This window comes from Anticarsia gemmatalis, chromosome 13 (assembly GCF_050436995.1).
Source record: "Anticarsia gemmatalis isolate Benzon Research Colony breed Stoneville strain chromosome 13, ilAntGemm2 primary, whole genome shotgun sequence".
In the NCBI taxonomy this organism is placed as follows: Eukaryota; Metazoa; Arthropoda; class Insecta; order Lepidoptera; family Erebidae; genus Anticarsia; species Anticarsia gemmatalis.
In genome coordinates, this window is record NC_134757.1 from 9,084,851 (window position 1) to 9,139,459 (window position 54,609).

At 33.6% G+C, this 54,609-nt stretch overlaps 5 protein-coding genes across 8 annotated transcripts; 3 read left to right on the forward strand and 2 right to left on the reverse strand.

Moving 5' to 3' along the window:
• Positions 1-20,945: 20,945 nt before the first annotated feature.
• On the forward strand, positions 20,946-25,709 carry LOC142977925 (uncharacterized). Of its 2 annotated transcripts, XM_076122055.1 has the most exons (3): positions 20,946-22,086; positions 22,298-22,327; positions 23,537-23,663. In XM_076122055.1, the coding sequence occupies exons 1-2, from the start codon at positions 21,375-21,377 to the stop codon at positions 22,312-22,314; spliced, it is 729 nt and encodes a 242-aa protein (XP_075978170.1). In that variant the 5' UTR covers positions 20,946-21,374; the 3' UTR covers positions 22,315-22,327; positions 23,537-23,663. The 2 variants fall into 2 exon arrangements, with proteins under 2 accessions (XP_075978170.1, XP_075978169.1); XM_076122054.1 differs by lacking the exon at positions 22,298-22,327 and having other exon boundaries at positions 20,956-22,086; positions 23,537-25,709.
• A 2,230-nt stretch (positions 25,710-27,939) lies between these two features.
• Positions 27,940-31,489, forward strand: LOC142977974 (uncharacterized). 2 transcript variants are annotated; one of them, XM_076122129.1, is made up of 4 exons: positions 27,940-28,553; positions 30,326-30,476; positions 30,658-31,224; positions 31,299-31,489. In XM_076122129.1, exons 1-4 carry the CDS (start codon positions 28,154-28,156, stop codon positions 31,327-31,329), a joined length of 1,149 nt encoding a protein of 382 aa, XP_075978244.1. In that variant the 5' UTR covers positions 27,940-28,153; the 3' UTR covers positions 31,330-31,489. The 2 variants fall into 2 exon arrangements, with proteins under 2 accessions (XP_075978244.1, XP_075978243.1); XM_076122128.1 differs by having other exon boundaries at positions 31,322-31,489.
• A 275-nt stretch (positions 31,490-31,764) lies between these two features.
• LOC142977758 (potassium/sodium hyperpolarization-activated cyclic nucleotide-gated channel 1-like) lies at positions 31,765-36,076 on the forward strand. Its single transcript, XM_076121844.1, has 8 exons — positions 31,765-32,012; positions 32,468-32,639; positions 33,002-33,307; positions 33,601-33,802; positions 34,106-34,197; positions 34,762-34,947; positions 35,263-35,452; positions 35,727-36,076. Exons 1-8 carry the CDS (start codon positions 31,765-31,767, stop codon positions 36,074-36,076), a joined length of 1,746 nt encoding a protein of 581 aa, XP_075977959.1.
• Positions 36,077-36,196: 120 nt separating this feature from the next.
• PAN2 (PAN2-PAN3 deadenylation complex catalytic subunit PAN2) lies at positions 36,197-49,836 on the reverse strand. 2 transcript variants are annotated; one of them, XM_076121670.1, is made up of 23 exons: positions 49,614-49,836; positions 48,654-48,820; positions 47,645-47,814; positions 47,076-47,196; positions 46,596-46,795; positions 45,972-46,200; positions 45,193-45,332; positions 44,820-44,972; positions 44,565-44,661; positions 44,247-44,342; positions 43,589-43,705; positions 43,355-43,436; positions 42,985-43,142; positions 42,335-42,596; positions 42,199-42,228; positions 41,723-41,865; positions 40,935-41,125; positions 40,484-40,568; positions 40,081-40,169; positions 39,403-39,520; positions 38,862-39,070; positions 38,364-38,513; positions 36,197-38,093 (listed from the first exon to the last, which is right to left on the reverse strand). In XM_076121670.1, the coding sequence occupies exons 1-22, from the start codon at positions 49,663-49,665 to the stop codon at positions 38,393-38,395; spliced, it is 3,030 nt and encodes a 1,009-aa protein (XP_075977785.1). In that variant the 5' UTR covers positions 49,666-49,836; the 3' UTR covers positions 36,197-38,093; positions 38,364-38,392. The 2 variants fall into 2 exon arrangements, with proteins under 2 accessions (XP_075977785.1, XP_075977787.1); XM_076121672.1 differs by lacking the exon at positions 42,199-42,228.
• Positions 49,837-50,528: 692 nt separating this feature from the next.
• Positions 50,529-51,883, reverse strand: DCTN5-p25 (Dynactin 5, p25 subunit). The gene is made up of 4 exons (XM_076121609.1): positions 51,726-51,883; positions 51,472-51,659; positions 51,158-51,269; positions 50,529-50,858 (listed from the first exon to the last, which is right to left on the reverse strand). Exons 1-4 carry the CDS (start codon positions 51,771-51,773, stop codon positions 50,658-50,660), a joined length of 549 nt encoding a protein of 182 aa, XP_075977724.1. The 5' UTR covers positions 51,774-51,883; the 3' UTR covers positions 50,529-50,657.
• Between the last annotated feature and the right edge of the window lie 2,726 nt (positions 51,884-54,609).

A 54,609-nucleotide genomic window follows, 5' to 3' on the forward strand; every position in this document is an offset into this window, starting at 1 on the left:
AGCTCGATTATTATGTATAATAATAAGTACATTATTATTATAATAGTGTTAGCAAGGAACAATTTTTTTCACGTTTGTAAAAAAATGATGGACCATTGAGAGAAACTACTTTAAATATTGAACACAGTTAAGGCGTCTTCAATATTTATGGGAATTTTACTAACTTATTTTGAAAATAAACACAACTGCGATCAAATATTTTTGACATTTTCACAAATAATGGTACCTTTCCGTTAATGGTATTAAGGTATTTATAATATTTGCAGTAGGTACCCTTTCCTGACAAGCGCTAAAAGCCCGTTTTGACAACGCGCAATTACAACCACAAAAAAAACTCCAGGGCGTACATGTGCTAACGCTCGTTAGCTTGAATAAAAGCTATGTATCTGTTAACGCGTGTTAAGCGTTTGTCATGGGAACATGCACATCTTAAACCGAAACAAACATTTACCTATGTGATCCTCGAAACTTGATAGAACTAAAGTACTTACACTACTCCCTACGTAACAGAGTATATATTTTTTTTCATCGATTTATGTTCTTTATAAGGAAGGGTGACCCCACCACGATATGGGACAAATAGCCAGGAAGAGAGAGAAAGGGAATTTTGTAATTTTCACTTGCATTTTGTTCAACCCACTGAACTGGATGACCTCAAGCCACTAGGCGCTATAATTACCGAACATATTTGTAGTACAAATTTTCTGTATGATGACAGATATTTATTATTAACATGACAAATGTCATTATTCATCAACTTGTTACCCTTTCAGACTAGTCATAAAATCATATATTTTACGACTTACCCTTTCAAATAAGTCGTAAATCGGTAATTTATGGCGACGGCATGACTGAATCGAATAGTCACCAGTACGACTTTTACTGATGATATTAAATTATTGAAAAGTACTGGGAAATCAACCCTAAGGTTTTATTATATGTAGTTACTTTACCTATGTTATATAGAGATTACATTTTTCAATACTGAAATATTGCAATCTTTAAAACAATCGTAATTTCCGAAACTATGAGCTAGAATAATCTTTCAATAATAGAAAACCAGTTTCCATTGCAAAAAACCTCATAACATGTATAGATACGAAGCAGAAAATGCGTAAAAATGTTGGCGAAAACAACATACTGCACTAATATCAACAATTGGCAATATTCTAGATATTTGTTACAGGAAGATAAAAATTAAGTTTAAAGTGTAATACTAGATCACAAAAATGATGTTCTATACACATCTAGAATAGACCCAACCGTTCCGTAATCTTCGGCTGAAAAAAAACCTATTTCCGAAGAAAAGTTTCGTGGCAATCCCACTAATCGGTTACCCTACTAATTTATAGTGACACTCCGACATTCTAACATAAATTCTCTTGACCTATAACCTGAACACACGGTCACCTTGACTCACTCACACACACTTTCATCCAAACCACATCATGCTAGAAGTAACCAAAAAAACAATGTAACTTCTGCGGCTCTAGTCTAAAAGGGTATAAGTCCGATTTTGTCCGAAATTACTTAATAAATTAGAGTGCACTTATATCCTACTTTAGCAATATTATAGTCTGTAAAGTAAAGTAGCAAAGTCTACCACTTTTGCACATTGTCAACTTTCTAATTTTTAAAGATAAACAAAATATGTGCTCCTCAATCGACAGGGCATTCTTTCTGAACATTTTGGTATAGTTAACTAATTTTCGACAAAATCGGACTTATACCCTTTTTCACTAGAGGCACAGATTTGACCATAACCTTAATTTTTTTATATAATTACATCGGCAGAATAACTTACAAAAAATCTTTGTGAAGAGTAATGATTCTTCCTCTTCGTTGGGAAAATTGATTGGTATATTTCTGTTAATTAGAAACGCTTCCGTTTTGAATTTTGTAGCAAAAAGTATTTTTGGTGGAAAGATTTTTGTATGTTTAATAAAACATCAATCAAAGGATTTTGCTATTGTTTCAAATTTCGGTTTAAGGGTTAAAAAACACATATTTTTAAGAATGCTATAGGTACGGGTTTCATTTAAAAAAAATTATATTTCTGTCGTAATTAGTAAATTTTATGCAATTATTTTTTTATTTACTTCCTTTTGCTCAACTAAATTGCTTCATTCCGTGTGGCCTCATCCATAAGCTATCTGCAAAAATGCATTTTATTATTTTTTAATCGGTCCATGGTAACATAATAATAGGCAAACCAGTTTTTCTCTCGTAAAAATGGATTAAAATCTAATTCGATAAATACTTGTATTAGGTATATCAATTCTGGGTTCATTAATGTCAAATATTTTGTGGAAATGACAATATTATTTTTACAATACCTATTATTGTTATTAAACATACCAATTTAAGTAAAATCTTTGGAATAAATTAGAACATTTCTTTAACAAAGCCAGTCGCGAAAGGTCAGTTTCTGATAATGCTTAAAAGCGGATACATTTGATGATCATTTGAGCGATAGACAGCGCGACGAATTAAGTAAACGTTTTATAAACTCTTAGCGAAATATATGCGAAAAATCCGAATCAACATAATTGTACAGTTTTACAGTAAAAACATTTAGTACAAAATTAATACTATTTTCTTTTGTAAAAGACCTAAGACCTCTTGTGTTATGCGATTTTTACAAACATATGTACAAACAACGGACACAAGTGCAACGAACCCACGACCTGCCGGCGCACTATTAATGATGACCACCATAGCCAAAGCGCGAAGGAAACCGTCAAAAAATAATTATAGTATTGTCACTGCCGTGTTTTTCGGTTTTCTCCACATCGAAAGTGGGGTAACTAACAAAAGTAAACATCACGCTACGTGATTTTATTTTCAATTTATTCTCACAGAGGCCTGAACCGGCTGCACATTATGCTGTCAAAGTGAGGATGTAATAACCTTACAAGTTAATAGCACATTGCCTATTCTGTACAACGACCTAGAACCTCAACATAAACTTAAATTTGATCTCCTTCTAACCGCAAAACCAACAAACTCGTTAAAGCCATTTCTATTTAAAAAAATGCGTAACTACACTACGTGACAATAAAAAACACAACACTTCTTGTTTTCTATAATTTTTACCCCCTTCGAGTGGGAATGTCCAAAAATACTCTTACTGCTCCTCTACACTTACTAAGGAATCTTCATACCATTGCATCTTTCCACAGTCAGTAGTTTTGGCTGTGCGTTATCCTTATATTGACTTATTTTATACTAGCTGACCCGCGCAACTTCGCTTGCGTCACATAAGAGAGAATGGGTCAAGATTTTCCCCGTTTATGTTACATTTTTAATTGCTACTCTGCTCCTATTGGTCGTAGCGTGATAATATATAGCCTATAGCCTTCCTCGATAAATGGACTATCTAACACTAATTTTTTTCAAATCTGACCAGTAGTTTCTGAGATTAGCGCGTTCAAACAAACAAACTCTGCAGCTTTATAATATTAGTATAGATAATAAAAAGAGTTAAATACGTCACAAAAAAATTAAGAAGGTGTTTCGCTTTTTTTAACACGATGTGTATTATAATTTATACAAAAATATAAAGCTGTCGAGAAGATGTCAAAGGTTCGATACCATTTCGATGTTACAACATTATTGCGATAGACCATGATGAAATATTTAAAACCTTTGATAGGCGATCATGGTGTGTCAATAATGGGCTCAATGTTCTTACACATTAAACTATAACGATATTTTGCTTTAGTTAGAGGTCGAAACCATATTAAAAAAGTAATATTTTTCGACTTTAGCAGATTAAAATACAGAATTTTATGTGAACTTAGGTATTTTGTTCTAACACAGATAAATCAAGGCTTGGGATTGTACATACTCTTCTGATTTCTATTAGACTATTTTATTTTCAAAAATTATTAATTTCGCATAATATAAAAAAAAAATACAAAATGGCAATTTCATGTACCGATTTTAAATAGGAGCGTTTACTTATTTCCTTAAGTAGTCTATGAGTATTCGCATATTTAACCTTTGCGATGTGTAATTTCAATTAGTTTCTAGTAAGTTAAGTAAGTTTGAGTAAAAACATAAGCTGGGCCTGGTGAAACTTGCGACTCATTTGATGTCGACAACGTGTCATAAAGTAAGTTTTTTATCTACGTCGTTGGTACCTACCTACTGCTTTAGTTATTACTATTGGAAAGAGTTTTACATATAAACATCGACAAACATATAATTAACATGCCGTACTTTTAAAATTCCAGTAAAAAAAGGCTTTGGACTATCAAAAACGAATCTCTATTATTCTGATGTCTTCGCTAAGTCTCTATAAAATTCAAACCTTTCGAATAGTACGTTGTACACGCATTTTTTAACAAAGCAAAAAAAATAATCTATGAAGGAATTGACAAGATTCACATTCAATCAACACTTAATAGCTTCAACGTTTAGTACAAATAAAAATACTACATTAAACTTGTGATTGTAATATTATTTCTTACCAACATCTTTATTATTACTAGACGTAGGTCTTATCCTAGGATTACTAGACTTTTCTTTGAGATCAAAGTCTTTATTCATTATATCTGGTTCAACCGGCGCGTCGTCTGCCCTTTCGTAGACTACCGCTTCGTGAACTCACAATACATTACATTATAGAGGTTGTATAAAAACCGTAGATGACTTGGTGTTAATGAGTTTTTTTCCGAAATCTGTCTTGTATATGTGTGTTCGATGTGTGAGAGCAAGGTTATTTTACCTCTATATATACCTTGGTAAAATTACGCCTTTTTCCCATAGGGATACGAAGAACACTTCCTTTCCCTCATTCACATCCATATATCTTGTTGTACAGCACCATGACAAAATGTTTGTATTAGGCATGTATTCTATAAGCAATAAAATTATCATAACAACATAGAAATGTTGCGACGATAACTTTATTGCTAATAGTTATTATGCATAACGGTTGATGGTAAACGTAAGTACAAAAGAGTAAGGTTTGCAGAAATAAGCATAAAAACAGAAGTCAAAAGAACATTCCTTTCAAACCATTCATAAGCTTACAAACACTCGCAAACAGTGACAATCCTCATTCATAGTCCACAACAAAACGTAATAAGGAAATAAAAATACGTACATAAAGGAAGCTTTAACACTCATTAAAATAAAGTATGCCTCAAGAAAAAATAACGTTTTTGATTTAAAAAGGCGTATTGTACGAAGCCACGGCGATGACATCCTTTCAAAACAATGCCTTCTACGGAACCATTGTACACCATGATTTATAATGTTTCCGCCTGAAGCACACAACGGTTACTTTTCTTTCGTTATTGGCCGTTTTATGGCCTCCTCTGGGTTTTCTGCAATTCCTCCCCGAGATTTATAATTTACATATTTTCTTTGAATGGGCGAATAAAAAGTTTAATTTCTTTATGCATTTGCTGAGTGTCTTAAGAGGTTAGAGGATTATTTCTACAGTACTTACGGAGTGCAACGATAGTTAAGGATTCTTTTATCAACTATCTTGCACGGAAGAATCACTGGAATTCATTTTGACGATTGTTATAGATAGATAAGCATTGCTTGCCGTAACTTCTTAAATAAAATAATGATATCTCACTTTTTATTAACAGGGATGAGGTATTTATTTGAGAGCAAATTAGTCTTACGTAATTATGTTCTTCTAATTAATTATTGGTGTTATTTGGATTCCAATAAAACTTAAAATAATATGGTGTAAGCGTGATGCAATTTTTAATTAAAGATTACAAAATACAAGTCAATAGCTTAGCTCCTTGGTTTCAATATAATTTTGAAACGCTCTTCAAAATGGTAACACGCAAAATAAAATCCAATTTTTCAACCTAAATGATACTAGGCTTTATTAAAACCTCTTCAAAAGATGACCTACAGTGTATATTTATGTGCAATCATTGCAAGAAGGTAGATTATTAAACGAATAATTCATGGGCTCGCCGAGTTAGTGTCATGTATTAAAAATATTTATCATACTGCCTCTAAGCCCTAATCTTGCTATATTAAAATAATAAATATTCGGAAAATGCATTTTATGCTCATGTAGAGCGGTATTTTAAAAATATGTTTATTAAGGTCAGGAAGTAAAAAATAAGTATCATAAATATCCAGAAAATGTGATGATATGATATTAACAATAGCTTTTTTTGTTTCTCTGCTCTCATAGAATAAAGGAGTGGTGCAATATTTTCATGAATATACACTGATCAGTATTGGCCTGTGTTAACACTATTATAGAGAGTGAAAGTAACTCTGCTTTTAACACATTTACGGATTAACGACTATACGATTTTTATTAAATTAGGCTAGAAGTATAATAATCTCAAAAAATATATAAAATATTATTCCAAATTAAGTAAGCGATTAGGAGGCTTTTCGAACACCAACGATACATAGCTTACTTTTCAATATGCCATGTGATCGGCGTTGCCATTTCGTTTACAACTAAATCATCTTCATGCGATAGGTCACCGACCTACGACTAGGTACAGCTTTCCTCGTAAAATGTGAAGGATTATGGCCAGTACTCGATTGCTAAAAGTGCATATGCGGTTAAATACTAAGTACAATTTATTGGAATAATCTGATACACACAGTATGTCCATAATAATATGTTTACTCGAGTACACACATAATAAGTAGTAGCGTTTTGAAACTTTAAACTTTTCTTGAATAAGAAAAGGTAGCTGTTTATTGTTAGAGAATTATATTGAATGAATATATATGAATTATTATTATATTGTATTATACTGTAATGAACAATATATTCTTGTTTTCTATAAAATAAACAATAAACTTAGTAAAAATATAACATACTTGATACAGTTACTTATTTACGTGATAGTGAACTTTATAAAATATATTTAGATAATATTATGTATCTTTCAAAGGCTTTCCAAAGTATTAGTACATCACCAAAATGGACGTTCTTTATGAGTAATAATTATATATTATTATCCTTTTATACCGATTCCTTTACCTTTGTAGTTCTAAATAAAGCTATTTCATTACTAGATAAATTGTTATAGGTACAGAATACTGAAGACAATTTTGCTCAACCTAAATGTTCCTAACGTCTCATTCTTTGTTCCTAAATCAGGTTAAAAGGACGATATTTCTTTGTATCCGGAGCTCTGACAAGAAATACTGCCTTATTTGGCTAGAATAGGATATTCTACGCAGTTCATTAATAATGTCTTTTACACACGAGCTTACATTGATTTCTTATTTGTTGGACAATATATTTTTGTTAAGGTGAAGTTATAGTAAAATTGACATGAGTTTGACAAGTTTAAAGTCTATGGGCTATGGATAAGTGTCAAATAACCTACTCAACATAAAAATACATACAGTAAGATTAAATGTAGTTAAAGGTTAAGGAATTACTTAACATACGGAAAGAACTTGTTTGTAACAGTATGAAAGCTATATACGTCGTTGAAAAAATATGATGGATCAATAGACGTATAGCGTATGCAAAAATCGCATCATACACCCACAGAAGGTCAATTCTCGGAATTAAAAACGTTACAAATCAATTCCGATTATGTTTTGATCCCATTCAATCTGATATACCTAATGCCAAAAACAAAAAAGAATCTTCTTAATAAAATTTATATAAAACCTATTTTTTACCTATAAAACAAAGATTTTTGTAGTTACTATTGCGAAATGTTGTGCAATACAATTTATTTTAGTGAAGTGATGTAAAACTACGAATTAGTGGCTGGCTTTAAATACACTGAGATTTTGAAATAGTGTCTTTGTTTAGAACTTTCAAATGACTGCTGTCTACTTAATAATCTTTATGTTCTCTTCTCTTACAAAGTAGCGTAGTAATATTATCAGCTTCTAAACTAATTTCTATAAAACCACATAATTGTTTTATACATTAAGTCAAAGATAGATTAAACAAAATCGGAATTCTTACATAGAAAACAGAGCTACACAAGCATATTCGTAACGAAACCAAAAGTATAGTGTAATCTTACATTCTTATGTAATTTTGGTGAAGGTGACGGTTATTATACATTTGTTTTTGAGCTTTTTATTTAGAAACTGATAATAGTATTACCGTCTAATACGAGACTTTGCTGAACACGTAAATTACCAAGAGTCGACTATTAACAAACGTATTTCTATTTATTTAAACCCGAAGCTAAAACCCTTGAAATTCATTGTAGCTACAATAAATCCCGCATATCTCTAAAAGTTTAAACGTACAATGCTAGAAGTTTTATCGACTTTACAAAATTAAATTTATAGTGGCACTTGGAACATCAGAGACTTCGGTCGCGTCGCGTCGTCGCAATACACTAAGATTAGTCGCAATCCCACAATTAACTCTTGCAAAGCTCCTGTATTGTAAATTCTGTCGCACGCTCGACGCCAGCCTACGTGACACCCTACCATTGAAATTAAGACGACATTAGGCTGATTGTTTGTGTGCGGATATAAGATTTTGTATTACTAATAACTTAATCTTTACAATTTAATATGGAGAAGTATTATACTAAAAACCTTTGAATTTTTTACCCAATGGGTATTTCCTGGTAAGGCCATAGATTTGTGGTCTTGATTAAAAAATCAAAAATAGTTTTATAAATATGTACTAGAATAAATAGGTAAGAGAAAATTTGTTTTCTGTAATAATTTAGGTTTCTATCAAAAATATTTCAGAGTATTGCTTGTCTCTTCAAATCAGTCTAGACTAGACCCTCATAAAGGCACAGATATATTTAACACATAAAATAACTCAAAAACAATTTACTAAACAGAAAACAGATCCAGCATCTGGTTAAATAAAACCTAGACGAACCTATCACGTCCTAGACGTTGTAGTTGTACAAACATGCCACAAATGATATAACATAATGAAAGAACATCCAGACAAAGTAAGAAGCTTTCCCAAGGCCTGTACGTGACCGAAATATGGTAAAACGAAGATTCCTCTAAGATATAGTAAAATTACATAGAAAATCCATCCACTTTTGTGTTCAGTTTGTACATGTAAATGTCATGTTAGTTCTCAGAACTGTTGTGCTGTTGTAATTCAGGATGATGTCAAAGAAAAATCTGTCTAAAACTGCGAGGTAAATCTAGCAAGTTTCGTGTACCTGATACATTTGTTTCATGCTAGTAACTTAAAGTACCTCAGACTCCAATATTTTATAAGTATTACTAATGTTAAGTTTGTGACTAGGTACTATCGAACCAACTGAATCATGACCCATTTTGCCGATAATTCGCTTGAAACCGTCAAAACAATAAGAATTTCGTCTCTAACGTCAAAGTTGCACTTAGGACATTTTAAACATGAATACGACTGTGTCATGATGTATCTACGACTACAGACAACTTTGACCTTTGTTACCACAGTACTAGATACGTTTTCGATAAATCACTCTTAATTTGAATCTAGAATGTTAATAGTCTAAACTCTTTGCACTACGAAAAAATCTATTTGTGTGAAATGTCAAAAAGCACGCCATTTAGAAATCTGTGAAACGCTTAGGGTAACCACTATAGTCATTGCCCATCATACAGTGATTGCCAACGTTAAGCAATAATACGTTTATTTTAATTTCTAAAGAAACCAGTTCAAATGAATTGAGATGTACCGATTTCGTTGAGTTTTTAAAATTTAGAAGTCGTTTTTTATAGGTAATTTATTTATAATGTTTCCAAAGTTATTGAAACAATGAAACATGACTGATGTTCCTTTAGAAAAAAAATTTAAGTTGCGTTTATAATAGAGTACTACTAGAATACTATTGACCAAAATTGTGTATAAATTCCCTAACCGGGTAATAACTATACTGGTTACCCTATATTATTTTAATTTTTATAGTAACATTATTTGCTATAATGGCCGATTTTCACCATGTCCTGAGTGGGTATCGAAACCCACTCCTGACGCGTCGCAGTTGTAACATCAACCCACTACGCCATGGAGCCTGTTAAAAACGATAACAAAGAATTATTGTATTGAAGCACAAAGATTTGACATAACGCGCAATAATGACAGATAACAAATTCGTTACCAAGGAAACGTAGGTTCAAGCGAATTTCGACCTACGTTTATATAGACGTGTTTTAGAAAAAAAGCACATGGTGGGTCATGATTCAGTTTGTTCGATAGTACCTGTTTCTATTTATCAAAAAGTATCGTTAAATACTAATACAACTCGTAATTTGTCTTATACTTCCATAATTGGATATAAAATCTCGTTAACTTGATCAAAAAAATCCATCTTAATTCTATAGCATCTTGATTTCAAATGGAAAAATGAATATAGGTATCGATACCTCCGCCTAATCGGACACGAAAATTGTTTTGAATAGGCAATCGCCAGTCCGGTAGCCGACGAGTGTGCCAGGGGTTTTTCATCCCCATTTGAATTTGAACGCGTTCTTAATGAGGGGGAATTGGCTTTTCACGATATTACTTCACCGGCTCTCAATTTCAATCTTATTGAATTTTCTGCGAACCGTTTCGCCAATGTTATTGAATTCTGTAGCGATCCTGTCGACTATTAAGATTTCAAATCGGCTTTTCTGTTTTCCTATATTTATAATTTTAAAATTGTAATTCAACATCTTCCTGGAAAAGACTTGTTGGTAATTGATTCGAAGCTGAACGCTCCTTTCGATATCGATTTTACTTATTGAAAGTTTTAACTTTCTTTTAAAGTCTCTAGAGTTTCCTAAGACTATCGTGATATCCGTTGATAAAAAATACAGCTTTTTATTCGTTTTGTTAGTCATGTTTATTTAACCGTTACAGTATTTATGATATCATTTATTGTAATAGAAGAAAATGGATGCGCCTTGAACACGGCAGCCATTTAAAAAACGTTGAACTTTTAAGTGTTATTGCTATTTGAATGCGACAGGCACTACCAAAAGACATTATCATAATTTAATTTTACCATTATTCAAATATTTTTTTAAATCAATATGAAGTGAAAAAATTACAAGATTATTGAACCGTCAAAAGCAAAAGCACAGAGTTTTAGTTTTGTACAATCTTGATACTTAAGCGAAATAAAAGTTTCAATGTAAACTTATAGCCAAACAAATACATATTCTGTCTACTCTACTTATCCTCTCGAGCGCCCCAACGTCAAAATTCAAATATACCGTTAAGCGTCCGGGCCAAAAATGGCGCGCGAAATTGAATTGGCGGTTGGCGTTTAAGCGCCGATTCCGTCATATTTTAATACTAACACCCTAGTCATACCTTATATATTTGAAATCTACATTAAATTTGCTATAGATTAAAAAAATAAACCACAAATAATATTTGATAGTGGTAGTACAATAGTCGGTTTAATCTGAATATTTTGTGTTTTAGGCATGTGTTTGAAGAAAGTCTAAAAAATATTTTTAGGCAAGAAAAATAATATGACGAAAGGTCTTATCGTGTAGTTAATGAATAATGACTTTAAAATCCAACTGTAAAATATACTCAAATCTTTAAAATTAGTTAAAAAAAGGATTTACAATATTGGTCATAAAGGAACATGTCGTTGGGTCAGATGTTGTTTAAGGTGCTCTCTGGCCTATATCAACCACTTATTCAAGTGTGTGCATTAGATCGTCGTCTCGTTTCATCAGCTTCAATGTCAAATATGTTTGAAAGGGATAAACATAGTTTTAGCATTTCATTTTTACGTTTTTTAAATGCAAGATCGTTTTGCCGTACCACGGTGGCGGGGCGCTTGACGGGGGTAGAACATTCAACCGTGACACGGTGGCCGGGCGCTTGAGAGGTTATAATATTATATTAAAGAATAGATATTATCAAAGTAAGTCTCATATTTTATGAAAAAACTTAAGAGTTTAATCCATTATGTTCTTTACAGGTATTAAGAATCTATGATCTGTAATGACAATGTCTGACCTTTTAATAACTTTTTATATTATATTATGCTTTGATAGATTAATTATCTTTAATTAGTGAAAAAACATGAAGTTTTTTTATATCTAAGAACGCTTTGGGTGGTGATGTTAAGAAGCTACAATTTCGCTACCAATGCGTGCAAAGGTTGAGGGTTCGATCCCCACACAGACATAAACCATTATTTGATTGTTTGTAAAAGTCCCAATAAATTAAGTTTTAGTTGTCATACGGTAGTTTTAATGAAAATCACAGCATTTCTTTCTGCCTTTAAATCGGTTCAAATTATTACATAATCAAGTAAAACCGTAAAAATTCATCACAACTTATCTATTAACTAATACACACACTCCGTTTGTTCATAACTTCGTAGCGCGTTAACGGCGCACTTATTCGATTATGTTAATATAGATAAAAGCGTGTTGGCAAACACTTAAAATTATTGCCTACTTTGATCGCGTCGCTGAACACGTCGGGAACTTAACATAATGTGACATAATATCGACATAAGAGTACATATTTAAAACTACATTAGACTACCTTTACGACAAATTAAGAATATTTGCTGGTATCGTATTACATTATTGTATATAGATTTTAGTAATAGCTGATCGACTCATTTCGCTCCAACATAGTTGGAAGAAAGACTAGGCTGATGATGATAATGTAATGGCTTGTGTTTCATCATCAGATAAGTTCGTTGAGTGTAGAAAGAATTTGTCGGTTTTAAAGGATTATCCACAATTCATACAAATACTATGTTAGTTTAGTTGTGTGTAAGGAAGGTATGCTTACTACATGATAAAATACATACGTGCAGGACAGGGGTTGGATACCTTTGATTCCTGACCGACAGGGCAGGAAGACTTTAAGTAGTTACCTAGTGAGGTGACGAAATAAGCATAGCTCATTTAATTTGGATGACTTCTGCAACATGTGCATACATTATCACGCCATTGATATAATGATAACACACGTTACTAACAAAATATTCGGTACTAACAAAAAAAAGAAATATATTTTGTACGTGTTATTGAAAATTCAAGGGAAATTTCCAGAGGGCAACAAATTAACAAAGAAGTACTCTGTATCTCTCCACAAAGCTATTCGGGTTCATTAGCCACGCGGAGTGAGCCGGTCTTTGGAAAATCCTCGCTTTGATGCCCAATCAAATGTTATTGAAAGAGGATTATTAACACGTGTTGAAGATAAACGTTGCTTTTATAATTTTTTTAAGCAGTGATTGGCTGTTTTGCGGTATTGAGTTGATGTTCAAAGTGCGGAAGTTTTCCCATTTTCATGATATCAGTCCAATGGACCCCCGTAATATACCTACTGATTTAATGATTTCCCGACGATGGGTTTTAAATTGTGTTCCTTATACTCTGCCTTTAAAAGTTTTGTTAGATTTGAATACATAACATAATTTTAATAATAATTATTTATTAAATATTTTTCATCAGACATAACTATTATAATATTCAAGAATGTCGCGCTAGCAATTTTTTTTAAATAAATAGTACTTAATTCAGCTAAGATTATTTTTCAAGTTTTTAACTTCAGGTTACAAGCACAAATTAGTCCGGAAATGAGCAAATACTTCACAAGTATTTATACATCGTGAATGTATATATGTATTAATGACTAAAACGGTGTCAAAATTAACATAACAAAATGATATATTCTTAAAGACACATAGATTATCTAGTTATTGATAAGTTAGAGCTGTCATGGTTAAATCTAAATTAAAATATGAATATCAAATTGAAAAGATATTCTAATATATATTTATTATTAAAATTAGCAATAAATATGGTATTATACTGACAACTTCAATAGCACCTTCATGCATTAACCTTTCCTTCTATGTATAGTATACTTTAAAACGTCATAAGGACGAATACTACGAATATATTTATTAGATTTTAAAGGAGTATTGTCGTATAATATTGTATAAGGCGCAATAGTAATTCAAAGGTTTATTTAACTATATTACTCACTATTTATTCATCCCCCATATTTCATGTTCCTAAGTTGTAACGATTTATGCTTTAATGTTTAAAATATTCGCTCTTCCCGACATTTTACGATCAAATTCTGCATGTTATATATTAATAGGTACAATAGTTTTTTCGTCTTAGTTTATTAGCATCAGAATACAGTACACACATAAACTACCACAAGTTTCGAAGCATATAAACCTGCGGCTTTTAAAATTACACAGAATAGCCACCCTCATTGTTTAACTGATTAAAAATCATATATTCCATATAAAATTCTACAAACACATTTTTAATCTATCATATTCGTATAACATCCAATAATTCTTCTTCTCTCGTACAATATGCATGTCAAATCGAGCAATATCCCCGAAGAATGCGAGTTTATCTCACGTATTCACGCGTACACATCGTTGCAACGTTACTGCTCCGTTTATATGAAATATTAACTCATAATTTATGTGATGCACAGACACGTCGGATTAAATTGTTATGCATTAACCTTTTAAACTTATTTATAGATGCAGGACAGTTTAACCTGATATTAAATTCGTATTTTCCTGGAAAACGGGTCACGAAGCCTTTCGAACACAGATAAATCATGACAATCTTTGAATTATTGCTAATCTAGACTCCAATGAATTGAGGTAAGTCCACAGATGCTTGTCAGGAAATTCCTATTAAGTTATTAATTAACTACTGGATCTGGGATTCTTGACTATCTGGATTAAATAGAAATTATAAAAAGGACTACACAGAAATCAAACGCTTCAACAGTCTTATTTCCTTAACAGATGCCAATCGTACTTAGAGGGAAGACTTGAATCCAAACTAGAAACATTCCTAGAACTATTCTCTACTTTCAGACCACCCATTTCTAAGAACCAAACACCTGTTCATAATCTCCACCTACACTGCAACATTTCCTCAACGATGTTGCAATTGAGCTCATCATTTATACGTAGAACTTTAAGGTCATGAGCTATTGTTTCACAATCAAACATCTCACACCTACAACCAGATTCCTGCATACGATCATAAAAGATTCACTAGTTCTATAGACTTAAGACCTTTCGCTATTGATTACCTTGTACCTATAAGAGATTATGTTCTGCGATGTTTGATAAGATTATTAAGCTAATGTCTTATTGTTAAGCCTACTAAAGCTTAAGTTATCTTGGCATCTTCTATGGAGGTTAAGTAATATCAAAGAATTCGTTATAGAAGTCTACATTGATGTATCATGCTGTGCACGTTGACCTCATGTACAATAAACAATTAATTGTCCTGTACAAACTATAAAGTCCATTAATATTGGAAGGCCTACTAGACCCAGATATTTGTCAGGAAAATATGCAGCAGAACGACATTAAACGGGATTGGTTTGCGTCAAATAGTAGATGTAAAATTGACAACTAGACTATATTAAAACTATTAAAGTGACTACTGAGTTTAATAAAGAAAAGTGCTAACACCATTTCAATTTCTATCGCCCTTCGTTCCAAATTCTGCTAGCACCGGCATTAATCGATAAACCAATAGCCCGATATGCAGCACTTTTCTAATAATTTTCGAAGAAGGCGAGATAATAAAATGGCCGTGTAATTTCATGTATCGCAATACGTACATTAGTGAGACAGGTGCAAACGTAGCTGTTTCGTGCACCTATTCTGAAAATCCTTAGCAATTTAATTGTAGGTGAAATAATCGGAAATATATTTTATTTCACTTTTTTGTTTTTTTATCTTACCCTTCTAAACCGATCAGATATAATTTGTTAATGTTACACATTATATCTTGGGGACAATCCTGCTCGTAAGTCGTTTGTCTTTTTAAATAATGTTTCTGTTACTTGTTTTAAATACATATAACACTTCGTTAATAATATACTTAATAAGCAATTTTGGTCCTAATAAACTCCTCGTAAAATTGTTCTGCATATCAAAATACATTGAATGATGTATTACCAAACATCTTTGGGCAAAGCCGCCTAATGTTGATGAGTGAATCCATATTCATAGAATCGTACAAATTACCCAACCTTGTTAGAAATCCCGTCTGTTCTCATCCAACATTGTTATTACAAGATAAGCTGAATTGTAATACTCGGTATTTACACCTCCGTCTGCTATTAACTGCGAACGTATCCCAATTTTATTAGTTATCTTCTCATATCGTACGTATAATGCGTACATTAGAACCCCACCTAGCGATCGTGAAAGGTCAAACACCACATTTACTTAAGCAATCATCCACTCAACTGCCAAATGATCCGATAACTGTTTAACTGAATGGATCTCTAAGAAACAGTGAGTAACAATAGTTTGCATATTCGCAGTAAAACATCAAATTTATTATGCTAAGTTGTTCTAGCATTTTAAGATACCTAATCCTGTGTGCAGATGTAGTATGCTAAATTTCTCGGAATGTTCGTGTGATTCGCTAATAATTATTTTTGTTTTGGATGTCGGTGGTCTGTATGGCGACAATGAATTAACTGTAATTTGCTTGACATCTCCTTCTCTCTCTTTTCTTTTTTTGCAGAGGCTTTGATTACTATCCGACTGTCTAGACATAAACCTCGTGTGTCCTATGCAACTCGAACGTTTTAGAATATAATGACATTCCAATCTAATTTTTCTGTACTTAAGTCAGGTATTTAGGAGTAGCACGTTTTAGACAACTATTGGCGAAAGAGCAATGTTTGTACCTGTGTCTCAAGATTAAAGTACAAACTACGAAAAGTAAGGTTTATTCCCGCGAAATCAGGACGGGGAGCAAATCGGGATGATATTGTACAAAGATCAGTGTCACCGTCACATTGTGTCGTTGTTTCCTCAATACGGTTCCACTTACAGAGTTTTGAACGGCCCACTCGAGTCCGCAGCCGGCCGAGTCACTTCCGAGTACAATTATTTAGAGGACGGATAATGATGGAGCACCCTCGTCCTTGGAACTGATCATGATAAGAGTTGGTCCATTGATTGGAAGTAAAACACAGTTTTGCAAAGTCGTAAGATTCATTGAACAAAGTTTACATAAATGTAGTTTCAACATGCAATTCGAAGATGCGTTTTGCCCTTATTCCATATTTCTGATAAACAATTTTCTGACGCCTATGAAAAACTAATAGCAATATGTAATTTTAGTTACACCTCCCGAAGTTATAAAACGTTACGTAAATCGTGCACTAAGAGCATTTATGGAAATGGATAAAATGTTTTCCATCTGCAGTATTATTCAATAATAAAATTCAATGTAAATTCCAATAAACCCGAGCTTTAAGTAACAGCGATAGTAAATCTGTAAATAGTTATGCAGCTCACAGAATAGGGCTTCAGTTGCATATTTTAATGTGCAGCCGAATGCGACGAAGCGCGAAATGGAAATCTTTCTGGATCGTAACTGCCTGCCTTAACTGCAGCGCAATATCGGAATACTGTTTTGGAAAAAATATGCTATCAAGGATATTGCCAAGCACTTTCTGAAATACTTTACAGGAATTTTTAAATTAATTTTCGTTGAACCGGACACGTGATTAAGTTGTTGCTGAGTGTGAGTTTTTTGATGTCAGCTGTACTTTTATGAAAACGCTGAATTTGTCAGTTTCCTTTATTAGTTTAATTTTAGAAGTATAATTTTGTAGTGACGCAAAACGTGTCTACTTTTTGTGTTATAATGTATATGTATGTATATATGTATGTGAACCAATGTACACTATCACGTCTTTTTCCAATGGGATAGACTGTGTCAAAAAGTACATTAAATAATAAAAATGTGAGTGCCTATCATTTATATTCCCCTAAAGAAACTAGGGCATAGTTACGGAATAAAGCTAGAATTGCAATGCTTTATAACCACGAACTTCAAATAACTACAAAGAAGACACAGATACAAAGTCTTTGAACCGAAATTAACTATTTATAGTCGAGCCGTGACTACGATATTATAGCAAAGTGCATTTTGTTAGTACTAGTAATAACAGTTATCGATTTTATAGAAGCAATGCACGTTGCAACAATTAATGCTCCAGACGTTGTATTATTTGATCAAACACCGCCAGTTGGCTGAGAATACGATACAAATACTAATGTTAATCGATTTTCCTGTAGAAAATCGTATATTGCAGGTTTTAACCAAAGTTAGGTCTAAAAACTTAAACTTGAAACTCTCAAAATATTTTTGCTTCAATCCAGGTAGTAATACAAAAAAACGTAACATTACTTTCGATGAGGAAAAAAAGTATTTCACTCAGTTTTAAAATCTAGTATAGCGTTAAAACGTGTTATTCTACTTCAATTCAGTTATGTGATCAAGGGAAATTTAAGGAAATTTAATGGTTGTAATAAAGCGCCTTCACATCGCAACTATTTTTTATTGATACCACGTATTACAATACATATAAAATTATACATCTCACGTTTATAAATATTTGGCTAAAGAGTAAGTTTGCTTAAAGACTATACCAGGTACCTACATATATAATAACAGCATTACCACAATACGTTAATTGTAACTCGGAACATAAACGTCACCCTAACTATCCCTCGCACACCCTCGGTAATTTCCACCCTCCTCACTTACAATTAGGACACTCTTATCATAAATACACTGTTAGTCAGTTGCTAAAGAGAGTTGTAATATTGATTATTTACGTTCTCGGAGTACCAATTTTAGAAACTGTCGGACCTATACGCTCCCTACTACTTTGGTACAGGCCTATCTATTTGTGCCGTGTATTTAACTAACTTTATAAAAATATATGAAATTAATCCATGCAAAATTTCATTAAAGTGGGTTCAAGGTTTTAGTCGCGAAAGCGTAAAAGACTTGCATTAAACATAAAGTATATTTTTGTCGCATTAGATTTTTATTCTTGATGACAATATTCCTGAATCAGATTAACAGAAAAATATAGTGGACAGGTAGTGCCACCTATGATAATCAGTAAAAACTACAACAGGTTCAGTTGAATTTAGCTGCGAACTTTTTAAGCTCACAGCGACCACTGAACGACACGACCATACTTTTTAACTTATGAACCACTTCATAACACCTTTCATCTATAATAAATAAATATAATAAAACCTTCCATGATAAGAAAATTTTCATCCAGGAACTTTACCTACATATCCATTTCTGTGTTCTCTGCAGTCGGAACTAACGAGTATCGAGAATTTAACATTTAAAAGTTACTAAACAATTAGTTCCTGCGGCATCCGTTAGAGGTGCCGATGTGATTTTCATACAAATTTCTCGATAGCTAACCCGTGGTCGATAGTCAATACTAGTAAATATAGAACTGTAGTTACACAACAGGTAAGAATACCAACAAAGTACTATTTGAAGACACGTATTACTCAATGCAAGATCACGTCTAGTCGGTCACTCAACTGATTGACTGACGTAACAGAAGACTCGAGAAAGGATATGATTCATTGTTCATCTTCGTTCACAAACAGAACTGTTGTTTCTTCCTTGCATCTAGTACAGACTAGATACAAGAAGTAGATCGAGTAAAATGGTTATTCGGCCTTGGTGATTAGAAATAGACGTCAGATTTAGAGTAGTTATTTATGTAATTGAAAGGATATTTATTCGGAGTTTTTACTTCTCGTCTACTGGCCACTGCTAATAGTTATCTTGTGTTTGTGGTAGTTGTACTAGCCAGAATTGTGTGTGGTGTGTTTTAAAAAAAAAATAGAGAAGGTTCAGTCCGACAGTGGGATGACAATTTTTACGTAACAGTATCTAACAGTGTAATACGGTAAGTTGTTTGCATTTGCACACTGTATACAAATTAACTATCTTTAAAATATGATCCGTGAAAGTTCTGTTTGGTTTATTTGGGTAAAACTGCAGCTAATATAAACAAATGTAAAAAACTAAATAAAAAGTATATCATAACGGATATAAAAACATTTTGCAATCCCATCAACTGCGAGATAACATAAACATAGGCGCCATTAATATTAAATTCTCGGTAAACGCCATCAACGTCGAACTGACGGGAAAAGCCGCGGGCCAAAGATAGTAAACAAATAACTGCCAGTTACCATGTAACCCAATTTTATTTCAAACAACCGATATTTATTATCATTATCCATCACCAAAGTGCATTCAGATCGTTGTAAACCATAAGCGGAGTGTTTCTATAATTAGATATATCAATTCTGTGCCGCTAGTGAAAAACGGTATAAGTCCGATTTTGTCGAAAATGAGTTAAGTATACAAACATGCTCTTTCGATTGGTGAAAACGGATATTGTTTATCTTTAAAAATAAGAAAGCAATGTGCAAAACGATTAACATACACTAAAAATATTGCAAAAGTGGGATATGATTGCACTGAAATTTTTTAACTTATTTTCGACAAATTCGGCCTTATACCCTTTCTCACTAGAGGCATAGAATTTGTGATCATAATGTTCAGAAAGATCGCATCAATCTTTCATTTGGTTACTATATTTCTGCTTCCGTGTACAGTTAGAGGGAGAACACACAAGACCGTTTCCACTTGCCGTTCATTGAATTATTGAGACGAGCGTCGAAATTGGACGCGCGTGTCCACGTACCGTGTACTTGAAATGTACTTGCAGAAGTGAAAAAGGTGACTTGGAGTGATGAAATCTTTTACGTAAATATAACGTACAAAAAATGCTAAATCCCAAAAGATACACAAGAGGTAACATTTATTATCTAAGTTCATTATTGGGTAGCAAACAATGAGTAATGAAATAACAATCACATGATAACAAAAATGACAATGGCTTGCTGTAAACATGTTACGCGCGGAGCTTAATCTGATGTGACACTAAGTTAACAAAAATGGTACAATCATTTTAATATGTTCTCCTTAACAAAAAGTATTAAATAGGTTGCAAAGTGACTTCTAGCCATACGTAAAGTTTATCCTTTATCACAATATTAATAACAACTGAATCAATAAAGTTGTTTTAGATAAAAGTTATTGAATATCATACGTTATCTCTGAATGTGCATACACTCCAACTGAAATTAATTGAAAAGATTTATATTTCGGGAACTATATAGAATGCAATAAATGAATAAAGATAACATCAGTCAATAGAAAGACATGATACGTGTTTTAAGTAAAAGTTGTAGATAGTACGGTAATGTTGAAGTGTGAGTGAGTGTGTAGTTGTTGACGAGCGTGTGGCTACAGTAGCGAGTACAGGCAAGCCCGACCCTGACGACCCGGCCGCCGCCCGCACATGCGCACTCCTCACTACCCACTACACAAATCACAATATGACGCCGGCGGACAACACGACGTCACTAAAATCTCTCAAAATAAACATTGTGAACCCTCAAAAGTGAAAATTAATAAACCATTTATTATATCGGTACATTGTTTTACAATATCGTGCGGTACGCGAATAGACACACACGCACGCGCGGTTCTATGTCAAAACAAACCAGTGTTTTTGCGATATAAACATGGGCGAACGTAAGATCTTGCTTTTTATTCTCTCCGTGATCGTTTATTGTGTATACAGTGTGCACATGTGGTTTATGAAACAGAATGTACAAGCTAATGTTGTGGAGCCCGAAAAGAATGAGCCTGTGGTAATACCAGACATTGATCCAAAAAATGAAACGACGTCAATAAGTCGCGTTGTAAAAACAAAAGCCATTCCCTTGTTTATGAAAAACGCGTGCAGCGTTTTAGAAGTGTTTACTGTTAAGCCGGAAATAAAATGTAAAAATAAAATGGAAGGATTGAGTACCGATAATAACACAGTCACCGTTATAGGCATCACTGTGTTTCTCATGATACTTTTGATACACGCTATACTGGAAGCGATCAAAGTGAAGGAAGATGAAAGGGCTAGAAGGAAGCTGAACCCTGATGGAGAGAGGAGGCAGTCATTAGCAGAGTTCGCTAATAAGAAACCGTTCGTGCGTCGAGAGTCGAACAAGTTTAGTCAGCAACTGTTTCAGATTGCTGAATCGTTTGTGTGTTCAAGTCCAAAGGAAGAGCCAAAGAATCGTCGTCAGGTGAGACAATATACAAGGGGAGAATCTATTAACTCGTACTTGAGCGAGACGCGCACCAAACCTCAGGAGGGGTCGGCACCGGCATCAGTTAGCGAGATCACTACGGCTGAACGGAGACTCGTCAAAAGACAATCTGTAGCCAGACTCTTCGGTATGCACTCTATTTATAATTCTTATTCTATTCTCGTATTAACGTACAAAGTCGATGATATAATTTATGAGTTCATTTCAAATCTGCTCTTTTATTGATCGAAATTTTAATGTTACGAGTAAAAATTGTGAATGTAAATGTTTATAATTTTAATGTTTTTTAATGTTCTATCTCTCCTATCACTGTTTTTTATTTTCTGTTTCATAACAAGGTCTGTCTGACGACTGAAAAAGATTTTCAGGTAATTGGTGTTAATCACGCTCGTAGTTTAGAGATGAACTAACACTTTTTTCAGTAGTTTCTTGAGTATTCTTGACACTAAGTAGTTTGGTAATCACTTAAATTGTTATATGCAACACCTGAACGTGACGGCACTTCTTACCCTAATGCAGTTCTTTACAATTCAATAAGTTTTATATTGTGCATGTAAACAGATAGTATCTCTTTAATGCCCTTTGTGTACACTCGTATACACTCAAATCCGTCAATACCCCACACAGTAGGCAACTTTGTATGTAATCAATTCAACTCACAGTCCATTGAACACATGATTACATTCCAAATGGTTAATCAAAGGTTTCATATACAGATTGTACTGGTACGATAATTTTCTGTAATCGATAGTATCTTCGAGTTGTGGTGGAATTAGTCGGCACATAATTGGCTTTTAGCAGTAGCAAATCGGTTTAGTATGGAAACCCCTCCATGCGATTTATAATTACTGGAACTTATGAACATGCTCGATGTTGATCTGACGGTAATTGGTACATATTTTACATAACGATAATCCACTTGTGTACGTGCTCTTAATTAGATATGATTAGTTGAACGCCACTTACACCTTATCGATCGATTTTGAGTAGTTGGAATATTATGTTAACTCTAGCTTCAGTTCTGTAAATAAAATATTATTTATTAATATCTAAATATTTGCAGGGTGTCGTAAGTAAATTATATTAATATATTGTATCTAAGTGAGAAAATGTGTTAGCTTTTAAGTTAATTTAGCGAACACTCCAATAACTTATACTATTAATAGGTACATCAAAGCGTACCACATCTTTAAACCACAGTTAAACTGCGAAACGTTAGTACATATAGCAAAAAAGCGATGTTAGCAATGTTTGAATAGAATTAATAACAAGATTAGCACAAAAGGAATATCGTTTTTATAATTTCTGCAATGTCATAAACACATTAGCGCAAAGCTTTCGCTTGCCTTTGCCAAAGCTTGCACGGTGCCAAGTTATTACGCCACAAAAGATGATTGAAAGCCTTTTCAGTTGACTACAAGTGTAACTTTGTAGTATCAATGTTCTAAAGGAAATGCTTTGAAGTTACGCCTCTGGGCTTCGCTTAGCCTAGAATAGAGCAAAGCTTCTGCAGACGAATCGGTATAAAGTTTTTATATAATTTTGTGAGTAATGTTGATTCTGTTTGTTGTGTTCAGGAGCTCGTCCAGTTCCAATGGTTCGTCGATCATCATACCCAGCCCTGCCTCTAAACCCTGATATTCAAGCACTGATGCTAGGAAGCCGACAGCAATCAGTAGACAGCGATGACGAAGGTGATGGCAGAGGACGCCGAGTGAGGATCATACGAAGATTTTAAACTTTTAACAACTGACAAAGTCATTTGTCGTATCTCTAGTCTTCGCTATCGCCTAATTTATTCGATGTTATAATACCTAAGGTATTTTTGTATTCGATATCTGCAAAGTATGGTGATCGTTTAACGTTATCGTTGATATTTGTCGTGACGACAATAATTTATTTAGTTGACAATGCTTAGAAACACAGAGCAGTCTATCTTCTCTGTGCTTAGTAAATCTAGTTGATTTTGTAGGCAAATTAATGCAATGCCTTCATTTTAGTTAGAGAATATTTTCTAGAACTTATTTTTTAATAGTTAGATTGAGAATTGAGGTACCATCTCTAGATAAATAATTTTTATTCAGAATCTAAGTGTACCTTCCCTTCCTGCACTGAAACGTATTTGTGATTAAGCTTTAACATTTTGGCAAACAATGAAATATTACTACGAAATTGTACGTTTGTTAAATAATTTCCTAATTTTAAGATGAGATGTAGCCAAAATGGCATTTTTCATATTCTAGTCATGAATTTTCCAAATATATAGCTGTAAAACAAAAAGATGTTTATGAGCATAATATTTATTCAATATTTTTAAATGTTTAAGATTATCCATATCAGATACTTGCTAGATACCTTTAGCAAGCATAATTTAGTATTATTCTTCTTGTCTTATTCCAAATATTATTATAATATAACGCTCTCTAAAAGTTAGCATTTATACACAGGACGTAATATTTAGAATACTAGAATGAACACATATTTATTAGCAAATAATAGATAGCTATTGCTTTAATAATTTTAAATGTCTACCTCTGAATTTTTCGTAATTTATTTAAATACGACTTTAATATTATAATGTATTTTATCAATGTATGTTTAATTACATGTAAATCGATGTCTCCCTAAATTCCTATAGAGTTAAGAAATAAAATTCTTCTTTCTAAGCTCTTAAAAATACTACCAGTTGTCGAAGACTTTCTATCGACGCATAAATGTTTTATTAAACCACCGAGAATGTGATATTGATTAATATCAAAATGTTTGATATCAGGGGTAAAGAGGAAATGTGAAATAAAATGAAAGTACATGTGTAGCTTGGGTCGTATTAAATCTTGAGAAGGGAGGCTTAATGTAACATCAATCGAAACGAGTGAGGACGTTTGTTGAAAGGATATAGTAGTAGTACCCACAGGTTGAAATTGAAAACGTGTAATGTGTCAGCTATTTTTGTTGAAATGATTATAGTTGCAGTAAAAGTATTCGAACTATCTTTACCTTCAATTTAGTTGTGTTTTTATACAGTGTTTTATACAGTGGGCGTATATTAAGCGTATTTGTATGATAGAAAATATTGAGCTCTCAAATCTATAATTTGAGACTAGCATCGGGCACAAAATTAAGGACACACGACAGACTTTTCTCTAGTTCTGATCCATGTTTTAGTCAATGGAGTTGACGTATTCACTTAGGCCATTTGTAAACATGACTACGTAAGTCACGGATCCTCAACGATTTAAGTCTTCAAGCGACTACCGCCATACAAATTCAATCGTGGGGCAAATGTACAATCCTGAATAAATTCTACAATCGCTGAGTATCGGAGATTTGTTGACGGCCTTAGTCTAAAATCATTTATATTATAAACATTTAAGTTCCCAATTATCTAGGCAATTCTACCTAGGGAACAAATAGCTATACTTCTATGCACTGAACATATTATTATGCCTGATGTGTAAACATAATTATCTTAGTTTAGACTACAACTGTATTGTAGCATTTAAATAAGCATGAATTTAATTTCATCCTGTGTTCATCTCGAACCTTACCTGAACTGATGTGTGATGTTTAATTACTTCGAAGTCTGATCTTAAATCTATTTGTACTGAATGTGTGATAATGACATAAATGTATTTATATTAGTGGACACAGTCAAGTATGTGATCTTACATTTTGTATAGCACCTTTTGTGAATTATAAAGAACCATGTTTAGAGGATTCCGTGTAGATTTTCCTGAAATAAATCAATATTATGGACTGAATTGTTTCATTTGAACACACAATATCATAAGTTTCTTTTTATTAAACCCATTACTGTCCCATTGCTAGGCAAAGGTCTCCTCCTAAACGAGGAAAAGGGAGGTCGTTGGTGAGGTGAATCGGGTTCGAGCTGTCGACTACTTGCAAGGGAGGTGCCAACTTAAACCACTCGGCTATCACTGCTTTCATTCATGTTAATAAAATAATATGCATTACTTCATACATAAGTATTTTGATATAAGATTTATGGGTGCTCGTAAACTGATCGATCAAAATGCAATCGAAACAGATTCAGACCAGACTATTCTTCGCTTTAGCAATCAAAACGAAACGCATATGGAGCATATCAACGTTAATGTTTTCGTCTAAAACATCAAATATCGGGGATAAGTAAATACCTAGTCTAAATAAATGTTATTTATTTGTTAAATCTGTTGCATTTTTCACAGTTCTATTGAACTCTGGGTTCGGGGGATTAGGAATTTAGAGTATATTTTAGTACAAATACGAAAGCTAATTCTAGACTTGTTGCTAATGATAGCTGTGCCAATTTGAACATGTTAGGTCTTTGCCAATTAAAATAGAGGAAGTAATATCTTGTAAACAAACTGCTGAATCTTTACTGATTATAATTGGACAACTTAGTAAAGAGCCTTGTATGCAAGGTATGGATTTGACAAAGGTCTATAAAATTCAGAATTTAGAACATCAGTGATCCGCAGGCATTTTTAGAGCTGTTTGCCAGTAGCGATTTAGCTACTTAAGAAAAAAATATATATTCTTCAAATCGTGCATACCAAGCTGTCGGGTTATCTGAAAAGCTACGAACACAAATAGTAGAAATCATTTTAACAGCTTCCTAGAAAACTCATTTCTTTAATGTTGTGTTTATAAAGACCTGATTTTCTTGTTTGAATTCATACCAATTAGCAACAGAAAAATTCCGGATCAAAATAGCTCCTATGAATTAATGCATGCGCGTTTTTAGCATTGATTATGACACGATGAATTCTTGTCTTGTTCCTCATTAGAGTGGTGCCAAATATTACATTATATCAATTTATATGCTTTTGGTGTCACACTTTATGAATTATAAGTTGCATTTGGATGTTTTCCTATACTGGGTTGAAATTAATTAGGTGTTCATAGATTTAGGAATATCTGAGCGGTTGAAAAATGGTATCCGCAAGGTGTGAAGATTGATATCGGCTCGGATGTTGTACATCTTTAATCTGTGTCATCAGTTTGTTTATTAAATTTTTACTAGTTAAGGCATAGGTTTTTACTTCTATACCTTTACCTTAGCCAAAAACATATGATTACCTATCCCCTTCGAATAATTTTATAAAAAAGGGCCTCCTTTTCGTTTTTGTAAGTTCTTCGATTTTATATTTTCTGGCGAATATAATAATTGCGCAGTCATAGTTTTACAAATCTTTTACGGAAAACCTATAGATTATTAAAAAATTTAGTATGTAATAAAACCAAATTTACGTTATTGGTGTCATGTAGGTAGTCCAGTGCCATAATAAAAGTATCACAAGGTTTTTTACTAAAAGGCATTTAAAATTTTACTTTGTTTAGCTGAATAAATTTCGTAACCACCAGCTTAGTATCTTAAATCTACAACAGTGTATTACATAAACAAATTGAGATCTATCATTCAAAATTATGAACAGCTACCAATACGTTAATAGCGTGGCACGTGGCGCTGATGTTTCATCAATGATGCGGACTCGTTATTTGTTATTGTACTCCGAATGTCCTCGACCTAACGCCAGCCGACGGGTTGGACTCACGCCAACAACACCAATACAGAACGTATCACTCCACCTTGTATTGCATTTTAGTTCTGTTTGTTATGATATTGTGGAAAATTGTTTAGGAGTTTATGAGAATTAAGAATGCGATTTTTTTGTTTTTGTTTAGTCTTTGAACTTGAGATTTTGAGGATAAAATGAATCGTATTCATACAACTGTATGATTAATATTATACGACGATGCTTCCATAATATTGAAGTCGACAATTTGTTTTGGAAAAAAGTCTTGTATAAACATGAAACCAAAAATATAAATTACTAAAAACCATAGTGAAATTTTACATCATAGTCTTCAGTAAACTCATAAACCAGCGGAGGAATCTAATAGACGACCGAATAATTTAAAAGAAAATCTATAGCAAAGACCTTGTTATAGTTTTAAAAATAATTCACGTGCGTCCGCGCGCGTTTCGATGCAGTCTTCTTCAAACGGGATTCACGGGAGCGCGCTTCTGTCTTTCATGAAGAAAAGTGGGAACTTACGATACTGTTTAAAGTTCTAAAGCTTTTTAATTAAATATACACGTAAATTACAAGTATAGTGCATTACTTGAAACAGTATAAAGTGAAGTGAAATATGAACCGTAGATTTTCGCGCAAAATTTCAACGTAAACATGGATTACAATGAAGAAATGATACCAAGCACTGTTCTACACTGGAACTACAGAGGCTTTACCGAGTTTCCTTTATACCAACTAGAAGGCGAAGAATCGGAGGTGACGGATATATATTTAAAGGAGAATCTCTTGACACGTTTGCCAAGTAACATCGGAGTTTTAGAGCATTTAGAGAGTTTGTACGTTAGCGGTAATGATATAACGGAGCTGCCTAGAGAGATATCCAAGTTACGATGTCTCAAGTGCTTGGATGTGAGCGGGAACAGGTTGAAGCGTATTCCTGATGAGATCGGCGAGGTGCGGAACTTGAAGTTCCTGATACTAGACGAGAACGAACTGACGGAGTTACCGCTAAGGATCGCTGAGTTAAGACGACTACGGTACCTATCGGTTTGTGGTAATTTCTTCCTTTTTTATTTAAACTATGCGTATTAAAAAATGTGTTCACTTTGTACAGATACTTTTGTGACACGTTTATTGGTTTGTGATTTGAAAATCTATTGTAATTTCTATTAATACCGTGAATTTTCGTTAGTTCTTCCGTTAGTTCAAATCCCGACGAAAGGTACTTGTAACACACAACTAGTCTCGACAAAAACTCAACCAAGAATAAACTATTTCGCAACCAACTTATCTAAAAAATATATTTTGGTCTCGATTCACGTGAATGCCGGCTACGCCGTTAAAATCAGTTTTACTAAAATCAATATAACGGGTTGCATTTATAACATTCAAAGCAGTCTTCATAATGCTTTAAATCATCTGCAGGAAGACACAGGCCAACTGAAATGAAATCATTAGTTTTTACGTATTAAATTTTAGGCTAAGATTTGATTAGTGTGAAATTTCTTTAGATTTGATTCGTTGTTATAGTAGGCACCTACAAGTAGTTCTGTCTTGTCACTGTTTAATGCTGACATGCATTTCATAACACCACCAAAAATAAGAATTCAGCACAGCTTTTCCTGAAACAAGTTACACTACAAACCTCATTTCCCATCCATCGCGTAAACCGTACTGTACTGTGCTAATACGTTCCAGTTACAGTTTTACTATCCCTCGTAAAGTTAAAGACAGTAGTTCTACCGCCTCAGATAACAATCTATCCTCGATAAATCAACTTTAACGTTTCCTCATTGATTTGGTTGACCCATTTAGCTTGTTTAAAGGGACCACCTAACAATGTTTGAGTTAAGTAGTGTTGCGTTATTTTGAAGCGTTAATGAGAGTCGAGGATGAGATAATATACAAAATAACATGGGTTTTTATGAGTGTAGTTCGTAAATATACGTTACCAATGTTGTAGTATGTGGTTGTGGTGTAACACCATTTATTGATTAAAGTCTTTCAACTGATGTGGCATAATTATTACACTACTTACAAGCAACAACAACGATAGAAAATTATAACTTTGATAATACTAATCCCTATATAACGGCAGCAGATAGGTAAATACGAATGTTTTTGAAAGATTTTTAGTTGATGACAATTAGAATCCGCTATAGTTCTGGAATAGCTTATATACCTATTGTTTTTAAGTTTACTTAGTAGGTACCTGTTTTTTTTTATCCAGATAGAAAATATTCTTCTTTCACTTGATTGAAATAAAATTACCATTTTTTATAGACAGACATTACAGAAAAGTAATTCATTAAATGCTTCAATGTCAAGTTCTATCTAAAAATGTTTTCCGTGGGACGATACTTATTATGAAAATATCCTGAGGCATTCAATTACTTGTAAACTTGTCAAGTAAATAAGTTCTTATTATAAGTTTACGGGGAAATTGTATTAACCTTGTTTATTGTCAGCTTTTTACCTTTTATAGTTGGAAATACTTAAATAGGCAGCTATCACTTTCATTGCGTAGGTTCGCTAAATATTGTTCCATTAATGAATTAGTTTGGCGGTCTATTTTTATTTTTAAACATAATTCGGTTATACTTTTCAGAACAAAATTGCTGATAGCTATATGGAGAACGCTTGAATTTTATACAACATAAATACTATAGTTTCTATATTGTAACAATTTTAAGTTGACGAGAGGACATAAATATGATTTTTGTATATTCTCTCGAGTAGCTATCTATCGATTAGATAATTAATAATTATTATTGGCAAAATAGATATTCTCTGGTTCATTCAGTAAATAACGTCAATACTTTTCAGATAATAAATTACAATGGCTACCTCAAAGACCTGTATACAACTACCACCACTGCGAATTCAGATTCTGGAGAAACTCCAGTCTGAAGACTTTGCCGTACTCGCTCTGGTATCACATGTTTAGAGATCAGCAAACTAGATGTCTCAATATTGGGTAAGTTTTGATGGTACTTGTATTTGCCAAGTATTGCCAATAAACCGAGCCACTCACAGGCATCGTGTACACACGTGCTAAGCAATAACAGCGTAAGATGTTGTTAATGAGTATGCTCTTACGCCCTTTCCTTATTACGTTAAAAGTTTTCTTGTGTATTCCGAGATTTTCTTTATTGCAGGTGTCTTAGTGCTGGAAATAGTCAAAACGCGAACAAAACAAACTGCCAATGTAAATTAAGAATACGTCAAGATTCTATACAATGGGAAGTTTTAATGGAATGCCCTCCACAGTACAATATAGTGTTAGAAACAAAATCTCACAATCCACCGAGTCTCTATGAGATGTGCAAGAGACAATTCTACCAAATGATGACAACGGCCGTAAAGAAACTAAACCCACAAACGTACAGCTTTTATTCTGAGCACGTGAGAGAGAATCTTTACAACGAACATAATAACAACATAATAGATCTACAAGATAATTTTCAAGGTTTCAATATTGGCACTGGTGAAGGAAATAGAAATTATGATGAAAACGGTAACAGCTTTAAACCTGCCATCGTGAACGAAAGCCATAAGAAGTTTTCCAACGGTTATTATGTGCCGGCTGATATATTGAAAGAGTATTTTAGTTGCCTGCCCAGTTTTTTGAAGAATGATCTCAGTAATGGACCAGTATCAAGGTGTGAGAATGTGCATTGCAAAAGTCCAGTATTCGATCATGCGTTTTATGAATTTTGTTTTGGGTAAGTCTGTTATTCGCTCTAGAATTTATATTTATTTATTATCCGATTTAAACATTTTTGAATTACACTTTAAGGAAATGTGTATTTGTTTTTTCAGAGAAATAGTTCTCATTGACAAAATTGAAGAGATTCTTCTTAGTGCAACATTCTGTTCAAAGTCTTGTGCCGACTTCTGGAAAAGAAGTAAAAATACAATACCGTGGACTTTAGCATAGAAAAAGTATTGTTAGTAAGTTATTTGATTAAATGTTATATTAATTTTTTATGGAACCTTTTCATTTCCTATTTCATTTCCGTGAAAATACACATCGCTGGAAGTAAAGATATAGGTGAAGGTGAGCGCTACGGTTTTCTTCATCTTAGTTTCATGGCTGATAGACAAAGAGTAGGTACACAATTACTACCAAACTTTATACCTAGAGGACATTGACGTTAGTACGCTCTATGGAGTTTCTTCTTTGACAGTTAAAACTCAAAAAGTTCGCACATTTTTGCTTGAATTTAATTTCGATTGATATCAGTATCACTAAAAACACAAATATGTCAGCAAATACAGCCAAAACTGAACAAGAGAAAAGCAAGGCTGCAGAAGAACCATTCATGAATATAGCAATGGAAAAGAATATATTGCAGGGTGTGACTTCACACGGCTACTTTCATGGCCATGAGTGTCATATTGGTGAAGAGAAACTGACTGCTTTTTATTTAGAGATGGGGATGTTAAGGAAATGCATCTTTGGGTTAACTACTGTCCATACTTGCGATGTTAGGGCTCTGAATATGTACAGGTAATCTTCTTCTTATCGTATAGTTAGTGGTCAATAGCTAGTGTCAAAGTTGTACAAGCTGCCCGAAGGCCTTTGACGAGGCCTAATGGCTGGTACCTTCATTGACAACAACCGGGACCGACTTTTTACGTGCTCTCCGAAGCATGTTTTGCACAAATTCGCCCCAAATAGTCCGATCAAGTATTTACGACGAATATCTAAACTAAATGTTCAGCTGCTGCAAAGAAAGTCTAGAGAACAAACGAACTCAGTCCTATTTTTTGTCTAACACTGTTTAAGATTAAGTTCGTTGCTAAAACGCGGACGATGTTTTTGAAATACACTACGATTATAATTTAATATAATAATATGTCCCAGAGTAATCTTTTGAACCACTAATAACCTGACCATATAATAAATTGTATTTATAGGCAGCAACAATGTTAAAACAATCAAATCTTTCACTTCGTATTCAGGTCCTACGCAGCTCTTTGCGCTGAAAAGTACCGTCACTTCAAGAACTACCCGTTTACGATCCATCCCTTCAGCAGGCTCCGTCTGTACATGGAAGTTATAATGTTATTATTCATGCTCATACTCTCGTTATCTTTAGCTGTACATTACAGTCAACTGAATGCCGGTCTTCGCGTTAGTATCTTACCTATGTTCAATTTCTCATAGTACCACTGTTTAGGTCAGTTCTCAATCGATATTTTTTATTGCATTTTCTCAAGAGTCATTTAAAAGAGCTATGTGAAAAGTTAGGCGTACAGGGATTCCCCTATTATTTATTTTGGCAAGTGCGCTTACACATACCTACTAATAATAAAAATACTACACTTAATAACGAAATTGAAACCATTCTGTCTATGAATTCCTCAAGTATTAGATAACTTGTTTATATACCTTATTTAATATCATTTTGCAAATGAAATAAGAAATTGCATTAATTGTAAGAAATGGAACCAAAATGGCCTTTTTTGGTTAACTTGCAATTTTTATCGTTCTAGGATTGTCACGTGTGGCTAATATGTGTATTTGACTTCGTAACTTTACTGAACATTATAGCCAATTTCTTTACCGGGTACATCGAAGGACATTCCTGTAAAGTAGCTGTTTTAGACTTGAAGAAAATCGCTTGTAACTACATAAAGACATGGTTTATATCTGATTTGATTTCATCCACTTCTTTTATTCCCTTTTTGTTTGGATATACCAATATTACTTTGATTTTTATTTTGGAAACTTTGAAACTGATGCGGATACCTATTTCAATTAAATATCTGGACAATATTTTGCTTGTTAGTAGGGTTTCTGTGAGTACAACATTTTTAATAACATATTTTTATTTTTAATGGGTATTTAGTTTGAAGTGTGAATAGATATTTTAATTGATTTTATTCGTAAATTCTTATAAAAACAATGTAGGTAATTGTGTAGAAAATATAATAATATTTTAAGCAGTTTGTAGTCTTTTCACAGTAGATCAAACTGGCTTAATTTTTTTATTGAGTACACATTTACTACCTATAGAAATAAATAAGGTTTATCTCGTTACATTCACTACATGAGAATATTTAGTGACAAAATGAATGTTTCATATCATCAGGTATTCCAAACGACGGTATTTAAAGTCCTGTTTGTGCTATTTCTATACATATCCTGGAACATTTACTTTCAATTTTGCGTGGAATACGTGACAGAAGGCACTTACTACCCTGAGAATCCGAGGAACTGCTCTTGGTTGACATACGGAAAGTTGTGGGACCAGCCTCTTAAAATAAGATTTCTTTACGCTTTTGACCGAGCTGGTAAGTTAGTAGTGCTCCCTTTCCAGATTTTTATCCTAAATACGATTTAGGTAGCTAAGATTTTAAGAAGATAAAGATTCTTTTGTTGCACAGAATTCAATCTTGGTTAGCGATTGTCTGATTTAAACACAGCGTTAGCGTAGAATTCCAACTGAAAGAAAGATCCGTAATTTTTAATCCCATTTCAATGCATACAAAAATACATAAATTCACGCCTTTTTTCCATAAGCTAAAACCAAAAAATACAAAATAATAATAAATGGTATTTAAACCGTTAAAGCAACTATCCTTCATTTATTTCAGTCGGTATGCTATCATCGAATACCAATATGAATCTAATAGAAGGATCGGGATGTTTCGAAATATTTTTCGTGTTTGCTTGGCAGTCTTCAAAGGCAAGTAATTAAGCAGATTTTCCTTTAATTGCTGTACAAAATTCAGATTATAACTTGATTACTGAAGGCTACTTTACAATACAATCACGTACATTTGTTTGCGTGAGAATTAGTAGCATGCACGCGCCCAGCAATTGCAATATCGGTACCTACTTAGCACGCACTTATTCATAAATGAAGTTGGTAAGATTATAAGTAATTATTATATTTACATATACTTAATTTATTATCTGAGTTCAATTCGTCTCAGTCGCGCGGTCGGTGGTGTATGCGACTGCTGCGGAAACGTCTCGGGTACGAATCCTTTGTCGAGCCAAAATGTTATGCCTGAGTTTTCCTGTTAGAGATTGCACATAGTGAAGAAGTTGAAACCGTAGAAATCTGTGCTTCGGAGAGCTCGTAAAGCCGTCGATCTTGCGGCTAAAATCTCATTCGTGTCGGTTATCACAAACAAACTCCTGCACAGTTAGCTGGTTTCAATGAAACTATCCGCCGTAGCAGAATATCAACCGAAAGTACATTACATTACCTTAGCTAATGTATACTAAACCTACTTATTTACAGTTAATAATATTACACTTCTCAATGAAATACGTGGTGTTGACATTCGGGACGGAGTCAGCTCGTGCAATGTTTCACATCATGAAGACGCAGGTTGATCATTACTTGATACAGAGAAAGTTCCCTCCGAGGCTCAAGAGGAAGATTCTGAAGTTCTACGCTATTCGCTTTCAGTCGAAGTACTTTACGGTACATCATATCAATAAGTTAGTTTTAGTTTAGGATATGACTTGAATAAGTCCAAGGTAAAACAAATTAACTGATAATAATTAAATAACAATAAACACGATACCTACCCAGAAACGACTTGAAAACTGCATTTTCAAAGAATATTTTAGAGTTTCGGGAAAGAGAAATCCAGTCTATAATCTATCATATCATGCAAGGATAGATTATTGAAATACCTATTCCTTATGAAATATTTAGTCTTTACAAGGGTTCGTGGCTCTTAAGTAGATTAGCTGTTTATAGGATCTTTTACCTATTTACAAAATATTTCTTAAGGAGTCCCGCATGCTCGACGCAGTCTCCGGTCAGTTACATGACGACATACTAATGCATACGGGGAGACAATTGGTCCGAGAGCTAGAGTTCTTGAAACTGCTGCCTAGATCTTTACTTATGAAGATTGTGTTCAAGCTAAGAGTTGTTATATTCATCGCCGGCGATGTTATATTCAAAATACATACTATTGGTAAGTTTTTGTAATGTAAAGAAAGACGTTTTTGTAATGTAAAATAACTAAAGAAAAGTTTTTCCCTTATACTAAATAAGGGAAAAACTTTTCTTTAGTTATTTTTTTGTAACATCACGCTTATTATCGCCAACGGTGTAGATAGAGACGACGTACAAATTATATACATATCTGTACTTCTATAATATATAACACATTGGAAATAAAGTCTCATAATGTAGCCTATAATTAGAGTAGCTATGCATAAAATTATACTACATTCGGAATTTTTCAGGCGATTGCCTCTACTTCATTGACAAAGGAACTGTAGCAATATACTCAGAATCAGCAAAAGAAATATGTCACCTTGAAGACGGTGATTTCTTCGGTGAAATAGCATTAGTGCAAGATCATCGATTTAGAACCGCATCAGCAGTGGCAGTCACTAATTGTGAACTATTCAGACTGGATAAAGAGGATTTTGACAGTACGATAGCGTACTATCCGACTGTGTATGAGAATATAAAGAAGGTAGCAATAAATAGATTAGAAAGGACTCGTGTGTTAGATGAACACCATAAGGCAGAGTTAAGAACAGCTGAGATGCCCAGCGATTATGATAAGGTATCAGAAAATATGAAATAAGAGGACCATACACTTACTACTTATTTAAGTAATTGAGAGTGGATTAGTTTCGTTTTAAGTTAATAATATAGTATATCGTTTGTGTTCTTGTGAATGTTAAATAAAACAACATAATTATTAAACATTCAGTTTATTTTAAAACCAGCCACCATGTACAAGCGGAATAATTTTGATAATCGAAAATATTTATTTGAAACCAGCAACACACTGCGACTCGACAAACGCCTAAAAAACAACTTACGATGCCATAAAAAATATTCTTAGCGCGAATGGAATGTGGCCTTAATCACAATGTGTTCCTAGCTTTATATTTTACATGAGTCTAAAAATCTTAATAGCCGAAGCTACTTTGTTAAATAGCATAATTTGTTTCATCTCTCAAACATTGACTCATATTTCTTTACTCCGTTTGAACAATTTCAAACTACCTATATCAGTCATTTCATCGAACCAGGACTTAACACAAGATAACATGTAGAAGGAAGAAAACATTACGAAATTGGAACTTGTATATTTAGCTCACTACAACTTTTAACAACATACATTTGAGCTAAAGTCGAATTACGGGTACGTTTAATAAAGCTTAGTCGTTAACATAAGACCAGTACTAGACTATCACAATCATAGTAGCATTAGAGTAAGTGTACCGCAACATATAACAATAAATATAAATGGTAAAAAAACGATGATCTATTCAGACAGTCTACGCGATCCAAAAAACAAACCTAACTGTTGGAAGAGAAAGAATTTTGTAGTTCGCTAATTTACTCGTAATATCACAACCAAAATAAATAATCACTTAATTCTAAACAATTTTCATCAATAAGTTACTTCGTGAATAAACACAGATTTTCTTTCATAATTAAGTATATTCTCTTTAAAAAACTGATGATAATAATCTCAATATTAATTAACCAGCCGATTACGTTAAACAAACAGTTAAAATACAGGACCAATCTTTAACGCTGACCTGATATAGGACACTCTCGTATGGTTTGTGTAAATCAGTTGACAAAGCTACCATAAGCTTAAGCTCGTCGACCCATTAACACGCCGAGGAGTAACCGCCAAACGTTTTTGCGGCAAGATTAATGTATCAATATGCGTATACAAGTACACGTACACGTACGCAAGCGTACACGAAAACATGTCTTCTACAACTTACAAGTCAAATATGAATTAACATCCTCGAAACTGTGTGCTAACTGTCGCACCTGAGCATTGGCGCAAAATGGAAGCGAAGCAACCATGTATTACAAAATTATGTCTAAATCTAGCAAACAACTAATTTTTCTAACGATAGTCACCCATCCAAGTCAGCGTAACAAGAAGGAATATAATATTTAGGACATTTCGTTCATTCACTAACAATTTACTAGAACAATCTTGAGTCAATAAGTCTTTCTCTTGATATAACCTCAGTGCTTACAAAAATACATACTGCGGCCGCAACGTTTCAAAGTTTAGTGAGAACTATACAGGAACGGAATATGTTTTGAGGTAGATATTTGCACATTGTTAGGCTTTAAGGAATTACATATTACCGCAATTTAATAGGCGTTTAGGCACATGTTATCGCATTGCTTTGCTACTGCGAGTTGTATTACCATGTAAATCTAAACTGTATAACTCCCCACTTTACAGAAACTGTGCAGAAAATAATATGATGTTATTGGACGATATGAATTTAAAATGTGAGTATTTTGCCGTCAGTTTCATAAGTGTTGGAGGTAGATTTACATGGTAGAGTAATACATAAAAACCTCACCGAACTTTGAACGTAACGGCCGTCGATTTATGAGTAGAATCTGCATGAATATAAAAATCCTTTATTTCGTAGTGTTCAATTGCCACAATTTGCACATAATATATATCTATCACATAGTTCTCATTTATGTTTGTCCACTTAACGCCTAAGCGTCCACTTGAGCTAGGGAGGAATTATTGTATGTAGTTGTAATGCGCTTCTGTCGGTATCTGGTAGTACATCTCGGTCATGTCGTATGGACCTATAACACTGGGGATTGACAAACAACATTATAACACTTATTTAACCTATAATAAAATAAGTTAATCACAACTCAAGTTGTGGTTTAAATGAATAAATAGCTTCAATTACATTCCGAGGATTAAAACACTATATCGAACATCTTATTAACATTTACATGAATGTTTACTTACCTGTTTTCCATACATTCAGCACTAGTGATGTTAATTTTAAAGGACACAATATTACTTAAAAACTGTATCAATATAATACTAATTATAGTAGTATGTTTGTACGTACCCGTTATAAGGTCCATACAAAAGCGTGGGCTATGAGGCGGGGTGCTCGAGGGGCGCGGGGCGCGCGGCGCTCGACGTGTAGAACAGCACGCACGGGGTCTTCCACCACGCGCCGAACTGGACCACTTCTTCCGCGCTTACTGGCACGATGCTGTAATAGAAACAATAAGATCAACCACTGCTTCGCCCAAAAATACAAAGTGATAAAAACGCATCGATTTATTGAAGTCATAAATGAAAGCACAAAAATAAAGAGAAAAATCCTTTTTGTGATCCATTCTACGATTTCTGTGATCCAAAAAATTCGATAAGATACAGCAGTAGATTTTTGAATAACTTCTACTGCTAAGCTGTACAATGCAGAATATGTACAGTAATGTACAATGCAGAATATGTACACTATCTATTCTATTACTCATAATCCGGTCAAACGGTCGGTGCTATATTCAGATTTATTAGAAACTTAATTTTACTCTTTAAACAGGTACATATTTCTCACCTTAAATCGTTAAATAAGTACCAAACAGGTTCAACATCTTTCGCGGGCGTGGTCTGTATATACGCGACCAAGTTCTTAGGGTTGTCTTCAACGCAAATCACTGCGGCGGACAGCGTGTACTCCTCTTCAGATTGCGTGGTCACGTGCTTCTTGTTCTTATGCTTGTCAGCCCTGTTGTTCGGCGTGTGAGGTTCCGTTGGGGATTCACACTGGAAATGAGAATTAATTATTAAAAAATTTATTAGCTCTGTATAACCGTTTATCCATAGGGATAAGCTTGAAAGGTGCTTTGTACTCTAGAGGGTAATTAACTATATTGAACACAAAACCGAGACATTTATTTTTTGTTAATGGCACACGTTTGCTCGTATATGCGTATACGCACGTAAGTAGACATGAAGGCGCATAATAATATACTCTTACGCTAAGCGAAAGCCGCGGAGACAGTAAAACGCTAAAAGTTTACTTTCAGAATATTTATGTTAACCAAACTTAACGACTATATTCTTAGCTTAAATTTGTTTTAGGCTAAATAATATACCTTATCATTGATGATGACGTCACCATCCGACTGCAATCTGATAAGCAACTGTTGCGGCAACACACAATGCGATTCCTGCGTAGGACTCTTCGATGAACCGGCTTGTGAAGAATTTGGCCTGAAAATTGTTAGTAAATACCTTTTAGTTTACATTTGATACCCCATAGTCTGAAAATGAAACACCACACCCAGCAATATTTCTGTAGATTTAACTATAGTTGTCGTGCATTGTTTTTACTTTAAAATGTGCAGTTAGATCTTAAAATTGTACCGATTTTCATCACTAACCACACAATACCATCCCAGGTATACTTTACACTATCATCAACAGTGGCATCTCTACTTTGCCATATTAACTCTTCCGCTGGTATTTTTATTTGATAAATGTATAATTTATCACAAGTCATATTTTTTATGAAAGTTACCGTTATAAAAATATATGACTATCTTATAATTAGAATTAAACATATTATTATTTGTAATTAAATAATGTTTAGATAAAGTTACCATGACAAAGTAAAGATACCACCGTTGACTGTATTGGTCAAATATTGGAACATCAGCAGTATTGCACCGTCAAAAATGTAACTTAAAGGAAGCGGTCTTATAGCACTTACCAAAGTTCCCGGTACGATTGCAGACATTTCGCTTGAAGCCATAGTTAAACAAACATCTTACCTATCAGGGTGTTTGAAGTGACACCCGGGCCTGGCGCAATGCAATCCATACCGGCACGGTTTACCTCCGCCCCCGCGCTTAGCTTCCGGCTAAAATATCACAAATCACGCCGTCAGCGCAAAAGTGGCCTAATTTTGAAGGACGCAGGCAAAAATGGCCTGAAAGCCAGGTCAATTTTGAATTTATAGCAATAGAAAATAAAAATCGAATTTTTGCAACGTCATTTATTTATGTTCAAGCAAGTGATGTTCCACATTTGCTTTAGATAAAGGTATATTTAAGTATTTTGCAGTGAGCTAGTCAGAATAAAAAATTGTGGGTTAGGCCGCTTTTGCGCTGACAGCTTCAAATATAAAGATAATAATATAATGTACTTATACTAGTTAGTTGGTTAAGTGCTCACCATTTCTTTCTGGGTGCCCTTCGCCCAGTACGCTTTTTCCCGGACTGTCGCTCCGCCGCAGTTTATTGCCAGGATCGGAGGCAATCTGGAGACGAATGAGGTTAATTATATAACGCTAGGTGGAGCTTATTCATTTGTTTTTTCGTTTTGCATAAGCTCGTAAACACAAAACGTACACGTACATTATTACTTTTACACTCAATGAAAATTTTAATGCGCTTAGAAAATAATGTAAGTATTTTTATCATTTCAAGCAATTCAAACCTCAGAAAGTTGGAGACCTATATTCAGCAGTAGGCAGAAGTGGGATGAATTGATAGCTAAACGTTAAAGGTTTTTACCTTTTTTTATTATAAGAGTGTTTATTACTTTGTTTTATATTTCCAGCCGAATAAAAAAAGTGTGCTTTTATAAGCTTATTTTGTAAACTGTGAAATTGAATATGTGTTACCTCACGATTCTCCCGCGCTGCACAGTAGGCGTGAACCGGTTGCAGGTGTCACACCAGGCGGGCGTGGAGCGTCGCGCGGCGAGGGAGGCGCGCACCAGCTCCAGGAAGCCGCCGCGCGCCTCGCCGCCCTCGGCCCGCGCCGCCGCCGGGTACTGCAGCGCACACGCCAGCACCACGGACTCGCGACCCTCCTGACACGCACAATGCACATGTTATACTTCTTTAATAGCCGCGTGTTTAAATAAAAAAAGTAAAAAAAATAAAACTTATTAAAGAAAATGACTTAAAATACTGTGCGGCAATTTTCTACTACTGACTTACGGTATAATTGAATTTTGTATGGACTGATCAGCAGTATCTATAGCGTATTTTGCAGAACAATAAATAAATTGCTAGTCGACAATGCCAACAGTAGAAAATCACGCAACTGTTGTCAAAATTAATCCCGAGAAATATATTTAACTATGCATGCGAATGAAAATTAAGAAATATCTGACATTGTAAATGTCAAAAGAGCAATAAAAGAAAATAATAATATTAAATTAGTTATCTAGTTTAAAATATTTTCAAAATATACTCACCATAGTAACATCATATTGCGTATATTGCTAATCATAATCATTTATTTGTCAAATATTTAAATAATTATTATCATTTACTTATTATATCCTTATTGTTAGATGAATAAGTTCAGATTAGGAATAAATTGAAACTCGCACCACGGTTATAAAAAAAACAGCAAATGTTTTAACAGTCAATGTCCTCAAGTTATTTTTATAAGTACTAACCTCTTTATTACACTTAAGACAACGGTTGAGCTGATGTCTGCCGATGGCGAATAGTTGCGATATCTCCGACTCTTCCCGGTCGGCTTGTTGGTTGTTCGTCAACTCGTGGTTGTCGACTTGCACCGTGTCGGCGTCGCCTGCACCTGTACCATGTAATAATTAAAATGTATTTTTCTATTACTTTTTTTAGTGTAACATGATTTTAATAAGCGCAATTATATACCCAGTAGATTCTTGCACTGGTTGTTCTTAAAAGAAACTGAAATATAGTGGCGGATTATAAGTCAAATATTGAGCCTTTAAAATGACTCAGGCATGGGAAGAACAGCTATTAGTTTAGTATTATTAAAATGAGAAAAACAAATCACACAAGAAAAAAATTCAACTCACACACTGTAAGAAATTATTTTTATAAATATCCTTCAAATGCTATATCTACCATATTAGTTAGATAGCATAACATCGCTTATACCTACCTCCATAATCCGTTGTTCCAAAAATGATGACTATTAAAAAGATCATAATAACATTAAATTTATACCAATTCCATCCAGTTCAGTAAAAATTACGACAATTTTATAAGTAAAGTAACTTAAGAAAGAGAACTCTTACCATCTTCTCTCGCCGTCCATCCATCTTCTCTCAACTCCTCTTGTTCAAACTCAGTAGCAGGACCAAGAAACTCTAGCTCCGTATACTGATATTCTTCCACGGTGTATTGCCCGTTGACTTGCGTCGACAAACTACGGTTTACTTTCGTAGATACTCGGGACGGCTTCGGCGGACTGTTCGCGAGGAGAGCTAGTTCCTTCTCTTTCTTCCGCGTTTCGAGTATTTCGTAGTGTATTTGATGCAGAATGAAGCGATTCCAACTCTGTGGATTGCTGAATTATTAATTGTTGATTTCATTTAGAGCTTAGAATTTAATATAGGCTATGATAGCAGAGACCATTTATTTAAATTTTATAAAATTAAAGTTAAAGCACAATCAGCATTTTATTTTTGATTACGTTAAAATATTCACAAATCAAAATTTCTATGGTCCAGTTTTATCATAGTAGGTTTGATGATTTTTTTGAACACGTTATTTCCCATCATAAAAAGCTAGTCGCCGAACAGGGCCAAGCATATGGCTGGCCCTGACATATGGCTACTTTCTGATCACCGCACGATTTCTAATTGAATATGCGAAAACATGGGTTCTTGTTTAACGATTCACATAAATTCAATCATTAATCTTATTCTAAAACTTAAAAGTCTACCTGTATCAAAGCGACTAGATCGAGCCGTGAGTCAGGTCCGCGGTCAGGTAATATCAGCCCTAACGCCGCTGCTTCGGGGACTGTGCGGAAAGCGCGTAGAAAGTTGTTAGCTTGACACGGCGCGCCGCCCGATGTGTCTAACATTCTGAATAAAAAACCTGAAACATATTAAAATCTTTAACCGTTGATACATATTGCTAGTCAAATGGAAACGTAAAAAATACTAAATCAATTTTTATCAGTTAGAAGCATCATTCTTATTCTAAATTTCGTAATATTTTAGCTTCTTTAGCCCGTAAACATTTCTGCCTCCACTACAGAGTAGTACACCACACCATGTATACAAATCTATATATAAACTGTACCATACCTAATTCGCAACTAAGGCAAAATTCTTTCGCGCATGTGTGTGCCAATAGTGTAGACTTTACTGGCATTGTGTAATATAAAACCTGTAAATAATATTACTTTAAATTAATTTCTTCATATAGCTGTATACTAATGAATATCTTAACTTCTTTATGAAGAAATGTAAATTTTCCTTTGATTCAGGAATGTGCTAAAAATACTTAAAAATATCAAATGTTATTTTAGACAAACTTACTTGTAACATAGAATTGCAATATGAATTAGGTAACGTTGCCTCTAAACCTGGAAGCCCTGTTTTGTTGCACTTTTCCAAATCGTCGTTCGGACCATGTTTGTTATAACGTAATTCAATCTGAAACAACACATTTATTAAAACTTTGCAGCGATTTTTTCCTCTCCGCATCAATCAATTTGGAAACCCCTCAGGCTGTAGGCAACGATGTACCGATAACTTACACGACAGGTTAAGTTACTCAGTACAGAATACTTAATTATGATAGCAATAAGTTGAAATTTTATGATAAACACATCTCTACTCGGTCCATTACAAACGTCCGAACTACGTCATAATCAAAAGAATCATAGGAATATGACATGACGTAGCTTGCATGTTTGTAATGACCCAATAAAAGTATTTTGAGCGTCTATACGTCTTGAGACGATGCAACCATTGTCAATTACAAACTGTATGTACGCAATCTTACTTTTTAACTTCAACAAGAATACACTTTGTACTGTACCTGTTGTGGTTTACACACAATTTAGGCATATTATATTTTTTTAAAACGAATGTATAGTAATATATAATGTTGTCAATAATAACACAAATAAATACCTGTTCACGTTCAAATACAGCGATAACGTGTAACGTCGTAAATAAATAACTTGTATACCTTTTGATAATGCTTGGGTATAGGCTGTGAATTGTATTTGTTATCATTCTGTTTGGACGCGTTCAAGTCTTCTAACGTATCCTCTATATACGGCATCTGAAATTATTATAATAATATATTAAAATCTTCTCACTCATAACATACGTAGGTTAGGTATTATATTTTAAGGAATATACAGCTGTTTTTTTATAGGGATTCTTAAGTATAATCAAATGAAAAAAGCTGTCAATTTGTCTATTAGTCACTAATAAATGAATTGGATTATTGTGCTCTAGTTTAAAACAGAATTGAAATGTTCTCTTTTTGTTAACATGATACCTGATTCCTTTTAAAAGATCTCGGATTCGGCGCATATCCAATAGGACCTTGCATTTTCATAGATTTCAACACTTCTGGATCAATGGGTTTGGGTTTCCTGTAAATAAAACATAACCTTAAAAACAGATAGTGTACATCAAAAGCTAATTTACCTGACTCCTGTAGTTCAAGTGGTAAGCTAGGCCTAATCAAATGTCAATGAAGTCTCACGGAATATTGGGAATGAAATGTTACTTGTATTTTTATGGGATTTACCTGTAAATCTTCTTAAAGAATTGTTCAGGCAGCTCATTGAACCATTTGCTGCCGGTTGCTAAGGCGGGGAGGTGTACGGACGAATACTGGAATGTGGTGTCGTTGAACCCAACGTATGGAAGACCAACTACTTGATCTGCGAATTCTGTTGCTCTACAAAAAAATAACATTAGGATGTATGATAAATTATTTATATGCATGTTTGTGCAAAAAACGGTGAAAGTTTAACGAGAGTATTTTTTTATTTTAGAGATTTCAATTTGGAAGTATCCGTATTTTCTACAAAATTTCCAGAGAATATCAATGAAGTATAAAAAGATTACAAAATAAAATAGCATGGAAATCAATAGCAAGTAATTAAATAATAAATTACCTTGAAAAGTTATTGAACACAGGTTCATGGTTGTGTTGTGGTGAGAACAAGTGCAAATGTCCCGCTTGGTCGCCGAACACTATCGCTTGACTAGTGGAAGACACGTCCATTACACTGCAGAGGGAACTTTGAGTGTCCACCTGAAATGAAGAAAATAATTTAATTGTTTGTTTGTCGTATGGTTAGTCGTCAACCTAGTGTCAAAGTTGTTCAAGCCGTCAGAAGGCCTTTGACATGGCTTAACGACTGTGATCTTAGTAGACAACAACCGGGATCGACTTTTTACGTGCCCTGCGAAGCACGGAAATGCCAAGCTCAAATACCACTATGCGGTCACCCATCTATACAATGACCGCGCCAACGGTTGCTTAACCCACAGATCGTTTACCGACTGGTGAGCGCAAATGGCTATGAGTGTCTCAATAATTCAATTGATACGTTTCAATATTTAATTTTTAATACTATAGATGAAGAATCATGTTCCTATTTTATTTTACCATGAAGCTAGACATTGTTAAAAGATGTTAAAACACTTTTTCATCAAAACCTAACGTGCATTTGTACCTTATCTTCTTTTGACCTTTTAAAAGTATAGCTCCCACTTTAAAATTGTATCTTGCATCGCGGAGATTTTTACTAACAAGAGAATCAAACCCGAAACCTCTCGCCAAGTTGCCGTCGTGAGAACCATTAACACTAGACCACGGACATTTGTGGCTATAAGTTTTTATACTAAAACTATGTAATAACAAAAGTCGTAAATTAATGTCTACACTAACCTGAAACACAGACTGGTCAGCAGAATCAGGCGCGTTTACATGTAATAAAGCAACATGGCCATCGCCAGCTAACGCCACTGCTCTCCCAGAGAAGGCAGGTAAGAAGTGCAATAGCAACGGTGGTGAAGCAGTCGATAGAGACCACGATCCTTCGCCCGGGGCACGGTTAGCACGGAGACAGCGCACGTCCCATACTAACACGTAGGGCTCTGCTACTGGCATACCTCCTCTGTAAGGGAGAAAAAAATATTTTTAGAGACGAATTTTACGTAGCATTTTGGATAGATTTTCCATACTTTGCCTGCCAAGAATATGACATAATTATTCTTTGAGTGAAGTTGATGATGAAAAATCAGGTCGTATAACTTTAGTTATGTAGCTAAATGAATGCGCTGTGATTATACTCAAACATTTCTTTGTTTAGGTTTCACCTTAATCTTAATTGGTGGTAGGAGAGTATAAAGCAGACTTATTAGAATTGACTCGCCAATTTGCTGACCAATGTTCCAGATAAATTTAACTCACAATAAATAAGAACACATTAACTGACCCACTCGTAGCAAGGAAAAAGAAAAGAAAACCTCACACTAACTTAGCTACAAAACTCAATACACTAATACTCACGACTGTGTAAATCCACAAGTAATAAGCAAATCTCCTTGCATATCTAAGTCTGATAAGCAAGCTGAATGTGCTCTGAAGGTATGTTCAGCCGATACAGGGCTCCTTATGTCTCGAAGTGCTACCATACCGTTAGCACTCCCGCAACCAACTAGAGAACCACCGCCGCTTCGGAGAACTGCACAGCCCTCTTCTTTGATTGGCTGTAAGATGCATAAAACAGTTAAAAGAAACAATTACTTGAAGAATATACAAGAATGAGGTATTTTTAGTCTATATTCAAATTTAATACATTATTGTTCTAAAGAATGATTAACACAGACCTTTTGAAAAATTGTATCTGTATATCATATTTGATTGGTATCTGTATCATATGTTATGTAATGTGAACAATATTAAATCAGTAATAGGGGTTTATATACTTTGGATACGAGACCCTAATAAAAAAAGGAAATCATAATAAATCATTAGTAAAATACTTACAATAACAGTTTCTATCATTTTAGTGAGATCCAAATCAATCAGTTTGTCCTGATGACCTCCCATTAGGAGTTTTGTGGTACTGACTTGATATAGACACTGCATGTCAATCATGTTAGCAGATCTGAAAACAAATAGATTGTCCATAAACATTAGCAGAACTTTAAAATTATGTATGACTGTACCTACATTTCTTAAATTGATCAACAACAAGTCAGATTAACTGATGGGTAAAAACCAAAAAGAGTTCGAATTTGCTCTAGCTACCGCCAACCTTCTGTTATTGGTTTTAATACTTTAAAAAACTTCCCATTGCTTCAATGTTAGCTGCAGTTATTTAATAAACTAACTTCATACCAGGCTCTGTTTGACCTGTATGAAAGTTTGTCTCTTATAAGCTCACACTTAGATGAAACAATATTGATAATTTTTCAAAAAATATTAATTACACTAATAGGAAGTTTATAGTTTTTTATTTTAAAAAAGCAGTTCTTTAGTTTGAGCCATGTGTTGTATGTTTGTCTACAATTATTTCATTCTATTTACCATACAGCTCATATTTATAAACTTACTTGTGTGTATGTTTCGGTATACCCCTTCTGATCTGGTGCCTCAAAGTGCTTTTAGTAAGAGCATAAATTCCTTGTTCTAAAGTAATAATATCTCTAACTTCTTCTGATTCATGGACTTGGAATGATGTGTACTTCTGCATTGCTGGACCATAGTATGATGTTACATGACCCTAGAAAACGAAACACATCAAATTAATGAAATTGAATTGATTTTGATTTTGATTGAATAATCATTTAACCCATTACTGCTGGGCAAGGATCACCTTCCAGAATGAGGGAAAAGTTAAACCTTGAGACCACCACACTGGCCAAGTCTAGGCTGGGGGCAAAAAGCAAAATATATGTACTATAATGCTATTTGTCAGATATGGTATATAGTATATGTACAATATTGTTTTTACTCCCAAGGTATAAGAGGGCCCAACATTTGGTATTATTACAAGAACATAATTTGAAGATGATAAACCTTTTAAAAATAAAATATTACAAGCCTACCCATTATCATTATCATGATCTGCAGTTGAGTAAATAATAAAGAAATACATATAAAATTTCTCCTTGAACTTACAACATATTATTATCAGCATGTGTCATTGTTAAGCAATATTCACACATACATAACTTTACTTGCATAATGAGTAATACATTATCTTATCTAAGTCATTGATCAAATTTTACATAGCAATCACTTTCACACCTAAATAAAATTAGTTATTACAAAAGAATTTCTATTTTAGTTTTTTGTATTACAACTTCAGTATATAATAATAAATTACATTACTCTTTTTTGGAACACCTAATCTACCTACATAATATATGAGCAATAAGCTTTTAATAGCATCTAGATTTTATTTCAAGGAAATCAACAGATAATTAAGCCAATGATATTGAGGCCTTCTTTTCCATACAGACACTTGAAATTTCACAAAAGAAGTAATAAAAAAATACCACCACTTGCAAGGACTATAGATATGTTTTCCACAAAAAATATATTTATTGTTCAACTTACTCCTTGATTCCCCATCCATATCAGCTCTTCATACTTGTCAAAGACAACAGCTGATACTCCAAATCTATCTCCTCCATCCACCAGCACACTGGCACGCACTTCATACTCTGCCTCTTGGTTAGGCACCATGTATTGTGTGTGGCCAGCATATTCTGATGCATATGGACCTGGGACATTTAAAAATATATTTTAAGAAATAACAGTGTCTGAGATAGGTCTAAAATCAAACACATTGCTTATGGAATAAATTCTTCAATTTTTTTTTCATTACTGGCCAGTATTCTTTCATATCACTGCTAAAGTATTTGACCTACTTCTCTTAGAATAATTATTTTTATATTCTTACTAACATTGTAAAGTAGATTTAAGTTCCATTAATACCTAGTCAGTTTATTTATCTGCGATTTATTACATAGTTTAAACACAACTTTCCCTTTGCAAAAGTTTGCCAATCCACTTGTTGTCCTATATATAATGAACTAAATGTAGTGTTGGTTTTTGAGATTCAATGCTTGTGATGAATGATAAAAGCAACAAGTTTCAAAGAAGACTCATTCTTAGCGACCTAAAAACTTCTTTACGAAATATTATAAATAGATTAAGGAAGGAACCTGCATCATAAAATACAAAAACTTTGATGCACTTTAAGTTCATTTTCAATTCATCCTACTGTCAGTCTTTGGTCAGATCGTTATTAGAACAAATGTTTCAAGATAACTGTACGGAACCAGCTTAGTAATCAAGTATTGGTAGCTTACTTTAAAAGTTATTGGTTGTTATTTAAAATACGACATCTAACACAAACACCTTTGTTTACTTATATAAAATAGTAAAAACAACACTGTTGTGATCTGACATCTGCATTGCGTAATAGCTTAGGGTAAAATAAAGTGAACTTCTCTAAGTTACTGATAAACATTCTTCCTGTACATTTATTTAACTTAGAAAACTAATACCCACCATTTAGGAGATGATCCGTCGGTATGCAGAGGTCGGAATAATGATATTCCATATTAAAAATATTGCGGTTTCTGTATTTCACAACATCTATATTCACTATTTTAACTCAAAGGAAAGTATTTAAACAATTTTGATTTAAATTAAAACGAAATAGATCATGGGTTCAACGACGGCAATCGGGAATATTTTCACGCAAAACGAACCACACGCTCGCAAACACACTCTGTGTGTTGCTGTAGAAAACTATTCCTTATTGTGTGTGAAATACGACTTTATATTTTGCTCCGTGATTTTGTTGGAAAACAAAAAGTACTCGCGTCTTGTCATCAAACTGTATCTACGTTCCGTTCCACGCATTTTTTGTGATAAGTAAGATGTGAGTCAGAGTACATTTTGCACGTTTCTGTAATCGTTGAAATCTAAAATATGCTGTGCGGAAAGGATCGGTGAAACGTTTCACTTTTTATTCGGATACACGCACCAAATAGCAATATTCTATTAAAACAAAATTAGAATTTATTTATGTGCTAAAATTTTAGTAAAGAATTTATAAAATTACTAGTTATACGGGAAATATTTTGTTTATTTAAACCCTTTATGTATACTGAGTACCTATCAAAAGTTCAACTTAATTTTATAATATCTTTTTTTGCAGACGGATTAATGATTACAGGTATTTATGTTGTTTTGAATGATATACTACTATGGACGGTCTACGGTCCAATGATGAAGCAATCGAATTTTTTCGGTTCTGATTATTGAATGGTTCCCTTTAATAAAACAAAATGGTTAACAACTTATAAATGAATACTGTTAAAACTTTGATAGCGTTAATGCTAAACTGCTTTAACTACAAGTCCTACTTATTCACTGGTGTTTTACCTAAGCCTCAGGTTAAAAATAAAAATATATATGTAGTTATGAATAGTTTTTATTGAAGCTTCAACAAAACTTTTGTATAATATATGTGATATTAGCTTAATATTATTGTTAATAGACTAAATAGATGCAAAATAAAATAAATAGAATGTGTTTTTCTTATAATTATTGTACTGTAGTAGGTAAGAAATGTTGATAGTAGCTTTTAGTGAATTCTGTCATGAGATCTGGAGTAGCTTCGGGTAATGTAGTGATGAGCCGAGCAGGACTGCCGGAGTATCTTGCAAATGATGGTACCACTGTTTCAGCAGGAAGAACTGAGTTGTCTTCAATCATACAGCAGTCTTTGAGAACACACCTTCTTCCCTGTAATCATAAAATTAATTATTATAATATTATTATCTTAATAAAGTTGAGTTTATGATTTTACTAAGTTACTTATTATGATTTTACTTTCATAACTAGTAAAAGATTTCATTAAGGTACAGTTTATAGCTGTAAATTTTTCTTCTCTTAATTTTTATTTCAAAAAATGATTTGTAGAAAAAAATATTTATACTGATTGTCACTTCATAGAGTCAATACTGGGATAACTAATATTCTGTCTAAGTTCTGGCTGTAGCCAGTACTCAATAAATATAAATGTTAATAGTGAAGATACTTACAATAACAACATTCTTTCCAATATAAACATATGATCCGACAACAGCTGCATTGACAACTGTGTTCTCTCCTACAAACACATGATCACCCATTTGAAGCGGGAAGAATGCAACCCTGGAAAATAATATATATTTTTTATTATTTACTATTTCTCAGGTACTTATTTTATTATTGTAGGATAGCAATACAATGTGTTGTTTGGTAATTAATCTTCCTTCTAAAAATATACTCACTAAGACACGTTTTATTAATATAGCATTCCGATTTAATATGCTTGTAATCTTATAAATGCAGTGCCAGACTGTAGTTTACTCACCCTTTACTGAATTTCTTGAAAGGAGGTCGTATCACCGAACCTTTGCTTATTATACAAAACCTTCCTGTTTTCACGTTGGCCAGATCTCCTCTGATGATAGCATCGCTTTGAACGATCACTTTGCCATGCAGCACAATGTTTTGAGAACCGCAGAGCACAGTTTGTCTGCTAACTTTGTTTCCCGATGCCTAAAAAAATATCGTTGTTAGCACTTCGTTTTCTCAACTGACACATTATTTGCTGACTTAACTTACAGTTTCTACGTATTCGGATTTATTGTAGTAAGTGTCTTGAAGCTCCATAATGTTTAGTTGTCGTGTAAATAAGTATTATTTACTGTTAATAATGATTCATTCGCCTAAAGAAATTGACACAATCACAGGGACAGTAGATTGTCAAACTTGTCAAATTTTTAATTTGACAATGACAGAGATGTCATAGATGGTAACTTGGCTTGGTGCACTGCGTGAATTGGAAAGTTGAAGTAGTTTACGCAGGTTGTTATAGTTTTCAAATTATATTTTTATAATCAATTTGGTGTATCCTATCAATAATTTAATTTCAACAAAAAATTTATAGTTGTTTTAATATAATTTGTCATAAAACAAGCGTACTGGTTGATTTGATCAAAGATATATAATTTGGCTACCATTAATTTAGAAAAAGGTAAAATAATTTTTTTCTGAACCCCTAATGGCTACATGTAAAATTATTTTGGCAGTTATGACCAGTTTATCAGTTACTACCGGGAAAAGCAAAAAAGTTTACATTTTATCTTTCCACTTACGTAATAGAACTGATTACTTTATTGTGTCAAAATGTCATTAGGAACACAATAAAAAAAAAACAAAATTGGCGCCAATTACAATTTTATTGTTTGAAAAAAAATCTCAACTAATTATCACGTTTCACAAAAGAAAACCAGTTAATGTGTTTTAAATAATAACAATAACGACTAAAGCCATAAAAACATTATTGTAAAATGGATAGATACATAATAAGAGAAGCTCGAGTCGGAGCAAGTAAGAATTTAATTTTTATCACAATTTTTGTAATGCACGCGACATTGACAAGGATATTCAAAGTAATAAATGTTTTTCAGACTATCCGCAGGGAAATCAAATGATGGCGTTATCAGCGCAACCAGGAAGAAATAACATGATGTAAGTTAAATGTTATTAACTTTTTACTTAAAATACACTTTTATTTTAAAAGTACAGCTGTTATTATGAAATAGTCGAGATAGGTCCGAATATCAGTCCAGCACCTAGATTCGATGTACTATATACTTTTACATTTATTTCTATTAGGATTTAGGTACCTTTAGCCTATGGAGCGTTAGGTATCCAGAACTTTTTATTACACTCAATTGCCTAGGATTCAGTTCCTAATTATTTTTAGTAAATGTAAATAATGTACGAGGTAAGGAAGTATGTAAAGTTCGATATCTGTTTTATTTTGAGTTGTTTCGTATAAAAACAAAAAAGTAAAGCATCCTACTTTTGCAACATTGTTTTACGAGTCGAGTACCTCACGAATACTTTTTTCCAAGACATTGTTTTGTTTTTCGAAGTTCCTGCATTCTTCCAAATAAGTATAAACAATTTGAACTTTTTCTTTATATTATTATATCACGGAAAAGTAAAGTACAGACACGAACACAAATATTTCAACGATATCAACCAACTAACGAAAAAGATATATAGCAGTGATAGCCGAGTGGTTTAAGTTGGCACCTCCCACGCAAGTGGTCGCAGGTTCGGATCCGAGGCAACACACCAATGACTTTTCGAAGTTATGTGTGTATTAGAAATAATTATCACTTGCTCTAACGGTGAAGGAAAACATCGTGAGGAAACCTTGTATGCCTAAAACTTGTTTAATACATTTATTGAGGGCATGCAAAGTCCCCAACCCGCACTTGGCCAGCGTGGTGGACTCAAGGCCTAAGCCCTTCCCCTCGTTTGGGAGGAGACCCTTGCCCTGCAGTGGGACAGATATGGGTTATTAAAAAAAAAAAAACGAAAAAGAAAAAAACATGTACTCTTTAACTATTTACTTATGTTATTAACTCCTTATTTTAAATGACTGTTCTTATTTTTTATGTTAATAATAGGCCACAAGAAAATGTCTACTACGGAAGTTCTTTTGGGAACCAGTTTCCAAGCATGCCAATGCAACACGTCCCTAATTCTAGTTACGTAGATGTCGCGAATATGAACCCTCCAGTTTTTGGACAAAATGTATGTACCTATCTGAATAGATTGTACCTAAAGTATGCAAAAAAAATTTTTTGAATGATATCATTATTTGCAAAAGACTTGCGAAATTCACCCACTGTGTTAAACTCAAACTTCAACCTTCGTAAAGTTTTATTTTTCATTTACATGTGTTCCACGTGTGAGAAAATCATTTAAAAAAGAAAAAAATATTATTGATCATAATCATCATTTACCAAAATTTTACTTCTAGATGCAAGGGCAAATGATGACAGGAATCGATCCTCGATATTTAGCGAACTATTCAGATAATAGTGCACAGTACATTGTAACGGGTAAGTTTTCACTTTTTTGACAAGTAGCAACTTAAAACATCTAGACATAAATATTTAGAATGTTAAATCATACTTTTGATACTAGCGACCTGGCCCGACTTCACCTGCGTATAGTACATTTTTACCCCGTTGATTCTATTCCTGTGGGAATTTTGGTCTCGTACAAACCGGGTTCAGATAGTTACAAACTTATAATAAAAGAATTATCTAATTTAGTCAAGTGTTCCAAAAGTTATGTGCCCATTAGATACTACCTACATTTCGGCATTTCATTATTATTTAAAATAAGTTTAAAAAAATATGGAAAAGAAAAAATATTAGTCAACTATTTTTTTTACTTCGTTAAAGCTAACCCACTATGTTCGATGTGTTTGAAACAAATTGAATACCTACGCAAAGAACATAGGAAATTCGACATTTGATTGATCTGAATACACCAAGGGTTTTGTTAAATTTATAAGTCCCTGGTACATGTCTTAGCACTTACAAAGTTTGCCTACTATTTTTAAGGTCTTGCCTAATGTCAGTTGGATAGACATACGGATCTTTCCGCCTATGCTATGTGGGTCGGTAATATAATCATA

Bases quoted from the DNA above. Each gene is read 5' to 3' on its own strand.
- DCTN5-p25 (XM_076121609.1), bottom strand. From the start codon at position 51,773: ATGGAGCTTCAAGACACTTACTACAATAAATCCGAATACGTAGAAACT. The intron at 51,660-51,725 runs GTAAGTTAAGTC...ATATTTTTTTAG, and splicing joins AATCCGAATACGTAGAAACT to GCATCGGGAAACAAAGTTAG. The intron at 50,859-51,157 runs GTAAGTATCTTC...TTATGATTACAG, and splicing joins TTGGAAAGAATGTTGTTATT to GGAAGAAGGTGTGTTCTCAA.
- PAN2 (XM_076121670.1), bottom strand. From the start codon at position 49,665: ATGGAATATCATTATTCCGACCTCTGCATACCGACGGATCATCTCCTA. The intron at 44,662-44,819 runs GTAAATCCCATA...TTTTATTTACAG, and splicing joins TTCTTTAAGAAGATTTACAG to GAAACCCAAACCCATTGATC. The intron at 44,343-44,564 runs GTATCATGTTAA...TAATAATTTCAG, and splicing joins GATCTTTTAAAAGGAATCAG to ATGCCGTATATAGAGGATAC.
- LOC142977758 (XM_076121844.1), top strand. From the start codon at position 31,765: ATGTCAGCAAATACAGCCAAAACTGAACAAGAGAAAAGCAAGGCTGCA. The intron at 32,013-32,467 runs GTAATCTTCTTC...CTTCGTATTCAG, and splicing joins AGGGCTCTGAATATGTACAG to GTCCTACGCAGCTCTTTGCG. The intron at 33,308-33,600 runs GTGAGTACAACA...TCATATCATCAG, and splicing joins TGCTTGTTAGTAGGGTTTCT to GTATTCCAAACGACGGTATT.
- LOC142977925 (XM_076122054.1), top strand. From the start codon at position 21,375: ATGGGCGAACGTAAGATCTTGCTTTTTATTCTCTCCGTGATCGTTTAT. The intron at 22,087-23,536 runs GTATGCACTCTA...TGTTGTGTTCAG, and splicing joins ATCTGTAGCCAGACTCTTCG to GAGCTCGTCCAGTTCCAATG.
- LOC142977974 (XM_076122128.1), top strand. From the start codon at position 28,154: ATGGATTACAATGAAGAAATGATACCAAGCACTGTTCTACACTGGAAC. The intron at 28,554-30,325 runs GTAATTTCTTCC...AATACTTTTCAG, and splicing joins ACGGTACCTATCGGTTTGTG to ATAATAAATTACAATGGCTA. The intron at 30,477-30,657 runs GTAAGTTTTGAT...TCTTTATTGCAG, and splicing joins ACTAGATGTCTCAATATTGG to GTGTCTTAGTGCTGGAAATA.